The sequence below is a fragment of the Ixodes scapularis genome, unplaced genomic scaffold, assembly GCF_016920785.2.
Source record: "Ixodes scapularis isolate PalLabHiFi unplaced genomic scaffold, ASM1692078v2 PGA_scaffold30__3_contigs__length_599333, whole genome shotgun sequence".
Classification (NCBI taxonomy): Eukaryota; Metazoa; Arthropoda; class Arachnida; order Ixodida; family Ixodidae; genus Ixodes; species Ixodes scapularis.
The window spans coordinates 74,721-146,809 of NW_024609858.1; the positions used below are offsets into that span (position 1 = coordinate 74,721).

At 45.4% G+C, this 72,089-nt stretch overlaps 2 pseudogenes; one reads left to right on the top strand and one right to left on the bottom strand.

Moving 5' to 3' along the window:
- Positions 1–16,493: 16,493 nt before the first annotated feature.
- Positions 16,494–36,333, top strand: LOC120846574 (annotated as a pseudogene).
- Positions 36,334–56,902: 20,569 nt separating this feature from the next.
- On the bottom strand, positions 56,903–58,087 carry LOC115330454 (annotated as a pseudogene).
- Positions 58,088–72,089: the final 14,002 nt, after the last annotated feature.

Here is a 72,089-nt window from a genome sequence, read left to right on the forward strand (position 1 = left end):
GCCGCCCATCTTAAACATTGGTCATGTAACAATCAGTGAAATAAACTTTACATTTGTACAACCGAGATTACGTTACTACACTGGAGACTCGGACGAACGAGCAACGAGAAACTTCTCAACACAAGGCCATCATCGTGCCGCCGTTCCATCCCCGAACCATAGGGTATCTCCCAGCTCCGCTCATCTCCCTCAACTCCCGAACTCTCCTCCGGCCTCGCGTGAACGCGCGTGAACGAGCAAATAAATCCAGATAACGGAAAATATAGCACCTCTGAAATCCCCAGGCTCAAATTAAAACGGGCCTTAAAATTCGGCGCCTGCACGTGGCAATCTAAACATTCCGTCAAAGGTGTACCTCACAGGTCGGTTAAAACTTATAAAATTACAAAACGTAGCTCCTTCATTGTAAAACAATGGAATAGAAAAGAACTTACCAGGGTCAACGGCGGATGGCGACGCAAACAATGGAGTCGAGTATAATGAACCTTTCGTTTAAGAATAAATGCAGACAATAACCGCTAAAACCAAAAAAAAAAAAAAAAAACACGCGGTTGCTTTACGACAGCGGGAACGGCGCTCTTGCTGCCGACCGATTTCTTTCGCTTTCCGGCTGCACCTTCGGACGCTGCTCCCGACGTCATATATGAACACGTGCGTGAAACGCGCCCGGCCAGTCGTCTTGGTCGCCTGCGTCGCCGTCCACCGTTGACTCTATAGTCAGTTTTTTTCTTTTTTTGGCTCTATGTTTTCACAGAAAGCGAGCTAGGCTTCGTACTTTTGCACGATAAAATCGACCTGTGATACATCTGTGACAAAAATTTTTGAGTGCTCCGAGCAGGTGCCGATTTTTACGGCCCATTTCAGATCGGGCCTGGGCATTTCAGACACACCGTATTTTACGCAGGGCACTAGGCTTACGCGAGTCCCGCTACGAAAACAAGCTGCCGCACAGCGCCTCTGAATGCGCTTACTTGCGACAGTTATTTGTCGCAAACTACGTCAGTTGAGGAGACGTTCCTCTAAACATCACACGCGAAACCACTGAGGCTCACAAAAATAGACGAGCTTAACGAGCTATGGAGCGTATGAAGCTGCTCGCGACAAAAACTGGCAGCCATGTTTGTTATCGTTGGAAACTAAAGCTTGAAAGCCAAACTGGTGTTATTTGTGAAAACAACTAGTACTGACCCTCTATGTTGTTTGTTTCTAGAACATAAAATAATGTCGAATAAAAGAGAAGCGCGGCATAGAGATGGCAATTTAAAACAAACATTCCACATATCAACTACCTTTATAATCACTGAGGGCCGAGAAGCGGTGCTCAGCGACCTAGGCACCTTTCGAAACGCGAGGGGGCCTACAGCAAGGCTACCCTACCTATACTGCGTCTGGCAGCGTAAATATTGAAGTAACTGTTTTCTCTCGTAGATTTTATTTTGTAAAATAAGTGACTTATCTAGGCCCTTCAATATATATTTTATCATTTTTGTATCATTTTTGTCGGGAGCCATCGCCATCGAAAGGTTTAGTTGTATGCAATCGTCCATCCACCGTTAGCGGCGTCTATCTGCGGCACCAGAAAGATAAGTCATCATCGACCCCTCTTCGAATGACAATAATCACGATGTCTATGATGCTACACATACACATATCTTATAAAAAGTGCTCCGCGTAAAACGGCCGTAACGACCTTCATGGTGGGAGTGGATGGTAAGGCAACAACATGTTCCTTGAGATTAGCTTGAGCTGTGCAGGCAAAAAAGAAACTGCTTCTTTGTTACTGATGCCGCGTTCGGGTGTATCTCTTGCTCATCAGTGAAGCACCGATCGTTCACGAGTCCTAGCAAGAATTTGCACCACTCGCGTTTAAACGTTTCCCAGCGCTCAATCGAGGTAGATGACGAGCAATTTAGTCAGCCATAATGGTGGAGCCGCCGTGGCGTCGTCGGTAATTCAGGTAAAATGTGTTCTTGAAAAAACTGAGACCCCGCCTGAGTGGATTGGCGTGCTGGATATGCTAATGGGCATGAAAGAGTTTTACTGCAGCCAACTGCCCCAAGTTAGTGCCCTAGGTGCTTTAACCTCGTTTGTTGCGTTTGGTGTGTTTTGCGTCTTTTTGCACAATAAAAAATGAAAACATAAAAGGCCGCCGCAGCGTCGTGGAAGCGTGCTCATCTCGCACCCCGGAAATCCGTATTCGATTCCCACCCAGACCGAAATGTACAAGATTTTCTTTTCAAAGCCATTAATTTACCTTGTTTACAGGAACCTCCTCGAGAAATTTGACGTCAATCCGAGCATTTTGTATGTTGTTTTACTGTTTACGCCGTCGGCCCTTTTTTGGTACCATCGCTAAGGCACGCCGCCGACGACGCCGAAGTTTCGCGTAATGGGGTATTAATGCTTTCACATTCGAAAATATTTCCCACAGACCTTGTGTGGGGTGAGCACCGAGCTGGGCGACAAATAAGCTGTACAGTGAGCATCTATTGCTAGAGTAGATAATTGCGGATCTCGCTGATTCATCACAGTGTAGCTCGTGACGACGTCACGGCGTGGATCTATTGGCCACCACACGCGGCGGGAAGTCGCCAGATAGTCAGGTTTTGCGATTACACGGTGGAATCGGGGTATTCCGCAGGAAATTCACGCGTTTCTATTTATTCCTGATGAGATAAACGAAACCAAAAATTACAAGAGGGCGCTTAAGCTTCGCCTTTAATAGTGGCATGTGAGAGCTAACCGCATAAACTCTCCTTGGCTCCTCTGTCGTGCAAGCGTGTCTGCGTGCCCTACATCGATGAACTGCTAAACGGAAAGTCACCGGGACCTGATGGTCCGAGCGCTGGACTTTTCAAGAAATTAAAAAAAGACAGCCTGTGTATTGTTGGAGGTTTATCATCAGTGTTACAAAAGTGAGGTCTTTCCACCATCCTTTTTGTTTACACATACAGTGTTGATCCCGAAGAGTGAGGATCCGATGAAGCTCCGTAATCTGTCACATTATCGGCCATTTATTCTTGCTAACGTAGATTACAAGATTTTAATGAAAATCCTCGTTAAAAGAATGCAAAGTGTTATCACGGAAGTGGTGGGGGAGCATCAGACATGTGGTATTAAGGGGCGCACTATAATGTACAACATCCATGTAACTCGTAGTGTGCTGGAACTGTGCGACTTTCAGTGTCGTAAGGTTGCCATACTGCAAATAGATCTTGAAAAGGTCTTCGATCGCGTGTCACATGAAATTCTTTTCAGAATATTGGATTGTATAGGGGTGGTTAAAGTTATTTTCGATGGTATCAGAATGGTTTATAGAAACTGTTCGACTAGTCTTGTTATCAACAAAAAAGTGTCGTGGCGTATCTTGGTGTTATTATCTGTTCGGCAAGGTTGTCCGCTTTCTCAGTTGTTTTCTGCCATTCTTTTTGAGCCCTTCTGCCGAACTCTCATAAACTGCCAGGCTATTTGTGTGTTCTCTTTAAATGCGCGTGAAGTTAAAATTTCGGCGTATGCAGTTGATGTTCTTATTTTTTGCAACGATCGTGAGAGCGTCTCGGGGGCTGTCCAGCTCACAAAAACGTTCTGTGCACAAACGGCCAGCGCCGTCAATCGGACAAAGTCATTGGCAATCTGGCACGGCCATTGGGACGTGGTTCCGCGTGTGTTTGAGAGGGTTCAGTGGTCTACCTCGCCTGGAGTGTACTTGGGAGTGCCTTTTAACAATTATCGCGAAAACAATGAGCTTTGGAGAGCTGAAACGGAAAAGATCAGTGTCGAAGCATCAAATTGGGGGAGCCGTGATTTTTCTATTTTTTCACGAGCCACAGTATGTAATCTATTCTTTGTGACGAAGATTTGGTATCTGTTACAAGTGTTACACTGTTCTCGTGTTCACTTCCAGCGTATGCACCGAGTGTTTTCAACGTAAATATTACATTCAACTTGGGAACGAACTAGTCGTGATAACCTTTTTCGCCGTGTAAAAGCCGGTGGCCTTAGCCCGAGTCATTTGTTCGTACGGCAGCTGGTCTCACGATTCTTCTTTTTGCGAGATCAGACAGACCCTTTCCTGCGCAGCGTCATTCAAGTACGAATATTTAGCAAACTACCAGAGTTTATCGTTTCTACCTGTGATGACTCTGGAGGCAAAGTCAGGGGGTTTCTCAGTGAGGTGGTTCGTGCATTTAAGCTTCTTTGTGTTCGTTTTTCAAAGGAGTACTTCTGGTCAGTGACGCGGAAGCGGCTGTCACGGGATCTTGTGGACTGCTTATTTCCTGTCCCATTGTACCACTCAGCGTACTGTGATGGCACGGATCGCGATATGCTGTGTTGTGTGAAAAGAATGCAAGTACGCCGGTCGGTAAAGAATTTTTTTTTTTTAACTGCGTACCAATACCTTGCCTGTTAAAACATGGTTGGCCGGGAAAGGCATGTTTCTACCGTGCGGTGAGGATTGTTGTCTCTACAAGACACAGGAGACTGCGGAACACGTGTTCCTCTACTGTTGGGACCCCATCTTGTTTTGGCACGTGCTCCAACGCACGCTAAAGAAAGACTTCCCACTAACGGCTCGAGGAATCCGGTTCTTATCGGTAGAGAAGAATCCCTTCCCATACGACCTTGTGATGCTACTATGCCATATGGAAAAGCCGGATGGCAGTCCGTAATGCTGATCCGGGTGCCCACCCGGTACGCCTCTACTTCATCGAGTGTGTAAACTGGTTGATAATTGTCTACCAGAAAATATATCCGGGCTCAGAATGGCTGGAGATGTTCGAAAAACTGAAAGCGATTCGAGAATTTTAACATTTTACCCCACGAGTGGAAAGACCGGTGGGCGGCGTTTTTAGTGTTCAAATTTATTTACTGTCAAAGTCTGGCAATAAAGAAAAGAGAAAAAAGTGTGTGCGTGGCCTAGTCGGTACCATATCTGGCTCGCATACTGAAAGGTCGTGGGCTAGAAAACCGCTTAAAAGTCTTCGAATTTCTTCCTTACGGCAAATGAATTTCTTTATAACAAAAAAAAAAAGAACACTTTACGCATGCGGTGCCTTTTAGTTAGCATTACATGCGATGCTTAACACTTGCGTGATAAACGATGCGCGCTACAGATTCGCGTAACGCTAAAATTGTCACTGGTTCTTTAAAGAGCGTAATACACACTGCAGCACAAAGGACAAGTAAAAGACGTAGACCGGACAAGTGTGTATCTTATGTATAACCAACTCGTCCATCAGATTATTTTAGATTAAAGAGCGTGTTGGCTACTTTTTTTTTTACTACATTGTTGCGCAAGTATTTCAGACCGAAATACTGATAATCAAAGCGACCAATAATACGTCATAAGAATGAAATGTTTCTGAACGTTCCGAAGCCATCTTATAGAAAGCAAATATCAGAAACATTGGATGCGAAGACAACCAAACTAGTTATACTTCGTCTCAAAGACGCAGCCGACGCTACGAGCTAATGGCACGAATGAAACACTGTCAAAATCGCACATAACTGGGCCTTCCTTGAACATGATTGGTTTCGGGTGATATAGAACCCGTACAGAAAGATGACCAGCTCTATGACGGTGCGTGCTTGACGCTGTCTGATTTGTCCTGTGAGCTCGTAGCGTCGGGTTCGTCCGGACTTAAGGTCAAACGGAGTATAAGAACTATACGAGTCGTGAACGCGCCATGAGGAAAAGAGCACGAGCATTTTACCGGGACAGGCAAGCCGTATGGGAGATGTCATCACGATATGTATTGTCCTACCATAATAGTTTTTGTCGATGTCAAATCCATCTGCTTTTCTTTACTTGTTACAACTCTTTTAGAATTTCATGAAGAACACAATGCATAATAATAATGACGATATGATGGAGGGAAGATAGAATATTCATTTAAATTAGCCGGCGTGGATATTTTTTGGAAAATACGACCAGAGACTGCGTTGGGGCTTTTAATGTAAACTCAACTTCTGTCTAATGGGTTGAAGCAGTGATGCGGCGGTATGTGTTCAGAGGACACGCGGCGGTGCAAAAGTGGATTCATTGGTTTTGAGATTTTTATTTTATTTTTTGCATTGAGTTCAGTAACTCTTGTAGCTATTTATATGTCAAAAATAACCACACGTGGCTTATTCTTGTGCAGTGCTGATGGAATCCTGCTATGATTCTCAGTTGCCTATATAACGTCATCAAAGTATGGTTCCTGTAGTGCGTCGTTATGCCGTGTTGTGTGGGAGCTATGCGCATGCAAGAGAGGTGGCTGACCTTATACATACACGTGCATTTTTGTGTGAAAAGAAGCCAGTAAAGTTGTTGAACGCAAACAGTGGGCGACAGAAAAGAACACGCAACTTTTCTGCCGTGCAAAAAATAAGATATAAAGCGTAACCTCATGGGAATGGAGCCGCAGTCCGCAAGTTCATCATTCACTGTCAGGAAAGGTTGATGGTGCAACCTATAAAAATTAGGTTCATTTAGTCCTATTTATATTCACATCGATATTCGAAATCGCTGGTAGAAAACGTTGAGTAAGAACCAAAATAAAACGAAACAGATACTTGTGAAGAAGCTCCGGCGAAACAATCATACACATGTAGAGGCTACGACAAAACCTTTTGTAGCGCTCCACACGTGAAGTTTGCCTTGCTTCCGTCTGTGGTCAAGAGTTGAAATGAAAATAAAATCGATGTAATGAAAATTAAAAGGAATTGTGCTCCGCCACAGAGCAGAAAGTTACAGCTGCAGGAACCTTGCCTTTAGTCATAGCGAAAGTTGCGTCAAGAGATTTCACGCAGATAGAAAAAAGCTTATGGAAAATTAAGAAGAATAAAAATGTAAATGCACAAAAGAAGATCAAGAAGGCATGGGCCGTGCCTTCGCGATCAGAGACACGAACTAGACCCGAGAACGAGACAGGATGCTCGGAACTAAACGAGTCTACAGAATCGTACCCAAGAGTCGACGCAGCAACAATGGGACACAATGATAGGGAACTACGCAACCGCGAGCTGTTTTCGGTGTGACAAGTCACATGGTAGCAAAAATGCACGCCGATTTTTTTTTTTTTTTTGTTTGCCATTACGCGGCGGAGTTGCAGTATATTGGGAGCAAGCACACCGGCTTTTTTTTTACCTGTGGTAATAACCGTACATATCTAAAAAAATGATCGTGAAGTATCTAGCTCACGCAGCGCCTGATACCGATTGGAGACTTGCATGAGTTCCTGATAAAAAAAGCCCCATTACGTTTTCTGCTCTGTTTTTTTTTTTTTTTTTTTTTTTTGCGGAGTCGTCACTGACGTAATTGTTGCTACACCCCTGGCGCTTCTTGTTGTTGTGCCTGCTCGCTGCTGCACAAGAATGTATTCTAGCCACAATTGTTGCAATCATTGCATATGAGTTAGGCTTACGTGTTTTCGGGGTTTATTTCGCACTGAATTTGGGAGTGTTTTTCTGGGTATATTTTTTTCCCGCACATTCGGTGGCGTTGTGCCGATTTTTCGTGTCGGAGAAAACAATCGGTGTTTAGCGGGGTTTATGTTGAAGAAACCTAGAAAACGTGGGCATGTCCCAAATACTTTTAGAACTTCGCGGTACCGATAAAAGAAGGAAACGAGAAATAAAATGTGGTTTCCAAAAAAAGATGTAGTTTCACAATATGGTGCCTGGAACGCGTCTCCGACTAATGTGATCACGGCGTCCTAAAAAGGGGCCCCTGGATTTCCACTGGATGACGTCATACAAGCGTCATACTGTTGACAGTCGCGATCCTGGCGGCGTCACAGCCGCGGTTGTGGATGTGACAGACGCCTGTTCCGCTGAAGGCCTCTCTTCAGCTTTACAGTACACGGAAGCTTCGGCAGCCGGGAGTTGGGGCGCTTGGACGACAGCAGCGACCTTCCCGTTTGCTCGTTCTTTTTGCCGGAACTTCCAAGAGCGGCCGCGAGGATCTCGACATGCGAGAGCGTGACACTGACTTTTGTTACCACATTTATTGCCACCTCGAAACCACTTTTGATGCACGGCAGAATAGGACTCTGAAGCGCGAGACATATGCGCGTAAAAACTGTTCGATCCGACGTGCGAACTGTGGGGACGAACGTCGGAGACTACAGATTTGGTTGTACCAAAGCGTCAAACAAAGGGGCTCCCTCCGGTTGCGCCGAGCGACCAACTTGCCAGATATACGCAGCACGGCCGTCCGACTGTCCGAGGGCCGCAGCCAATAGGAACCGTGCGGATCTAATTCAAGCCCCGACCAGGGCGCCCCTAGCGGCAAACGGGTCCGTTGCATCGGGGAGCTTCTGCCAGTCGCTGCGTTGGTTGTGCGTTGTGTGGGTTAGTGCTGTAATTTCTGAGATGGCTATTCCGCTCCAAGAAAGCCGCAACAATTGCTGCGTGGTCGGCTGCAACAGTACGTCGAAGATCGCGCACGGCACAAGTACTACATCGTCCCTTCGAAGCCGTACGAGGCGGAGTACTGCGCGACCTGGGTGCGACTTGTGCGTCCATACACGTTCGTGGCGTTTTTTACCTTCCAGTTGGCGCATTGTTTAAGCTGCTGACGTATAATACAAGAAACTTTTTTTCTATTCTAGCGACGATGGAACAGCATCGACACCAACGGCAAACTCTGAAGTATGCAGCAAATACTTCACCGGAATCGAGAAGCGGAATGCGGCCGCCCACCTAAGCCTACCCTTGGATGTTTCCATCAGCCTACAGGAAGATAGTAGTGAGAATCGCGGAACGGAGCGAGTAAAATCGCCCAGTTATTGTCAAACTGATTCAGAAATAAACTTACATAATTACCACAGTTCACTAAACGCCAACTACTTTTTTTTTTTTTTTTTTTTTTTTTTGCGGGCGCGTTTAGTTTTGTTAGCGGAGTACGGCGCTCCGTGACATCCACTTGTCCGTCGAAACGGACCTCCTTCACGTCGTACACGCGGCCAGATTCACGAAGGAGTTTTCCCTTCGTCATGTCGGCACCACGGAAGAAGCTTTGTGGATTCGTAACCGCCTTAAACCCCGTCGTAATCACGAAGAGGACACTGTCCGCTGTGCTGCTCATCGCCATTGCTTTCCCCCGATGATTCTGCACCGGCTACCGAAGAAGCTTTCCGGATTCGTAATCACCCACTGTCCTCTGTGGCGTTCGTTGCTATTACTTCCCGATGATTCCGCGCCGACGGCACCGGCTACCGAAGGAACTTTCCGAATTCGCAACTGCCTTAAATTCCTTCGTAATCACGAAGGGGACACTGCCCGCCGTGCAGTTCATCGCCATTGCTCCCCGATGCTCCTGCGGCGACTACCGCTAGGTCGCGGCGAACAATAGGCGACCGCCGCGACACGGCCAACTTGCTCGCTTCCTATGGCCGCGCGAATGGCGCAAGCGTCATGTTGTCATGTAACGTTCGGGAGAGGAGGAAAAGGGACGCGGACGTAAGCAGTGCGTCACGACGCGAGTTGTCGTCGCGAAGGCAGTGGACGCCATTAAGTTTTCCGGCGCGCACAGAATGAGCTGCTGATTTGGCGCATTCGCAGGCTGGCGTTCTGGGACCGATCGAGACCGTCGAGACCCGAATACACCCCGTTGAACCTCACGATAGGCAGCTGCGGACACTACGAGTCACTTCCAAGCCGTGTAAGTGATACGTGACCTTCGTGAGAGACGCATATATGTCCGGGTTCGTAGCCTCGTGATTTGTAGGCAGTATTCGCTTCGCTGGGACAGCTCCTATGGTTCACTGCGGTTCTTCGTGATTAAGTAACTGCGAGCAAAAAGGTGACCTCACTTAGAATTGTCAGATATGTAAACTTTAATGGAATGGAATAAAACAAATATGTTATTTATTTCGAAGTCAGAAACACCAGGAATGGCGGGGGGCGGATTAATATTTTTGGTTTCTAGGCTAGGTGGCGCAACCTACCGCTGATTATGAATACAAGCATTTGCCTCTATCCATCCATCCGACAGAGGGTTACCCGGTACTCGGCGGAGCAGAATTGAATGACGCGTCGGAAGCGTGTGTCTCATATATCGTGTACGGCGAGTTGGAGCAGCCTTCTTTCCGACAGTTCGCACGTTGGATCGGAGACTTTTGACGCGCATGTATCTCGCGCTTAAAAAAAATGCTAAAAAGGTTCTTAAAAAGAAAAAAAAAAATTAGAGATGAATTTTAGAGTTTTGTTAATCCGTTAATCTGAATATCACTTTCGTTTTTTTCCGAAGACTTAAGTAAAAGCGAGAAAACACGAAATCTATCCGACCAGTGGTTACGTCATACACATATCTTTCGGCAGCCAAGCGCGTGTCGCCCGTGTGGGTGTCACGTACAACTGCAAGATTGCCAGGTATATTCCCTCGCACTGAAAGCAGCCGTGACGACTTCTGATTTTTTTTTTTTGAAGATAGCAAGAGTGCGTGTACAGTCACGATCAGAAAAATGGGAACACGGGAGCGCTGACCCAACTGCATTGCAGCGCTATCTAGCCGCGCTCGGGGGAACTGATAGGAGACTACGTGCATGCGTGCATGCCGGCGCCGATGGCCTCTCTGCTCCTCTCGATCTATTCCTTTTACCGGTGGTTCGAATCGTTCTTTACTGCTTCTGGGACGCACCGCTACGTCCCCGATGGCGCTGAGAGCAGACAGCGGGCAGGCTTCCCGCTCTCTTTAATGTATCTAATAGATCTTTAGTAATGCGCTTTATTATCTTATCTTGATAAAAATAAAATAAAAGCGCGGTTCGTTGCTTGCAACTTATGGTCTTTGTCAACGCTTCATGTCGTTTTCCGCAGCTGGCGTTGCTATCCACTCGAACACTTAAAATACCCTTTTTACGTAGCGATGCATCTCGGCATTAGCGTTTTCTGCGTCATTGAACCAGCACCGAACCGCTTCACATGAACCTGATCGTGCACCCGTTTCCTCAGTTGGCGCTCGCGGGGAGCGTGCTCGTAACGCTGTCGGACGCTATCAGCGCCATCACGCTTGCAGTGCTGTATCTGAGGAGCAGCGAAGGATTATCTGCACCGCCGGTAGTAGAAATAGGAAGAGCGGTGCAGAGGCACTGTCGGCGCTGGCATCAACGCATGCGCTTACCGCCGAATTCAGAAAACCCACTCAAACTACACTCAAACTGAAGGGCCCCTCCACTTCCTCGAGGAAGGCGCGAGGGCCGGCGCTGGCCAATCGCGAGGACGGATCCGCCGTCGCGATTGGCCAGCGCCGGCCCTCGCGCCTTCCTCGAGGAAGTGGAGGGGCCCTTCAGTTTGGGTGCAGTTTGAGTGAGGTTTCTGAATTCGGCGGTTAGTCTCCCATCAGGTTCCTTCGAGCGTGGCTAGATCGCGCTTCAATGCATTTGGGTCACGCTCCCGTGTTCCAACTACTTCTGATGGTGACTGTATTTAGCGATGATAGGCGCTGCAGATGCGCCAGAGAGGAGATTCCGAAAACTCCCTCTGTAACGTCACGCCCTGAAAAAAGAAAAAAGAAAAGAAAGCTTCAACGATATATACCTTCTCTGCAGCTTTTATGCACCGAATTAAAAACAAAGAATCTTCATATTCGTGACTCTGGAGTTCTAATAAAGACGATTTAAGTGTTTTAGAGCGCAGCTCTTAGGCGCCCGTTTCGGGCTTGAGCGGCGTCGCCGTCGCCATCGGCGAAACCACGCGGTGCATTGTGGAAAGCCTGACGTCACTGATGACGTCATCGGCATCGGCACTGATGACGTCATGAGTGACGTCACTGATGGCATCGTCAGCATCGGCATCGTCACTGATGACGTCCTCAGTGACGTCACTGATGACGTCATCGGCATCTGCATCGTCCCTGATGACGTCACCATTACTTATGACGTCATCAGTGACACCACTGATGACGTCATCGGCATACGCATCGTCATCGTCCCTGATGACCTCATAAGCGACGTCACTGATGACGTCATCAGCATCCGCATTGTCATCGTCACTGATGACGTCATCAGTGACGTCACCAATGCCGTCATCGTCACGTGACCTCACGAAGGTCACTTGACCTCCGTAACGTCACGTGACCCCGGTGACGTTACGTGACCCTCGTGAGACGACTGCGACGCCGCTCGGAGGGAGGAGTAGCAGACAGGATGAGTAGGTGAGGAGAAGAGAGGAAGGATATTACTTCCTCTCGATACCCTCCCCTCCTCCTCAAGAGCTGCGTTCTAATCCGGCGTTACAGGGAGTTGTAAACGGCTTTCTTTTTTCTCAAATACAGAACACGAGTCGGAAACGCGTTCGAGGCACCAGTTTCACGGACAGGTCTATGGGGGCTCTGTGCCTGGTCAACTGAAAACTATGCTGTAGATAGAGATTTTCTCTCCGTGACGCTTGAGCGTTTTATGAGAGAACGAGAGCTCCAATTCGGGGTTTTTCGCTTTCCCCGGTTTTGATGAAACTGTCGCTGGGACTAATTTTCGGGTTCATCGGTATTTGCTGAAAACGCGGAAACCTAGCATATAATGTGGCAGACCACGTGACAGTTCTTCTTAAAGGGACCTCCTTTTTTATTTCAAAGGTGGTGTTTAGCGCTGCGATTCAAGTAGATGCGCTAGCCTGAAAAAGAACGGAAAGGATTGTTCTTAAAGAGACACGAGAACCAGTGCAGCTGTGCTGGCGTTTTTCCTCCAACCATTCGAAACGACTGCAGGAAGGTGTGCGCCGGTTGGGTTTACTCGACAACACTACCTCAGTTTCACAGGCTAGACGACGAGCATCGTTCTCATATCTAGTCTTCTGTGGACCCGTCCACCTCATATTCTGTCTTCCAACATTTTGGTCATATTTTGTCTGTCAGGGTTTTACTTTTCGGTTAAAATAACAATTTTTTCTCTCTCAACTAATCAAATATTTATATAATTCTGCGACAAATGCAGGTGTTTTATATTGACGCACGGTCTTGTACGTTGCTATATGTATACGTTGTACGTTGTTATATGTATACGTTGTACGTTGTTATATGAACCCTAACTTTAGCCCAAGTTGCAGGTGGCTACACCTGAACATAATCACACAACACAAAATTTAGCACTCTTAAAGGGGTGCTGCAATTTTATTTAAGCGTCTACCTTTTTTTGCGGTATCCCCGTTTCGTGCGATTCGGCCAACCCAGCGGGCACGGAGAGAGTAACTAAGTTTCAGTGCTTTGTATTTTAACCGGACGAGGCGGAAACCTCCTCCTCCAACGGGGGCGCCCCGTGGTGTCGAACGCGCGCGGCAAGTGACGAAATCGTTACGTTGTTGGTCCTGGTCAGCCGATGAGAGAAAGCTGCTCCATTCCCTGGCAGCTCTCTTCCCTCGGCCTCACCTCATTTCCTCATCTTCCCCTCCCTCCCCACGCTCCTTATGGTGAATTCCGCTTCACAGATCTCAAGCGCTACAAAAGCGCTCCATTTGGAGAGCGCATATTCCGCTCGCAGATCTGGCTCGACTTGGTGATCTTCCGCTCGTAGATCTCTGGCAGCTTCCGCTCCGTGAAGCGCCTCCAACTCCGCCGAACGTGATCCGCGGGATTTCAGAGATCTACACGGAAGTTGACAGAGCGCGCTACGTCATTTGCTCTCCCTGGGTGGTGGCGAATGCGCGACGAGGTCGGTGGGCCGACCGGCGACCGGCCCCGCCGTGGACGGAGTGGAGTCGGTCGAGCTGGATCTGCTCGAGTGCGTCGGTTGTTTAAGCAGGATTGTGACGGCTCGAACACTTCTACCTCGCGTAGAAAAGGGATGGAAAGCCGGGACAGGAGCGGTGACAAATCGTAAGCGCTGACATCCGTGATCGTGAGAGGAAGAACGAGAAAAAGAACGACAGAAAATCGGAAGGAAGGATAACGCATGGTTAGGCCTGAAGAAAGGTAAAAAACACAGGCGAGCTGGTGAATGGTATCCATAATAAACCTGAGACGAAGGAAAAATAAAAAAAAAACGGACAGTACAACGAAGTCTCTAACACAGCTTGAAAATTTATTTAACAACCATCGTCTTATATACACGTCACCGACCTCCAAAACAGTTCAAAAGACCTCTTCGCCCACTTTACACAGTACCCTCACCCTCAACATAAACCGAACAACGCACACAAAGCAAACACGCCCAAAACACAAAGGGACGCTAACTCGAAAAGGGAAAGCAGGAACTTCCGCACTTGACAAGGTCAGACCGAACCAAACATCACTTATAAACTCTTTTGTTCCCCTATCAAAAAACAACCAAAGTTGCCCGAAAAAAAAAAAAAAAAAGAGGAAGAGAACCCGAACTACGAAACAAGTGACCCAGCACTTAAAAAAAAAAAAAAAAAAAAAAAGTTATAAACCTAGAAACTTTTTTGTTCCCTTATCAAGAGCTAATGAAGGTTGACTAATACAGTTTCCGAAGCTTAAAATACGTAAAGTTTTCTTTAACACTCTCGTATGGCTATTTTTTTTCTCTATGTACGACTTCTGCATTCTCCCACTCTGGTACACAGTTGTTACACTCGCCTACATGTTTAGCAATTTCAGAGTTCGGTGCATTATTTTGAACTGCCCTTTTGTGCTGTTCATTTTGCCGCCACTGATTGTTTACTCTTTTACACTGCATGCGGCCGGCGTTTCTCGTGCAATAAAGCAAGACCAGCTTAGGCAACGATCGTGCCAGTGATGAATTTAATAAACACAGAGGTAACCTCTGTGTTTATTAAATTCGTACCAGAAATCTGAACTCCACCGATAGCAATCGCTGTGTGTGCCCCGCCACTTCGAGGCGGCCGAAAGGTTTGTGGCGGCGCCGAATGCGGGCGTCTTCCTCGTTATTTGTGACATGGGCCCCGTGGTACGTATAATTTCGCCCGGCATGTGTCGCGTGTTATTTCTGCAGCTAAGAAGTGACAGTTGTCACTGGTCGTTGGAAAGATCAGTCGGCTGTGGCGTTGGTGGGCTTGTCAAGTTCGAGCAGCGGCCATTTTGAACTACCGAGGGGAAGGGGGGGGGGGGGGGGGGGGGGAGAGAGGGGTCGCTCGAAAATGGCGAGTCCATCTTCCGCTCGTCGATTCAGAACAGGTCTCACGGTGCCGAATTTCGCCTCCCCTCTCGAATTTTGGAAAGTGCTCTTGATCTACGATTGGAATTCCCCATTAGTCACCACGGTCCGCGGGCGCGGGGAAAGTGGGGACAGAGGACCACGGACGTCATGAAGGAGGTTATTTTTTTTGTTTGTTTTTTGTAATTTTAATAGGCCTATAGCTTTTAAAATAAAGCGAATTTCGAGAAGAAAAAGTTCACTAGGTGACTACGTTCAGTGCGCTCAGGTTTGGTGAAAAAAAAAATCAGCACAAAGTTGTTGCAGGGCCCCTTAAGGGCGCACAAACGCGGTTTCAAAGAATTACACCCATAACTCCCTTTCAGTACCATTATATTGACATAATAACCCCTCTCACTCGTAAAATAAGGTGATGTTGCATAGAACACATAAGACTTTTTTCGGCGACTGGCAACACATCTAATTGAAATGAACCAGCTAAGGCGAACATTTAAAAGTAGCTTTAGTTAATTATATTTTCTTATTAAACCACTATATATAAATCAAAACTCGTCACCTGAAATCTAGCGTGGCCATCTTAACGTTATTCCAAAACGGTGTTTTCTTTATTTCATGGAGCCTTCTGAAAATGAATGCCAGTCTTTGGTAAAGCCGCCTGTATTCTGTTATTTTTTTATTTTATTTGCATGGCATTCAATTTCACTGTGCTGAAAAGACCGAGGCATGAAATTAAAGTGTTTGCCCACCATTTTAGTCACTCATTTCACCTCTGTCCGGACATGGCTGGTGATGAAATTGATTGCTCTAGCAAAACCACATTTTGGAATTGCATAGCTTGAGAACCAACACGAACATGCTCCCTACCTTTGAATCGAATTGATCTAAAATCAGTTTTATTCCAGATTGAGTACTCAAGAGAACGGAGTGTTTAACATACTAGATTTGATTGCACGTATGGAAGAACAACGCATAAATATTCATAAATACACTGCAATAAAATATTCTGATCATATTTTCGTTTAATTAAAAGGAAAATGGAAAAAAAAACTCACTTGAACCTTATCAGAAGTTGCACTAGTCGCAACATTTTGATGAAATGTATTGGATCGTATTGAATGTTTCGAAATGAGAAATCAGTAGTAGACAATGCTCACTTATCGTCCGACATCATTTCGAGACTTCCATAGAAACACTAATCAAAATATTACAGTCATGTTTTCCCCGGTGAATAAATTATTTTGCGCGAAATTATTGATAACGGAATGGGGATTTATTAATTTACGTGTTTGTTATATCGGCTTGATTATCACCACACCTACCTCTAGGCATTCATTGTAAGCACATAGCCACGCGTAGATGGACCACGTGACCGTTTTTTTTATTAGTTACTGGAATTCCCTTTTTATACAAGAAGGGTGATCGTTTTCCACCGCATTTCAGATCAATGCTCTAGGCTGAAAGAACTGGGAGGAATTGTAAAAAAGTCATGACAAGCATTAGAGCAGCGCTGCTCTCATATATTCTCCTGGTCTTGGAAACGACTGTGGATGAGGGTGCATCGGCGGCGTCGGCTGAAATATCCCAACGTAAGTTTCACTCTAGATTACGGGTATTTTTTTATTGATTTGTGAGGACCGATTAATTTGAAACAATATTTGAAACATCTTATTGAGCTTACTTTTAAATTTTTTTCTGTTCTGCTGTGAAAACAATCGCCGCTCCTATCACTTGACTTAACCGTTCCCACTAGCCTGCCACAACTGCTGGAATTTCATTTAAGGGCACTGTCACTCCTCCTATACATCCGAATATTTAAATACACACTTGTTATTTACGGGGAATTCCATTTTAATGCGAACATATTATTAAAAACCAAATGTGTAAAAGATACACTAATGCAGTTTGTTAAGGTAAGTTACACGGTAAGGGGGACATTTCTCGGCGACTTATCTTGCCGACAAGTCGGATAATTAAGAAACGTTCTGAATTAACCATTTATTAGTGGAAATAAACATGTAGTTTCAATTGGAAACTTGCTGAAGATTATCAAAAACCAGTAACTCAGTCAATTTTAGAACGACTTGAAGCACGTCGAAAGGCGAGGGAGCAACAGAATAACCACTTCTGTAGCAGGCGCAAAGCTAAAGGTGGTAAACGCGGTTAATCAATTCGCGTTTCCCCACCGCTAGCTTTGCGCCTACTGCACGAGTGGCAAATGTGCTGTCCCCCGCATTTTCATGTGCCTCAAATCGTTCTAAAATTTTGTGATTGAGTTGTTTTCGATTATGCTCATCAAGTTTCTAATTGAAACGATAGGAACAGAATGTAAGGGAGCAAGTGGGCTGGTGCCTACTAACATTTTAAAGCAACCCGAAACTGAAGGATACGAAAGCTGAAACGAAGAGAAGAGAGGGACTACGTCTCAAGCACAGCCGGTGTTTGAGGCGTTTTTTGTTCTTTTCTCTTGGCGTCAACTTTCGAATTTCTCAGTATCTGGTCGCTTCAAAATGAAACCATATGTTTATTTACTTTTAAAAAAAGCTAACTGAGAAATTTAAGTTAATTATTCGACTTATCACGAAGATTAGCTGCCTGTATAATGCTCCCCTGGCAGTATAACTCGCATGCCCAAGCCGAATTATTCTATCTTTTACGGATGTCTTTTGTTATTTTTTAAATAAATCTATTTGAATTAAACCGAACGCTGCATATCCTGATTTTACTCTGCGTTAAGAATGACAAAATGTCAACGCAAGTGCAGTGGTCCAGACTAATTATTGAAACTTCGCTTTTGCTTGTAAAATGAAATGCAGTCGATGCATTTTGACATCTTTTGTGTAAATCTCCAAAATTTTCGCACAAACACGTGGCAATATTCTTAAGTATTCATATCAAGTTTTTAAATATAATATTGATTTATATTTCGCAAGGTGTAAATAACAGAATGGTGCTTGTATTTACTCCAGAAAGCGTCTTACAAATGTATATTTTTTTAAACATGCAAGTTCAAAACTTTTTCAATTGATGTTGACAAACTGTTTTTACCTTTAGTGCAATCATAATGATCGTACTGAGTGCGGCGCATGTATTTTGTACCTCAAATGTTCATGATAAAGTTAATATCGTGGTTTTTTTTTACCTGATTGAGTGTACGTGGATTGTATGAAATTGTTTTTAATAGTATTTTTTGCAATTGGGACCTGGTGCATCTTTTTGCAAAGTCAACTGTTAAAAAAATTACAATCAAACACAAATCCGAAGAGCTTCTAACAAAACATATATTATCAAGCAACAAATCCTCGAAGGCGTTTAAATGAATCTGTCATAACAAGCTAATTTGCATTAAACGCACGACAACGGAGTGATTCACAGGTATTCGAAAAAGAGTTCTAGCAAAACATTCATCTGTAGAGAAATCCCAGTGAGACATAATTATATACGGCATGTCAAACAAGAGCTTTTAAGGAACTTTTAAGGCACGTCGTTTGTGGACCGCTTTTGCAGTACGAGCTGCGAGGAGGTGTCGAAAACGTTGATCGTCTGTAAACGTCTCTGCCTTTCCGCCCGCTTTCTTTCTCACCAGCCAAATACGCGGCGCATGGGCACTTACTACCAATTCCCGCAGGAGACGACCGCCATATAATTGCAAACGCTCCCCATGGTTTGAGAATGACCCTCTCTACAATCTCGGCTCTCTACTCCTCGATGCGGCGTACGCCAACTGTCGGCAGCACTTCTCACTACCTGTGCATCGTCTGCGAAGTAACGGCGTAAATTGCCCAGAACCGGCTTCTGTTTTTTGTTGTTTTTTTCTTTTCGTTTGAACGAGGCAAGCTAATTGCTTGATGTTTCCACTGTAAACTTCTATTTCCTGCTTGCACCGCTGCAGTAAATTGCAGCGCAATGCGTTAAGAAACCGAATTTCACGGGTTGTCTGAAGTGCCTTAAAAAGCATTAGTTCACATGCTGCAGTTGCTCAAGTGACGTGTGCAACGGCAATACCCAATTTCGTAGCGTGAGCTACACTGGCCGAGGTTGAGCAGTTTCGCGTGGCTCCCAAAGAGCCGCGCTGCGCATGCGCGAGGAGCAGTGACGTCACACGGCGCACAGCTGGCACGCAAAAGCCGCCGCCGCGGGCGCCTCGCCGGTCTGCGCATTCCAGAGTGACGTCATAGCAGCGGCAGACACACTGGCGCCGCCGCGTGCCCAGCTGTGCGCCTCCGTTCCGCAGTAGCCAGGTCTGACGCTGCAGCGGAGCCGCTTCATAGCGCCTCTCATTTTGTGCGCATAAGCTCACGATACGTGTATCCTGGCGTAGCCGGGCTAAAGCACCGCAATTTTTTTTTTGCCTTGAAGGTGGGATGAGATTAAGCGAAAATAATAAAGGTGTATTAAAAGTTATCTACAACCTACTCATCACAGCCGTACGAAACGCATAATTACGGCTATTTCGTAGAAACGTGCGCAAGATGATTGCCAAAAAAGTGCACGCCACATTATTAATTTGAATGATACGTAATTCGCCTACCTCTCATCATCATTCAGATTTCATTGCTGTGAATTATTGTAGAAGCTAATCACACACCTGAAGTTTGTTTTTATATCTGCCTTTACAAAAATCGCAATTTTGCAACAGGGTATAATATATGCTTCAAATGTTAAGGAGAATCTAACATTCCAGTGATGTCATGCACTTACAATGTTCAAGACATGAATCACACTAAAGCGATTAAATCAAACATCTTCAAAACCAATGAGAATGCGGCATTCGCCGATCAGGACGCCAAAGGAAGAATCAGGAAAGACGAGGCGTGAGCGTTACCGACCACACCCTGCATTTTTCAAACCGATTCTGACTGTAGATGTGCGCGCGTCTACACGAAAAAAATTTTCACAGAAGCCTATAACGTTTCTTAGAATTCTAAATGTTGGTGTAACGCAACGAGAAACAATTTTTTGTTCCCGGAAATGTCGCTCTGCACTCCAATACGCACACGCTGTAAATATCGGATTGAAAGGTTTGTGGGCGCACAGTTGAAATGATAATTTGAACATTTTATGTTTTTATGTTAGCTAACATTCATGGTACACACATTCTCTTCAAAATGTATTGGTAAACAGTGTTAATAAACATTTTATATGAACATACCTTTCTCTCTCATGGTTGTATTAAAATATAAAATATTTTCCGAAAGCACCTTACACCAGAGGTATGGGAATAGTGAAAGTTCCAGTCGAACTGAATACTGCCGATTGACCAAAAAGTAAAATGCTTTGTCAAATACGAATAACAAATTGTTGGCAATATTTTCCGGCGTAAGGTCGAGAAGATACGCTTCTCCGTTCATCTAAAGGGTTCGTGTACGCTCTTACTCCGAACGTAAACGATAAGGAGGCCAGAATTACCTTGCCTAGTCAGTTTCGCCCTAGCGCCTTTCGAACTTCAAAGGTCTAACCTTGTGCAATACTTACAATCTCCTGCGACTACTCAATAATAGTCCGTGAAATGGGGTCGCACTTAACATTACCAGTGAGCAGAGATGGGCGAAACACTTGTAAATATGTATCAAAATAAATATAGAATATACTCCGACAAAAATGTTTAATTATAAATCTATTTCTACTTTATACTAAAGTATTTTACTGGAAGATACAAACGAATACAGCAAAGCATAAAACAACAAGGCCGGCGACGGAAACAGAAGTTTTGTTCCTGTCCCCGTCCGCGACATTTTGTTTTCTTTTCATGTATTCGTATTCGTTTACCAACACGCTTATTTTCAATTATTCAAGATACAAATGCAACGAGTATTTTAGAGCGCAGCTCTTAGGGGCCCGTTCCCGGCTTGAGCGGCGTCGCCGTCGCCGTCGCCGTCGGCGTAACCAAGGTCATCCCAAGGTCACGTGACCCCCAAGGTCACGTGACCCCCAAGGTCACGTGACCCCTCCCAAGGTCATCTCAAGGTCGCGTGACCCCACGTGACTCCCAAGGTCACGTGACCCCTCGAGGTCACGTGACCCCTCCCAAGGTCATCTCAAGGTCACGTGACCCCAAGGTGACCCCCACGTGACCCCTCTGAGGTCACGTGACCCCCCGAGGTCACGTGACCCCCCTCCCCGAAGTCACGTGACACCCCCCCCCCCCCGAGGTCACGTGACCGCCCCCCCGGAGCATATTAAAGAATGAGGGGAGGAGGAGGGGTCTACCCTCCCCTCAGTACCCTTCACTCCTCCTCCTCAAGAGCTGCGCTCCAATTCGGCGTTACAGGGATTTGTAAACGGCTTTCACTTTTTTTCATCTTCAAATACTTTTACAAATGCAGTGTTTTTCCCATAGTTCAAGAACATGCTTAGATTTAACCCCAGAGAAAACTAGCTTGCTCGCGTACAGAGTGGTGTCTATGCCAAAAATCAAGCGGCTAAAAAACGTTGCTGTTCTCAAAATAAAATTTGCTTTCCATAAGAAGGCGGGTACGACATGAGGCAACAATATGATGAGTAGGAGTATAACCTAGAAGGCTCAGTTGAAGCAATAAAGTTTTTTTTTCTTCAAAGAACATGTCGTTAATGGGACGTCTAAAACGAAATTAGCCAACCAAAATGTTTGTAATTGTACCCACCCCGTTAAGTCCTTGCTCTACTATTCTAGTTTTCTTCCATGTTTATGGAACGCAGTTTAAGCATATAAGAATTTAAGTGTGCGTATCAGTTTAGGCATGTCTATGAATTTAAGCAGGTGCATAACTTTTATTATGTGTATTTTTGCAATTGCGTGTATTATTGAGTGGTGCTTAACCGAAAAAGCCTTTGAGCTGTTGGAAAGCATGAGATAAAATAAACATTGAATAAACATTGAGTGAGCATAACGCAGAAAGCTTCATACTCTTTTTATATGACTTCCACCTCCAAGAGTTCATAATAATCAGTTTGATTTATAAAAAGAAAAGTTTCCAAAATTGTATTTGGTTGGTTGGTTGTTTAGGTTTTTGTGGCGCAAAAGCAACTAAGGCTATAGAGCGCCAAGAACTAGTCTATTTATTACTAAGGGTTAGAGATAAGAAAGAGGCTTTAGTAGCCGGTGATTGAATAAAACATGTGTATGAAATACAAAACGTCAAACGATGGCCATGAGATACTGCTTAAAACACTTATAGTCGGTGTAGAATGCCGATGGAGTCTAAAAATTTAAAAACACTTTTATATGCCACAAGGGGCTCATCAATTAAAATCAGTGCTGGGTGAAGTGGCACATGTTCTTTATAAAGTGGAAAAAAATGAATAAGACGCTTTCTGTCATACACAGGACACTCAATGAGAATATGTAAAATACTTAGGACTTTGTCACAATCTTCGCACAAGGGGGCTTCATCCCCGCGCAGGAGGTAGCCATGGGTCAGGTGCGTGTGACCAATTCGCAGTTGGCAAAGGACAACCTCGAAGAAACGTTCTCTGTGTCGTGCGCTCTTCCATTCACCTAGTAGGGGTTTTACACCATGCAGCTTGTTATATATTGCTGCATTCCATTCATCTTGCCAGCATTGTCTCATGGATTTCTTCACTGATGAGCGGTAGTCTGTATGAGGGATCTTTGAGAAATCAATTGATCTTTGGATGCAGGTGTGCGCCAAACGGTCAGCTTCTTCGTTTCCTCGGATGCCAATGTGGCTGGGAACCCAACAAAAAACTATCCTCAAATGATATATTAATGGAACAATTATTTTGTTCTGAAGTGATATAATAAGAGGGTTTTTTGTGACTTTTAAAAAGGTGAGTGATCATAACGCACTGAGAGAGTCGCAGTAAACTACTGCGAAGGCAACCTATTTTCAATAATATGTTCTGCTGCAAGAAGGAGAGCATACAGTTCGGCAGTCAGTATTGTTGCCGAGTTATTAATCCTTCTAACCTTTTCAAGAGAGGGTCCCAGTAGTGAACAGCCGACATACAAGTCTGTCTTTGTGCCATCAGTGTAGAAGCTGTTGAAACGATAGTATTTATTTGCAGTTCAGAAAATTCTTGTTTGAGCACCTCACATGGTGTTTCCCTTTTATTAAATTTTGTCAGTAAGAGGTCACAGTCAATGAGGACATATTCCCAGGGGGCAATCTTGTTGAGATACTGGGCTACGCTGAGGTTCGTATCAAGGCTTATTGACTCTGCTATTTTCTTATTTCTTATTGAAAGTGGGGGAATGGTGTTCGGCTTGTTCTCAAACGCCTTTCCAAAGCGAGGCCTTTCAATAGCCTCCCTAGATGGATGATCTGGAACCGAACAGATCTTCAAAGAGTACATCAGGCTCAGAGTTGCCCTTCTTTTTTCCAGGGAAAATTCATTTGCTTCAGCATAGAGACTATGAACAGGAGACGTACGGAAGGCTCCCGAGGCAAGCCGTATGCCTGCGAAGTGAACAGGATCTAACATTTTCAGGGCAGACACCCTTGCCGATTCATAAACAATGCATCCATAGTCAAGGCGAGACCGAACAAGTGAGCGGTAGATGCGCAACAGGCACAAGCGGTCAGATCCCCATGGCTTATGAGACAGAACCTTCAGGACGTTTAATGCCTTTTGGCTACTCTCCTTCAATTTTTTTTATATGACAGATGAAGGTCAATTTTTGGTCAAGCATAAGGCCTAAAAACTTATGAGTCGTTTTGTTCTGGACTGGTTGGCTATAAATGGTCAACGATGGTTCCGGTATGACTCCCTGCTTCCGTGAAAAAGTAACACAAGCTGTCTTTTCAGTAGAAAATTTGAATCCATTTCTGTCATCCCAATTAACCATGTTATTAATTGCCATCTGTACCCAACGTTCGAAAATAGAGAAATTACAAGACGACACAAAAATCTGAATGTCATCTACATACAAGGAATACTGAACCAATTTCGGAATAACACTGGCGAGAGAATTAATTTTGACTATAAAAAGTGAAAGCCGCTTACAACTCCCTGTAACGCCGAATTAGAGCGCAGTCCTTGAGGAGGAGGAGGGAAGGGCGCTGGGGGGGGGGGGGTTAGACTAACCGGGGGGGTTACGTGACCTTGGGGGGTCACGTGACCCCCAATGCCGATGATGTCATCAGTGACGATGACGATGCGGGTACCGATGACGTCATTAGTGACGTTACTCATGACTTCACCAGTGATGATGACGATGTCGATGCGAATGTCGGTGACGTCATCAGTGACGTCGCTGACGACGTCATCAGTGATGATGACGATGGCGATGCGGATGCCGGTGACGACATCAGTGACGTCACTGATGACGTCATCAGTGATGATGACGATGACGATGCGGATGTCGGTAACGTCACCGGCATCCACATCGTCATCGTCATCATCACTGATGACGTCACCGGCATCCACATCGTCATCGTCATCATCACTGATGACGTCACCGGCATCCACATCGTCATCGTCATCATCACTGATGACGTCACCGGCATCCGCATCGCCATCGACATCATCACTGATGACGTCATCACTGATGACGTCACCGGCATCGTCATCGTCATCATCACTGATGACGTCACCGGCATCCACATCGTCATCGTCACTGATGACGTCATCATTACTGATGACGTCACCGGCATCCACATCATCATCGTCATCATCACTGATGACGTCACCGGCATCCACATCGTCATCGTCATCATCACTAATGACGTCACCGGCATCCGCATCGTCATCGTCATCATCACTGATGATGACGTTATCAGTGATGATGACGATGACGATGTGGATGCCAGTGACGTCATCAGTGTCGATGACGTCATCGGGGGGTCACGCGACATCAGCGGGGGTCACGTGACCTCGGGGGGTCACGTGACCTCAGGGGAGTCACGTGCTCGGGGGGTCACGTGACCTCGGGGGGGGGGGTCACGTGCCCCCCCACGAAGTCACGTGACCCCGGTGGGGGTTCGCGCGGTGCATTATGGGACATTTCCCATAATGCACCGCGCGGTTACGCCGACGCCGACGCCGACGGCGACGGCGACACCAATGGCGACGGCGACGCCGACGGCGACGCCGACGCCGCTCAAGCCGGAAACGGGCCCCTAAGAGCTGCGCTCTAAAAGTGTAACACTAAGCACACCACCCTGAGGGACACCATTCTCTTGCAGGAATTCTCTAGAGAGCGTAGTTCCTAGTTTAACTTGAAAGTTACGGTGTTTTAAATAGTCTTTAATAGCAGCGATCATTTGACCACGAATGCCAAAGGCATATAAATCAATGAGAATTCCATGACGCCAGGCAGTGTCATAAGCCTTCTCCAAGTCAAAGAAAACAGACATACAGAACTGTCTATTTACAAAGGCTTTACGGACGGTGGTTTCAAGTCGTACGAGATGATCTGTTGTTGACCCGGAAGATCGAAAGCCACATTGAAACCGATCAAGCAGGCCGTGTTTTTCTAATATATACATTAACCTCTTATTGACCATCCTCTCAAAAGTTTTTCCAAGACAGCTAGTCAAGGCAATGGGCCTGTAACTAGATACTTTAGAAGGATCTTTGCCAGGCTTTAAGATAGGAATAATATGAGCATTCTTCCATGCAAGGGGCAGCAAACCCTCTTGCCATACACGGTTAAAAAGAAATAGAACAATCTCCAGGGTAGAGGCGTGGAGGTGCATAAGCATGTGGTAGTTAGTGCCATCTGGTCCCACTGCTGAAGGCTTAGAATTAAGGAGAACCATTTGAAGTTCAAGTAGTTTGAAAGCAGTGTTATATGGCTCCCTTTCACCTCCCGTTGTTTTGATGGCCTTCTTTTCAGCCTGCACCTTATACTGCAGGAGAGTAGCTGAATAGTGTTCCGAACTCGATACAAATTCAAAATACTCACCCAAGATGTCTGCCTGCTCATTTAGGCTTTCTGGGCATAGCCCATTTTTTGTTAACAGAGGAACCGAGAATGCTCGATATATGCCATTTACTTTATGAATTCTATCCCACAGTTCTTTTGTCGTTATGCTGCTATGTATTGAAGAGGCATATGCTTGAAAACTGGTGCGTTTGGATTGCCTTCGTACATGTCTAGCCCGGGCTTTCGTTTTTTTTGAACTCTATAAGGTTAAACTGCGTGGGGTGGCGGCGAAACCTACCCCATGCCTGGTTTTGCTTCTTCCATGTTTCACTACATTCGTTGTTCCACCAAGGTTTCGGTCGTTTTGGAAGACGAGACGATGTCATTGGTATAGAGACAATTGCTGCAGCAAGGATGTGCTCGCTCAGAAGTTCATTCATATCATCTATTGTGACTTCATCGAGTGATGCACAAGCAAGCAATGTGGACTGCTCAAACTGAGCCCAATCGGCCTCATTGAATTTCCATCGTGGGGCACGTTGGGAAAGTGTTACTGGTGGAAGGGTACGCTCTAACATCACAGGATAGTAATCACTGCCATATGGGTTGGCAGTGATCACTGCCATATGTAAATAGTGGAAGAATGGCAGCATGTGCAATTGAGAGGTCTATAGATGTAAATGTATGCGTGGCGGAACTATAATGAGTGGCCTCTTTACTGTTCATGAGGCAGAGGCCCGCAGAAAAAAGAAAACGCTCAATTATTGCTACCCGAGTGTCACGTCGGGTACTTCCCCAAAGGGTGTTGTGGGCATTCAGGTTACCCAGTAGGAGAAAAGGCTGAGGAAGCTGTATCACGAGTGCCTCAAGCTCCTCATACCTGAGAGAGTATGTGGGTGGTATATATAGCGAGCAAACTGTGATCAACCGGTCACCTAAAATTCGGGCAGCCACCGCTTCCAGCTGAGTGTCAAGTGGAACTTCCACGCATGCCAGTGACCTAGGGATGATGACTGCAACGCCTGCAGAAGCGTGAGATGTGCAAGGTCTGTCCTTTCTAAACACGTGAAAAGGCTTCAGAAAATTATAAGGAGTCTGTTTCAGGTGCGTTTCCTGAAGGCAGAAGGCTATGGGATGATGTTCTTCAAGCAGAGAGTAGACATCATCATAATTACATAATAGTCCTCTACAGTTCCACTGAAGAATACTCCTGGTTGTGGTCGATATGTAAATGAGAGATGTAGAGGCTTGATTAAAAAGTTGAGACTAGGCCTTTTTGTTGCACTAGTGTCATGCTCTGCCTTAAGGAGGAGGGACTACTGGTCTTTTTTCTTTGTGTTTTTGCTTAGGGGTCTGCCATTCCATTTCTTCTTCGTCCGATGAAGGACCAGAAGGGTTAGCAGGATTGACTGCTTCTTGTGAAGCCTGCTCTATAGGGGCAGTTTTGCCACTATTTGCGTGGTCAGAAGCCCGCGGTACGAACCTTTTTCCACGACCAGACCCAGCCGAAGGCGTTTCGACGTGCTGGGTCGAGCGTCACCCACAGCTGTGTTTCCCAGGTTTTTCGAGGTGGAAGCAGCATGTGAGCCATGCTGCTCCTTAGGCTGGTGGGCTGCATCCAGGGAGTTGGAGCGATGGCCTCGCTCCTCATCCCGTGGAGAAGACCCACTAGAACGGGCAGGCCGTTCAGCCGGCAGCTTCGCCTGGGGGCCAAAGGAAGCATTGTACTCCCAGTGTTAGCTGGGGCACACAGCTTCCCCACGGTTAGTTTAGGGGCCCGAGGAGGGCCTAACAAGTCTTCCAGTGAAAACTGGGTGGCGCTAGATTCTGTGTGCGGTGCAGGGCCCCTGCGCACCACGTCAGAGTATGAGCCCTTCGAGATGAAGGACAACCTTTGTTTCGCCTCAGGGTAGGATATATTCGCTTTGGCTCTTAACGTCAAAATCTCTTTCTAGTTCTGCCACAAGGGGCAGGGGCGAGAGTATGCTGGATGGGGACCTTTGCAGTTTGCACAGCAAACCTTATTTTCACAAATGTCGGCAACATGATCATGGCTCCCATTCTTAGCGCACGTCTCCTTTCCCCGACAGCTGCGCGACCCATGACCAAAGCGCTGGCATCGGAAGCACCGCTGTGGGTTAGGGACATAGGGTCGCACGCGGCCGTTCAAGTAGCCAGCTTTGACAAGCACTGGAAGCGTGTGACGCTCAAATGTCAAAATCAAGTGTTTGGTCTTAACTTCAGTGCCCTCACGTTTGAAAGTGATGCGTTGGACTGAAACCACTTTAGATGCTCGAAGGCCTTCCAAAATTTCATCCTCACTGGTCGAAAGAAGGTCATCTTCCGAGATGACCCCACGAACCGTGTTCAGCATTCTGTGCTTACTCACTGTGACCGGCAGATCACCAAGGGATGTCATTTTTAATAGCGTCGAGCTCTGAGACTTCCTTACCACCTCAACGAGTAGGTCTCCGGAATAGAGTTTCTTTGCTTTGTATTCTGCACCAATGTTATTGTCTAGGATCTTTGCAACTACAAAAGGCGACAGTTTGGCAAGAGGTGGGTCTTGGTTTTAAGAGCGAATGACCAAGAATCTCGGGAATGTTTCATCTTCAGGATCTTTGGCAATGACAGAGAGTTCAGGACGCTGCCTCTTAGAGGCGCGTCCAGAACCGGGGGTTTTGGTTTGAGAGCGATCCATAAAAGGCGAGAGAAAATTCGGAATCCGCGGTGCACCACCCACCACCGAGCCCAACAAGGGGTTAGGTAACGCACCATAACAAAAATGGCTTTGCTGGAAACGTTACTCTAACGGTGCTGCCGAGAAACTATACCCAACTGTGGGTCAAGACAGAGGTCCATTGCCACCCAAGGTTAGCCCTTGCCGCCAAAGAGGAGTGAAAAAGGAGTAAGAGAATTGAGAGCGAATTAGAAGAAACAGGAAAGGGTAAAAGTGAAAGATCGGAGGGGATAGTAGAAGAAAAGTCGACTAGACTGAATCATCCTGGCCGGGCCTTACCAGGACTCCCGTCTATGAGAAGCGGGGGCCGAAGTGGTGCATTGCCTCACCCGGGGGGCCCCGGAGGGTCCAAACCTACCCCGGTCTTGGCTCAACCACCAGGATGCCCTTTTCCCCAGACACGGGAAAGCCACGCACAGCCAGACGTGAGCGGGCGAACCCGCATGGCTCGGGGTCCGTGGAGACGCCACTCCAAACACCTGCTTTCACAGGTGCCCCCTGCGGGGTTGTATTTGGGCAGTATTAAAGTACAAGTAGTTAATATACTCAATTGTCAATATTTATATACAAGTGACAAATACATTAGTCAAAATATATTTAAATACAAAATACAAGACATTCAACATATTTTAAATGTATATAAAAATACTGTCTATCTCCCTGCTGCAAGCAAAGCTCCCCCCCCCCCCCCCCCCAGTAAAACAAAAAAAAAACTGTTTCAAGCTTCTCTTATTTCTACTCCGTAATTTCCAGAAAATGGTTAAAAATATCAGACACCCATACACCGTAATAATCATAAAAAGTATCTAAAAGGCTTCTTAAATCTTATTAACCAACAGGCTGTTTACGAGCACGTCCGTGTTATCCCTAACAAGGTGGATACACTGCGTGCGCAAAGAAACCATATTCTGTTGAGAATTTGCGCATGCGCCCTGCCGACAGGAGGTGTGCCGCATTGATGTGACGGCAGAGCCGCATGGTGCATGGTGTATACTGGCACCGTACACATGTGTGCAGTCATGGCGGGAGGAGTGTATACGTTTTGTGCTGCTCAGATATCATGTTTCCTAATAGTTCTCTCTTTTTTGCCACCAGGTTTACGCACACAGCGGAGACACTCACCCCCTGGCATCGTACAGGCACGTGATTATAGCAACCTAGAGTTCATTAAGTACAATACCGTGAACTGGAACTCGGGAATATGCGCAGAAATTGAGCTAGTGAGTCGAGAGGGGTGGCGTGCAACACCGTCCAAGAATGTGAGTTACCTTAATATAGATGGTGGGGTTTCATTATTGTTTTATCATCATACTGAAGGACCCGAGTGTAATTCTGCAGAAGCTTGTGCCGCAATCGTTCGCTATTGGCAGCAATACCACAAGGACACTAAAGGTGAGTTCAGTGGTGAACATTGTAATTGTGAATTACTCGCAAGATAAGCCCGGCTTTAGAGCCCCCGTTTTTTGTTTTTTTTTAAGTTTTACGATATCCCAATAAAAAACTGCAATGAGTGAAAAGCAGGGTCATTTACTTCGGTTAGAAAATCATACATCTTACGGGCGTAACATAAAGAGGATTTAGAGTAAACACTGCTCATCTTCACGCTTTTTTTTTTTTTTACTTACTTGACTATTTCTGACTAATTTAATATTTTTTTCTGAGCAATGATTATGTTAGATTTGAAGTGATCTGGGCATGTAAAAAGTAAATGAAAAGCTAGCTCTAATCTGAGGATCAAAATCGGGTGTTTGTATTCAATAAAAGTACACACAGCTGACAGACAGACACGTGACGTTGTGTGTCACGCAGGATGGGATGACATTGCCTACAACTTTATGATTGGGGGCGACGGACGTGTGTACGAAGGCCGTGGCTTTGGTGGCATCGGAGCTCACACACTGAGCTACAACGACAAGTCTTTGTCCTTCGGCTTCGTCGGAAACTTCACATTCCACGTTCCCACCAGTAAAATGCTGGGCGCCGCCGAACTTCTTATTGCTTGTGGTATTGAATCGGTATGTATTCATGGTAGAGAGCACAACGAAGACCTTAAGTCCAGCATTGGTCTAAGAATCTATTATAGCTACGTCTTTAGCGCGGGGTTTTATGAACTAAGGTGCTTAAATTTGTCGTCTTTGTGAACAAAGCTTAACATGAGTATCTGAAAAGTTTCGTCGCACGTCTAGAAGTAATTTAGTAATTACCGATGGGAACTTCATATTAGCGAGACTATACGAAGCACAGCGGTAACTGCGCACCGGAACAGCTGCCCAATCGGCGATGTTTGAGTAATCGTTTCAAATAACCTGAAATATTCAAACCTATATAAAACACTTGAATACCTATTGAGTAAAATGGAGCTTTCCCTTAACGATGACCGTTCGGCCTTTGGCAGTAACTCTCACGTTAGTATTTCCTCTTTTGCAAGTCTTCTCTAGAGCTTTAACTTTGACGTCGTTCGAAGGTTAAAAAGCGCAAAAGGACAACCGACAGAAAGGAAGACACAGACACAGCGCAACCTACAACTGAACTTTATTTTTGTTGCCACTCAATAAATATAGCGACGCCAACAGAGACAACTTAAGATATATATATATATATACAGGGTGTTTCAGAAAACGCAGGCCAAATCACTCCTGCAAAAACTACTCATCGCAACGAAAAAAGGCTTGTGGCATTGTGGTCCTGGGCCAGGGGCCCATTTAAAAAAATTAGTAAAGTCCGGGATAATTAACTTGTTAATTATTTTTGCCTATTTAACTTTTTTATCATTGTTTTTAAGGGCATGGTTTCAATTAGAAAATTGCTCAGCATCATCGAAAACCACTAAATCAACACATTTCAGAACGATAGAAAGCACGCGAAGTATTTTACGGCTTTCTGAAAAACCGCACAAATTCGACGGCTGTTTAAGTTTCGGTTTGTTATCGGAGCGCATCTCCGCCCCGACGGCACCGCGCCCCGTGGAGAGATAGTGCAACCAATCTCTGCTGCGCTGTCATCGCGCGAAGCAGCAGAGTCTGGTTGCACTCAGAGGGTGTACTCAGAGACTGCAGCTCAGTCTACTAATTTCTTGGGCCTACGTATTTCTCATGTGATTTTCTTTTTCTTTAGTATAGCACAGTGAGCAAAGAGTGATATGCAGCCAAAATCTTGGCAGTGCACACCAAGATGCCCTAATACGACGCTATCCGCGTTGTATCCGTGCTCTCTCAAGCATTCGTTCAGGCAGCGCAATTTTCCCTTTGAACAATATGTATTTCTTTATCTCTCTTAACGTGTTCTTCTTTTTGGCGCCGGTAGATATATTGAGTGACAACGAAAATAAAGATGAGTTGTAAGTAGTGCTGTGTCTGTGTCTTCTTTTTTGTCTTCGTGGTCCTGTTGTGTTTTTTAACCATTATGAATCAGCAACTCGTCTAGCTCTTCACCCTCATCGTTTAAATAATTCGTTTTCTAACACAAATTTGATATACAGAACAAATACCAGTATATTGCTAATAGGTGTACAGACATCCTTTCGATATGCAGTGGGATATAAATTTAAGTATATTTAATAACATTTAGGTTGCTTGTTCATGGATCGATATCAGCTTTATTACGTTTCGTAACGTAAATCGTAAATTTGATTCCGGGTACTTCGATGCATATAATCAGCCGACGCTTACGGTTGACATAGAGACAATGATGCGAATAAATGTTGGAAAGGCGGGAGATGAATACCAGTACCAAGATTAAGATAAAAATTGAAGTATTGAGGATCAAGGAAATATGTGCATTAAATGAATGTTAACTGTATAAAGTCGTCGACCCTTCGGGTACTTCCTTTTCACATATTTATGAATACACTCTAAAAAAAAAAGGATATATATGTTGTCTCAACCTACGATGGATTAAAGGCCAAAGCCACGGACCGCCAGGTCCAATCACGTTACACGCTAAACTATGACATGCCAGGGTGTCAAGCAAATTATTGTTTTAAAATTCCCTGACTTTCCAAGGTATTCCTTTACAATTTCAGGTGAAATTCAATGACCGCTGTAGGGGCGGTTTATTATATAAGAGCATTACAACCAAAGGCCTTGAGCATTGAGCACTGTGAGAATCATTTTGCACGTGCTTAATTCAACTTGCACATTCCGGGGAGGTTTCGGGTTCGTCTTGTCCGGATTAAAGGAGCACTTTCTTGCCGCCGACATCGTCAGTGAAGAGGTCACTTCCGGAAGCACGATGTAAACATAAGGGTCAACCACACACGTCCGAATGGCAACACAGCCGCCAGATGCACACTTTCGGATACTTTCGGCTTAAGGCTTGGATTGGATTGGGGTCTGCGGCTTTCCCATTTTGTTACTAAATCTAGGGATATCGCGCACTTTTGTCGAACTAGATTTTTAGGTTGAACTTTCGGGGTTCGACTGGTTCGAAATGGTTCCACGAAGCTTCTAACCTTTAACGAAATACGACAGGTTCGACTTTGTGATCAGTGTGGCCGGACATTCATACATCATACAAGCATGCCTAGATTTGGAGAATTTTTTTTTATGCAAAGGGTTATTTTAATTTTACGAACAGTTGCAATTAAAATGAACTTATTCTAATCACCGAAGAAGTTAATGACTTCCTTCTTTTTTACTGTATAAACTGAAATAACCAATCACTGCTGCCCTTGATTCATTCCTTAGCCATCACCATCCAATCCGAAGCCAACTGGCCAGCCTGTCACGCATGTGCATAGCAGTCGAACCTGAGTTGAACCATTGTCGAACTTTTTACAAGAAGTTCGAAAAAGTCGAACCTTGTCGAACTCAAACCTCGACCGGTTCGCGACACACCTAACTAAATCTAGTAGTTCTAACTGGATCTATCCTGGTGTCGCGCCCTCAATCTAATCCAATCCACTCCAATTCAATCCAATTCAATCCAATCCAATGCTTGGACTGGACTTGTCGGTTGTTCTCTTTGCATCGGGCAGCACACTCTACATCGCGTGAGCAGAGCACTCGCCCCGTTCTAAGCAGAAATTATTGCCTACTTTTCTGCCTCCAAGTCCTCAAGTCTTTGCTCGGGGCACTCGATGGCGTTTCCGGCTCATTTTCCCTGGCTGGCCTCGCTTTTTAACAATATCCCTGACAATTCCCTGATTTGTCCTGGTAAATAAAATTTCCCTGACAATTCCCGGTTTTCCCGGTTTTCCCTGTCGCTTAACCCTGTCGCGATGCTTAACATTGATTAGGGGTGGACGAGTAATTTTCCGAATCGAAACGCGCTGTATCATTTCTATAGCTTTGACACTGAAAAGAGTCTGCATGTCATACCTTTCTTTGAAATGTAAAATTGATGAGTCACTCAGTGCAATTCAATTCGAACCGCTGTCCACCCATACCTATTATTGATTCTAGACGGAGGCACCGACACGTTCATCGCAGCGAAATACCACGCAATTTCTAAGTGGCTTGTGATTGGATCTGGTGGCCTGTAGCTTTTACCTTTAGTCCATCCTAGCTAGGGGACGAAGTAAAGCCATTACACCCCTTGTAACATATACAACACCCCAAAACTTCAGTTCGACGTAGAGCGCACTGATGTCCAACTGACTGCCCCAACTTTTGCGAGAGGGTTGATGACGGTGCGATATAACATATCAAACAGCCAAAGTACGCATCAAAGACTACAGAAAAAAACAGAGCTTTTGCAGGATAGGGTAAAGAAAACTCCAAAAACTACTTTGTAGTCAGTCACACTTACGTTAGCTATTTTAATAAGTTGTAACCCTCGGCTATCAAGCCGCTCGTGAAATTCGGTAGCGTCGGTTCAACGGCAGTGCGCTGTAAGTCTAACTGAAGTTTTGGGTTGTCGTATATGTGACAAGGGGAGTAAGAATATACTTTTTTTTTAGTGTGTATGTATAGACAGCGTTAACGTTGTGCACGCTAATGCAAAACAACGCGTCGCGATTCAGGTAGCTTAATATTATCCATTTCAACTTCCAGGGGAAAATCCGAGCTGACTACACCCGCCATGGTCAGAGAGATGCAAACTATAGGGATTGCCCAGGGGACGCCTTCTATGCCCTAATAAAAGCGAAACCCCATTTCGGCGGCAGATTGAGTCCATATATATATACTCCTCGTCAGCGCTGATTTAATCGAAATAAACACGGTTTAACCAACGAAAGTATGGTATGAAATGGATATAAATCTTCCCTGTGCTTGAAAATTGGACTGCTTAATGTGGTATCGGGTTACATATATGTGTGACGTATAACAGCTTATTCGAATAAGGAGGCGGGCAAAAGTAGTGGTAGTTTGTGATGACAATTATGGTCTTCGAGTATATAAACGTTTAATAAAAAATAACAAGACGGGAGAACCGATTTGGGAAACCCGTTATCCCTTCCCACGATAACATTATATCCAGACGTCATCATTTTATGAATCAAACTTGAGTATATTTAATGTCGTCAAGACACACGTCTCCGTTATTTCTATGTATTGATTGAAGTACTATAGCTATGAGAACAAAAAGCAAAGACTACTTGTGCCAAGGAGGCAACATATCGCTATGAATCATATTATTTTTGTTTTTTAGCTTTAGTGTTTAGAAAGAACGCGTAGGCTGTCATTTGCGCATGCATCCCACGAGTTCTGTCACACTTTAACATTATTGTTTTCAAATAGTATTGAAAATTATGCATTGCTTGCTGACAAGGTTGTTGAATATATGAAATGCATCACCATACAAATAAAGGCATTCAAAAATGGGTTGTGAACCCGGTATTGATGATCATTCAATTTGGAGGTATTATCATTACATTGGAGTTTAATTTGTTAAGGTGAGCGTGTTGTGATTATACACACTTAAAACAGAAGGGATAAAAAAAAACGAATAGCTTTCACAGAGAACCACACTGTGTTGTCTAGCAACGACAAATGATTATTTCGGGGCACGAAAAATACACGCCTTGACTATAACGAAGAGGCCTGAAGGAGAGGAGGTTACAATCGATATTGCCGATAAGGATTAAGTCACCGTACCGTTACCGACCAAGATTATATTTTTTCTTTTTATATTTCTGGCTTGATAAATTCAATTTCACACTTTGTCGGGGCTGACATAGCAGATATGAGATGTTCATTTACGGTTTTTCAATGAAGAGTGTTTCAAATCGCTGATGATGCGTTCCCAGGACCTTGCTGCTGCCAAAGTTCAGTGTGCACCCAAAACACTTCTTCGTCCTAGCAGCAAAGGGATGTGTGGGATGATCGGCTTTTCATTTTGTATCATTTTGATGCTTTAGTAGACAGTCGTTTTCGCACCGGCCAGTTTTCCCAGTGTATTAAAGGGCACCGAATAAACCTCCTCGATCGCATACTCTCTGAAGTTGGTGTGGTGTTTTTCTCTCGCACTATCGTTTTGGTCAAAGGGTGCTGGCAAAAATAACTGACTTTTTTTTTTTTTTTTCAGGGACACCTATTCTCCATCTCCCTCCCTTCCCAACTCTTTCGTATCCGAAATTCGCAAGAGCTTATAACTTTCATCCTGCCGTATCATGTTTCCGCACTAGAAATAGACTTCTCTTCATCAAACATAGAAGACATGTATTATAACCTGGACATCCCGTCCATCTAAACTGTGTGGAAGATGCAATTACTGAGCATGGTCTATACAATTTCAAAAATTCCTCCAGAGTACCACTTGCAGGATTCATCGAACTTCTTCAACTATAACTCACATCTACGATGACTGAGCATGAAAAAAAGATCTGGCTCTAGAAATCCGGTGTTTGCATAAGGTCGTGCCTTGCGCCAACATTAAGTGAAATCAATTTATCCTATGTAGACCAGACCGTCGGGGCAAACCTAAAGAGCACAGCTTCACAGTGTAAAGCCTTCTGCTACGTAGACGACTATATCTTCGTCCAACCCGAAACTATGATAGTGGAGGCTATTCTCCTTCCTTTCCATCAAGCAGGAGGTAATCTGAGGTGCAAGAGCGAGGACCCATCTTCGGAAGGCCCGCAATTTTTGTACCTGCGACTGACCAAGATGACGTTAGATGTTTGCTGGACTTTCCGACAGCACTCGAAAAAGCTGGTTCTTCTGTTTAAAAGTGTTCACTTCAAATCGATTTAACTGGGTGTGATCATGGCCCTACTCATCTCGGCACAAACTAAAACATATCCGCATCCGGCAACCAAAAGCATCAACACCCAAACTCTACGACCTCTGAGGTCACGATATCCAGTGGAACAGATTGGCTTCTCTTTTGACATACTCATTACACCAAGAATTATCAAGAACCCTCCCCCCCCCCCCCCCTTGCACGACGAAGGATCACCAACTACCCATACTTTCACAACGCATCTCACCGCTTCCGATCAATCGCTAACCATTTTAACGCGAATGTCGTCTTCTCTTGCAAATTCAAACTGGCGAGCCTGTGCAGTACGATTAACTGGAAAGAGACTAAGCCGCCCTGCAGAAAAAAAAAAAGAAAGAAACACCAGATCCCCTTTAGAGTGTGCGCGACCGAGATGCCCATGAATACACAGCGCAAACTGGCCGATGCTTAAAAGACCATCTTCGATATGGTATCGACATGAGGCAACATCAAAAGCCGATCATCCTATATATCCAATCGCTCCTCATGCGAAGAAGTGTTTTGGGTGCTCAAAGAACTTCGGCAGCGCCAAGGACCTGAGAACGCATCATCAGCGATTCCGACGTGATATCTTCGAAAACACATTTAAGACATCCCAATGTTCAGGAACGATTGTATGGCAATGACCTATAAAAACATATTTATTCAAAAATACAACAATCTTGCTTATGATTCCTTTGAACCCTTTTAATCCTCCAAACTAAAAACGTCACACTTAGTTTAACATCTCGCACGCTGTGTCGTTTTCTGACGCGAACACTAAATTTTAGGTATACAGTGCATTGAACGAAGCCCACTAAATGAACGATGGTACCGCTACGCACACAAAAACTTGTGAGCCCGTGACCATAGGTATCTTAAAAAATAATAAAAAGCTAAATACCCGTCACACGACGGGTTTTAAATTCCCCCGTTGTGAGGACCCTGTGTGACTTGTGGTGGCTTACATTCGCGAGAATCGCATTCTCAACAATTAAAAATTTTATAACTCTCAGTCAAAATACAAGGAGCGGCTTTTATCTCCGAAGTCATAGGGCATGTTTGTAATGCAGTATTTAAATGGACCATAAACGATTTTGAAATGAAATCATAATAGGCGGGGATTTTAATCTGCCAGATATTAATTGGGCCTGCCTAACGCACGGAAGTACTGATGCTGAAACCTGAGCTGAACTAACAGATATTGCTTTTTCTTTTAATTTATATCAGGTAGTTGACAGTGGACACGAGAGTAGTGGGAGAATGCAGGTCAATCCTAGAAATGATCTTTTTGTCTGCTGGTGCTAGTGCTGACGGCTATGAATGTGAAGTTGTTGAAGGGCTGTCTGATCATATGGCAGTCTTACTTACTTTGTTTAATAACATTGCGCCCCCCGGCGGTGAAAAAGACTAAAGTATTGAACTTCAATAATGCCGACGATAACGCTATCACAGACGAACTGGCTTTTGAGTACGATGAGTTTGTATCCTTATCAGCAACCCCTGACTGTGTGGATCAGTTATGGAATCGTTTCGTTGCTATTGTTACTTGATGCGTTTCAAAATATGTTCCTTACCGAAATAAAAAAAGACAGGCAAACATAATCCATGGATCACGAGAAGCGTGATACATATAAAAAGGAAAGCGAACAGACTGCACAAATATTGGAAGCAATCCGGCCTTATATCCGCCAGAGAAAGCTATCTTTCTTGTAGCAAGAAACTTAAAGCGGCAGTACGCGAATCAAAACTGTGGTATTATAATGTCTGTCTTTCGTCATTCATAAAAACAGCACCACAAAAATTTTCGCGGCATATAAGTACTTCCAAAGACAAGAAATGTTCATCCCTCGTTGTTGACGGTTGTGTAATTGATGACGAATTTAAAATCGCTACCATCTTTAGTGACCAATTTTATTCCGTGTTTACAAGAGGTAACAACATTGTTCCTAACTGCGACGTCCAATTTCAGCTACCCGGTCTTCAGAACATTACTATCAGTCAGGCAGGTATCTTGTCATTATTACTAAACTATGATGTAAAGAAGAGCAGCCGCCTGGATGACATCCCCGATGTGTTTCTTAAACGCTATACGGAATGGGTTTCAAAACATTTGTTTGTCATTTTTAAAACGTAATTGGCCACTTCGAGATTACCTGCAGATTGGAAGCTATCAATCGTTAAACCCATATATATAAATCGGGTGACCCTCGGATAGCAGCTAACTATCGTCCCATTTCTTTGACGTGTCTCAGTTGTAAATTACTGGAACATATTATTGCTGAACATATAGTTGCCTACGTCACGGAGCATAATCTTCTATCGAATGTACAGCATGGTTTTAGAGCCGGATACTCGACAATATCTCAGTTAGTAGGAACAGTGCATAGTTTTTCTTCAGTTATTAATCGCCGAGGCCAGGTTGATGTAATCTACCTTGACTTTTCAAAGGCCTTTGACAAGGTCTCCCATCTAAAGATTTCAATAAAATTACGTGCGATGTTAAAAAAACAATCAAATCGTAAACTGGATTCAGGATTTCCTGTCAGAGAGGGGAGAGTATGTGATGTTTAACTAGAGTGCATCTTCCATAGCAAATGTAGAATCCGGGGTACCACAGGGGTCAATTTTGTGGCCTCTGGTTTTCTTGACATTTATCAATGATATACCTACTAATATCAGAGTAAACATAGGATTGTATGCTGATGACTGCATCTTATATCATGAAATCAAAAGTCCCGATGATCACCTCATCCTAAATAATAGCCTTCAGGAAATATCAAAATGGTGCAAAGAATGGCAAATGGTACTTAACAAAGAGAAAACTGTATTTATGTCTATCACCCATAAAAAGCACTCCTCTCTTTTCACATACTACATAAATAACCAAGTAATGATGCAGGTTAATGAATATACTTATTTGGGACTACATATAACACAATTTAAAATGGGATAAACATATCAGCGCGGTTATAGATAGAGCATCTAGAAAACTATGGGTTATGAGACGCAAATTACGGCAGGCAGCTGCGGATACGAAACTATTGGCGTACAAAACTTTTGTTCTTCCTATCTTGGAATACGCGAGTGTACTATGGGACCCTTACACACAAAAAAAGACATTAATAGGCTGGAAATGGTACAAAAATAAGCGGTTCGATTCATCTACGGGGTATTAACAGGCATGCTTCAGTTAGTGAGTTAATTACTAAAGCACAATTATCAACCGTTAGCATGAAAAATACTATTAACATATTGATACTGCTCTTCCAGATATTTCATGGCATTATCAACATCAATCGGGACAAATATATATAATTTCTGCACGCTCCAATACACGTAGCCAACATCCGTATTATATCATTGAGACGTTGCCGCGAAATAATGTTTCCCAATACTCATTTTTTCCTCGCACTTTCAAAGATTGGAATAACTTACCCGCTGATATAACGAGCTCTAGTTCCCTAATTTAATTTCTTGATTCTGTACGAAAACATTTCAATGTTGAGTGAAGATTTTGTTTCTATTTGTATTTACTTGCATGTTTTTCCTTTCGTGACATAATAGCGTCATTTGGTTCTTGTGTTTGTTTGTTTGTTTGTTTGATGGCTATTTTGTAACCTCATGAATGTAACCATTCCTACAATGGTCCTAAACAAGGACCAGTAGTATAAATAAATAAATAATAAAAATAAATAAAAAAATTTCATCCACCGCACGTCATAAAAGGTATGCAAATTAGAACCAAAACACAAAAAATACAAAGCCAAAAAATGTTTTCGCTATAGAACTTTTAAAAGAATAGCGTACTCTTTTACACCTTCTTTCTTTTGAAAGCTCTCTGCCTTTTCACTGGGATGCATCCGCGGTGCCACGGCACGTCAGCCAAATCCACGTCGCTTACTGGATAAGAGCCTACCTCACCCTCATCGGGATTATAAACAATAAATAGCCAGCGAATGTTTCTTAAAAGTTTTGCTAAAGAATATTCTGATCCACATTTTGTTGAATAATTAGCGATGTGACGGAAATTGCCGAATTTTATTTATGCGTCATCTATCGTGTGGCAAACAAAGCTAGAGAAATAGTGTGCCTCCGCCGGTCGGCGGTTCCTGTTCTGCTAAAAAACAAACAAAAAAACATGGCGTCGGAGGTGATCGTCGACGTGGTAGGCATGGTGGAAGCTCATCGTTTCGCGTACAGAGCTATCCTTGACTGAAACCCAGCACGTCCTATAAAGGAAGATCCTTCTACTCGTGAGGCGATATTGTGGCGGCACCCTAAAGACTGCAAAAACGCTCGTGCCGTCGTCTTTGTTTACTTCGACTACAGTGGTGCTTTCTCAGCATGTGTCTCCTCGAACATCGCCCGGATTTCTTATTTTGCGCATTCCATGCGTGTGCTCAAGTTCGAAATATTGTCACGAATGACAATTGATGAGGCGACGGTAACTGAAAGAACTCATCGTTTAATGGTTAAACTTGTGCCAAAAAACATTTCTGGAACATTCGCCCTAGGACGTTCGGGGCGTAGAACATTCATAACTCGGTGAAACAAGAAAGTTCTCGAACTTGCGAAAAGGACAAGTAGAAATAATAAATAAAAGACACTTCGTTCCCAGGAATCGAACCCTGGCTCTTCGCGTGGGAGGCAAGCACAATAACCGTTAGGCCACAGCCGCGCTGCCTACTTGGCAGCCGCGCGCGCGGCAATATTACTGGTGCGCACTTATCTAAAGTCGTGTATGAAGGACTCGAATTTTGGCGCATTTTCATCATCCGTGAAAAGTAATTAGAGTTAGCATTCCTGAACTCTCGCAACATCTATGTTATCACGAAATTAATTTCTACGTTGCTATATCGTTGCTAAGATTATATCGTCTTTTGCAATCGTCGAAAAGGCGTGTGGCGGGATTTGTACTATCAGTAAAGTCGTGACCGTTCAAGACGGCGTAATGCATTTTTTTTTCTTTTTTCATCTACCTGCTTTGCGAGCTTATCCTAACAAAATAAAAGTTAATAAAGCTTGAGCCCCCAAAAAAACTGCATTTTCTGCTACGCCAGTGAGTGACAGCGCGTTCCCTTCTTTTTAGAGATAACGCGGAAACGGCTGAAGGCGGAGAAGCGGCTGTCGTGCTGACGACCTGCTGCGCTTCGTACCGGCGTATGGGACTAGTCCCATGCTGTCGCTGTAGCGCAACTTATCTAATTGAACTTCAATTAGCTGTGATGTGTCCATGGCTATCAAGGTGATGAGAGGCGCCCATTCAGAAAATATGTCGGTGGCATCGGCATCATCAGCGCAGTAAAACTCTGTGGTAAACCCACCGGCAAACCGCCAGCTTGTCGCTAACACTCCCATCCTCCTACTGCCGAGAGAACTTCCGGTTCCGGTAACAGAGCACATCACGACCGCCAAAATTACGCCGCGGCTTGTTTTGCGGTGAGTTGGAGAGGAAGAAAAGCTCAATATTTCAATAATTTTTCGTGTAGAAGTTAATAAACAGAAACGAAAACGGGTGTCTGTTTAGCGTTCAGTGAACATTGAAGGTTTAATGTAAAAGTTATTTGGTAAAAGTTAGAGGGTCGTTTAATAGTCCCTTTAAAGTGCAATCGTTAAAATTTGTTTTATAACATTAAAAAGACGTTTAGGTGAGTTAATAACATATTGTTTATTACTTTTCAATTTGAACTTAACAGTAAAATTAACGTCACGCGAACTTACCTCACGTGGTATCACGTGCCACACGTCTTGGCACCGTGACGTCACATCAGGTGACCACATCGCGTGGCGGAACGTTACGAATTTTATGCCATTTGGAAGCATTATATGCTATAAAAATGTGTGTTTACATTCCAAGCCTTGTTTTTCCGCATTGATATTTTAATTTATTTTTTGTTGGAGATAAGTGGATGATCAATTTACCGTGTTGTTAACAGTGACAACCTTGAGAAGCACAGTCCGTTCTCATGTTGTATCTTCGGTAGAACGGTCCTTCAAATGCTTTCCCAATCAACGTTGCCAGCGAGCGAACACACACAAAAAATACGTTCTATGTTCCCTGTTTTTCTAGTCCATTGGGGAAGCGATCCAACTGTCACCCTCTTGAGGCGAATTTGAGAACTAGGCTCGTGGGGTCAACAACAACACGAAATATTTGCTTGTGATTCTTACGCAGGGCGCAGCTGACGTAGCCGAAAGTTGAGTTTGCGTTCATGCCAAACATGTGCCCTGCGCTCAATCGAGTCAATTAAATAGAGTCCAGTTCACAGGCCTTTTGGATATACACCGAGCTCTGAGGAAAACAAACTGAACAAAACGCCACCTAGAAATCAATTTCATGGTCAATACTTCATTTTCAAAAGTAGAAAATATTAAACATCCGTACATCACATGCACCATACTACTCTGGAACAACGGCTATTTCTATGATATGTACCGCGATGACGAGATGAGTGCAAATTTTGTGTTGTTTAATTATTAAATTCGCCAAGAGTTGTCTCCTTTTATCAACAGGTGTACGTCTGCAGAAGACTTCTCTACCACCAGGCCTCAGATAAGACTCATAATCCTGGAAAAACCAAGTCGGATTACTTGGGATTCGGGAACTGAAAATTCGGGATGTGCAAAAATATAAAGTTCACGAGTCCAGACGTTTGAGGCGACAGATCGCCCAAGGCTGTGTATTATTTAAATATATAGGATAGCGTTCCTTATGCGTTCCATCCTTACACTGAAGACTAGTGCTTTTCTAAAAAAAATTGTTCCCCAATCATTTTGGAATGGCAGATAGTGCGCCTGGAAAATTAAGGTGAGTGCGGTGAGAAACACCGTAAGCTCGCACCTTTCGATTTTGTTTATAGACTTTCAAAGAAAACAGAATTTAGCAGTGAGTTTTTATATCCTATAATACACATTACGTATCACTATTAGTGCGATAATCAAGACATTTCTTTTGATTAAGGTATTCAAAATTTATGACACAAAAGAGTCAGCAGTGTTGTTCTAAAACCTCTCCTATTTTAGCGTTTCACTAATTACTTGATTACTGTTGCATAATTAAACACTTACTTGTCAGTTCATTTATCAATAGATTGGGGTAGTTTCATTTCATATTCCCAGATCAAGAACGCATTGCCAGCTACCCTAAAAACATTTTTGAAATGTGTCCAATGACCATATCGAAACATAAAATACTAGATAAGGACCTGTATGATGCGATGCACTAAACTAAGCAGAAGAAACAAGCCCTTGCAAGTAATAAGATCAAAACAATAATGCGCTTCGATGACGTGAATCTTTTGTGGTATTCGCAGAAATCAAGCAGAAAACGTTTAAAAAACCTTGTAGGTTGTTTAATACTCAAGATAAAAAAGAATTTGGCAATTTTTGTTCTTTAAAGGGATACTGAACCGAAATTTGAATTTCGCGAAATAAGGCTCTAGAAGCGTTGAACTGGACACTACGAACTCCAAAACATTGCTCGTACATCGATATCTCAAACGGATGGCCGCACTTTTCGAAAAGAAGGGCGCGATCAAGCGAGGCCTCTGACATCACTGTCCTCCGGGAGAATTTGAGAATGAGGGGAGCGGCCTCGCTTCTCTCCTCCTCGCTTCGGTTCACCAGCTCGACACGGGACGTAGTGAGGAGGAGAGGGAATAAGAATCGTGACGTGCCTTGCCTTGACGGCCTCGTCGGCCGGGTTTAGTCGGGCGCTTCTTTTCTAAAAATATGGCGATCCGTTAGAGATATCGCTGTATGAGTGATGTTTTTGGGTTTTGCATCGTCCCGCCTATCTGTTCAGCCTTGTTTTGTGAGTTCGAAATTTCGGTTCAGTATCCCTTTAAAGAGTTGTTTTTTTTTTTTGTTTTTTTTTTGTTTTTTTAGCTGTATTGACGAAAAATCTACCAAGATCCGAAACGTTTCCTTCCTGACTCTGCCATCATCACAAAAGATCCAAACAGTCTAGGGTCAATAGTGTTTTGGTAAGAACCCATATGTATACACATAATAAAATTTAAGGAAGTTGATATGTCCCTCTTGTTCCCCTTCTCCAGGGATTATTTTCATCATTATTGTCCAGCTCGCTTGCCCCTTTGCATTTAATTGCATTATAATTGATATGGTTACTGCACAAATAACATATTAATATATCTATTGTCCATGGAGTAGTTGCATTGTTTAGGAGTTTTTCCTTTGTTTTCTTGCGAGAAGAAAGGAGATAATCAGGTGAACCGTATCTGTACATAAGGGTTTAATTTTAATTCCAACAAATTTATCTCAATCGAAGATGGAGGTCGCGGACACTTTTTCTAATACTCGCTCTAAGGTAATTGAGCTTTAGCTACTTATAAAGTTGTGTCTACTCCTTTTAAAACAGATATTAGTTTTAATGTAGCTTTAATAAATCTTCAACTTAGAAACTCTAACCAAGCTTTATTAAAAAGCAAAAATCCCGACGTTTCGGAACCAACTCGGTCCCTTGATCACGGGTGACTGTTTTTGTCCCGCGGAACGGCCTGCCCACGAACCCGAACACCCCCGGGTGTTTTCTGGATTATCCCTCTTAACCCCGAAACGTAGCTGCTGGGAAGGGTCCCCGTCGACCGGTTTATGTTGCCACGTGTGCATTGAATGTGCCACGACTCCAACAGGAGGCGCCTCCGCCAGTTTTTCTCCGTTCCGAGGATGGAGCTGTTGTCAAGGTCGATGGAGTGGTTCGTCTTCTCGACGTGTTCGGCCAGCGCGCTTCCCTCCACATTTTTCTTCGCGATGTCGTAGCGGTGGCGCCGCAGGCGCTCTGGATAGTTTTTCGTTTCCCCAACGTACGACGCGGGGCAGTCACCGCAGGGAATTTTATAAACCAGTCCCTGTGCCCTCTCCCTCGGGGGGCGATCCTTTGGCAGGGGGAGAAGGCCGCCGATGGTCGAGACTGGCTTGTGTGATACCGCTATGCCGTACTGTCGCAGTACTCGGGCGAGAACCTCGCTTGTGCCCTTGATGTAGGGTACACACACGCGGGTGGAGGGAGGGGGGGGCGTCTTGGGTTGAAGGGGTGCGTCGAATTTTTTTGATCGTGCTTTTTACAAATCCAGCTGGGTAGCCATTCTTCCGCAGGTCTTGTTTGATCGTTTCGATCTCTTTTCGAAGGGTCTCCTCTGATGTGCAGACCGTGATCGCCCGTCTGACGAGTGCCGAAGCCACGGAAGACTTATGTGTCCTAGGGTGGCTTGAGGAAAAGTCCAGGTATCGGCCTGTGTGTGTCGGCTTCCTATACACACGGAAGTCCAGGTGGCCGGACTTTCTCACTGCACAGACGTCTAGGAAAGGGAGACAGCCATCTGATTCGTGCTCAATCGTGAATTGAATCGCTGGCTCGATGGAGTTGAGATGTGTGTGGAGACGGTCGATCTCACTGGTCTTTACAACACAAAAGCAGTCATCAACGTACCGCAGGAAACACACGGGTGCTGGGGAGAAAGTGTCCAGGGCTTTTCTCTCGATCGCCTCCATTACGAGGTTTGCCACAGTCACGGAGACCGCAGCACCCATAGCCGTACCACTGGTTTGTCTGTAGAAGCGGCCAGCAAAAGAAAAATAAGTGCTGGACAGGCAGAATTCCAGTAGACGGCAAATCTCGTCCACCTCAAGGCACGTTCTTTCGGAGAGTTTCGTGTCAGACGAGAGGGCCTCCCGCGTCACAGACACTGCGAGAGGCACAGGCACACTTGTGAAAAGCGACACGACGTCGAAGGAGACAAGGCTCTCGTCGTCCCGCAGTTTGAGGCCCGATGTGAGCTCGATGAAGTGTCCAGAATTTTGGACGTACGTGTCGGTCTTCCCGGTTAAAGGCGACAGCAGTCGGTGGAGATGGTTGGACACGTGGCAACATAAACCGGACACGTGGCAACATGCACACGTGGCAACATAAACCGGTCGACGGGGACCCTTCCCAGCAGCTACGTTTCGGGGTTAAGAGGGATAATCCAGAAAACACCCGGGGGTGTTCGGGTTCGTGGGCAGGCCGTTCCGCGGGACAAAAACAGTCACCCGTGATCAAGGGACCGAGTTGGTTCCGAAACGTCGGGATTTTTGCTTTTTAATAAAGCTTGGTTAGAGTTTCTAAGTTGAAGATTTATTAATCATTCCTAACCAGACGGATGTCCGTCGAAAATGTTTACATTTAAATGTAGCTTTTATAGTTTTGTGCTCACGGGCAGGAACATCTACATAGAAAAAGCATTTTGAGTGGACTTCCATGTGCGCTAATCTTTTATAACAAGCATGGTGCAATAACATAGTACGTTTGTGAACAAAGGGTTAGGGCGCAAACGAGCTGGTGGTGGTTAAATATTTGGCTAAAAACCGCTACACTGGGACGAGAAGGGACTTTTTGCTGTGTTTGCGACTTTTTGTTTGTCCGTCTCTTCTCGTCCCAGTCTCGGGGTTTTAAATCAAATGTTTAACGTTATGTTTCCCTTAAAGTTTAATGTGCCATTATTTAAGCACACGTCATGTACAAACTTTTAATTTAATCAAGAAAAATGAACATCACAAAGCCTTCTTTTCAGAAGCCTTTTAAATGTTAGTTAAAATTTACAAATATATAACTAAGACAATGTATTCCAAATAGATATCGACACTTTTCGTATCCTAAAGATAATAAATAAAAAGTACTCTGGATTGTCTTCACAAAAAAAAAAAAACTGTGACGACAACGAAAATTGGCAAACCAAAAACAAATACATATAAAAATTCTATAAATGGATATTTTACAAATATCCCCTGAAATTACAGGAAATATGTCCAGAACATGGCTGCAGGCGATCAGAAAACATTCACAGTCAATAATCCCGTTTCACACTGTATGGTGTAACTTTTAGTTTTGGACCCACCTGCAGCATGGGCCGTCAGACATCGGCTACATTAGATGTTCCTCCAACATCGAAATTTCGGTCGATTACCGTGGTCAGGCTGAGCAGGCCGCGGTAAACGCACCTCCGCTGACGTTCTTCGCTTGTTTTTGCGGCGCCTTTCTTTAAACTCGCGCTTGCTTCGGTAGGTCCAAACGGGAAAATCGCGCTTTTTAGTGTTGTCTATTGCAAATCGAATCTGAGATACGTAGAAAGTGCTGTTGTCCCGAGGGATAGCCTCATGAAGATTGCGGATATTGCGTAAACTTACAACTTTTCAAACAACGCGAGTCAGTAAGACTCCACTTTAACTCAGAATATTATTTGGATTTTTACTCATAAAAGTAGAATATCCGAGGATAATAAAGGAAGCAAAAACGATGGGCCTAGAACAACAAGTCATTATCTTATGGTTTCCTCTGACTATAGTCACTTTAAGTTCACAATAAAAACATGCTGCAGGCCGCCCAGAATCTCATTACATGTGACATTCAATTGGTCCGCATGATGCTGACTCTCTGAAAACAGTCAAACGTCACGTGGCGCAAAACTTTACCGCCTGGGGTATGTTTTAGTTTAGGCTTACACAAATCGAGCTCAACAGGTGCTTCTGTAGCGTTTTTTGTTTTTTTTTTATCTAGTCAAAATCATTTTTATGTGAGTTCTCTAGTCGCAATTCTTATCGCAGGCACACGAAACAATTGTTTTAGGCATCAGGATAGTAATAAGACGTAGGGATAGGTTCCCCACTTGGTGATGTTTGAATTGGTCTCTGATATAGCAGATAGTAGAGAAATATTGCTATAATAGAAATACATATTATAAATTTGAGTCCACCACAGCGATGTTGGCTGGAATATCCGTTTTTTTTAAAATTAAAAACCTATCTACCAAACAAATAAGAACATTTCAATGGGTGTGTATCTCTTTTCTCCTTACACCGAATTAAGTGTTTTGGTGTAAGGTCATATATAGTTTCAAATATAAAGTTGCTTGTTCAGGGTATACATGACTCTTTTCACTATACAGGATATTAGTTCCCCGGCGCTTTTATGCAAACGCTCAAGTGACTTTAACACTTAAAGTGGCCCTGCAATCATATTTAAGCGTCTACCTGTTTTGCGGTTTCCACATCTCTTGGGGTTCGGGCAAGCCATCGGGCACGGGGAGAGTAACTAAATATCAGTGCGGCATATTTTAACCGGGTGACGCGGAAACCTCCTGCACCTACGGGGACGACCCGGGGTCACGAAAATGCGCGATGTGTGAAGCCTTTGGTGCTCGCCTTACTACTTGTCAGAGCCGCTATAAGCTCCTTTTTAGTCGAAATACAAAATATAAGTGGCGCGAACCGTTTCAATTATTCGTGAAAGTAGTTTTTGTTCTCCATTCTAAATCAGAAAAGAAACAAATGCTGTTCATAAAATACGGAAACTAGAAAGGACCCGTTGACATACCCGCCACCAAGCGGTGGAAAAGGCGGCGCATACTAAAAAAGGGGTAGTGGGATCAGACACCGACAAGCGGCGAGCGTAGAAAGGTCCCGGATGTATACGGCGGCACTGCGGTCGTATACGGGGTCGAGGATCCGACCGGTTACGAGCGTTCCGAAGGCCTTCGCGAGCAGGTTTGGCGTGCGGTTTAGCTGTTAAAGAAATATGGCAGCGCGAAGTGGCTCCCGTTCTCAACTGATTTTTAGCCCTTGTTTGCTGTTGTCTGTGGCCAACGAAGTGTCATGCCGAATTAGTGTTTAATCGCGCAGCAAATGCAATGCAAGCCGCCCTGGCCGCCCGCTTTATACAGCCTATCCAGCACATGCTTCATGACGTGTTCACACTGGAAACAAATTCGCAAACGCGAAGCGGATCCGCGCGTTCTCAACCGCAAAGCGGCTAGGATCGAGCGGTTGAATGGAGCGCGTTTTCGATAACCGCTTTGGGACCGATTTATAACAACCGCTTTCACGAACCGCAAGGCGGCAACCAATCACAACGCGACGCTGATGTGACGTCAGTGACTTTCGAAACGAGATGGCACCTGCCACTGGTGAGGCGTCCAAGGTGCTGTAGTCCTAGCGTCACAGCAGACAAATCAATAGAGAAACGGGATGTTCACGTCCGTCACTTCAATCTGCCGCTAAAAGAATTGATTCGTAATCTTAACGGGCTTCACACCGGTGATTTGGTTCGGGTAAGAGTTTCTTTATTATACCGAGTGCCACAGCACGAAGCTCGCTGTCTTCTTAGTCTCTGCCCGTAGAACTCCCCCTGATCGACCGAAATGTCAGCTTTTGTACCCACAAAGATAGTCGCGTGAACTATTGAAATCTGTCGACACCGCGCATGACCACCACGAAGGCCGATAGAGACGTCGTGAGCCAGATCGCGTAACCAACGCACTACCGCGGAGCGGGCAGGGTACCTGCGCTAGCTCGACCTGCAACGTTTACTACTAACAAAAGAAACAAAGGGAACATGCTCAAGGAATAATATGTACGTACCAGACGATGCAGAGGTAATCCATACGGCGTTTATTTCAGCCTAATACTAAACAAACAGTAGGCTCGATCGACATGCAGGTGACGACAGGAGAGTCTGCCACCAACGCAGCCACGACCGGCTAGCACCGAACAAATTCCCCCGCACCACGGTCCACCCCACCGCTCACAACTTCGAAAATGATAAAAGCGAGCAACAACGAGGGGGGAAAACTGGCCCCCTAACCCGAAAACAAGGTCAGCCTATATGCGCGGGAAGGGTCCACTTCGAAGAAAAAGGTCGGGGACATCCTCTTGTGGGTCAGCAAAACGCGCCTAGCTGGGCCCTGCTTGTGGGCGAAGTCGAGGAAATTGCAGGAAAGTTTGGCGGGTTCATGAGTCTTTTTTTCGTTGGCTGAACTCGTGATGCGTGCGAACATCCCGAAGAAACATCTTCAGAGTGCGAAAAAAGAAATATTTTCGCTTTGGATTCGGGATTGAAGTGGATTTTAGATGGTAAAACAGGGTTGCGAAATGCAAGTCTGAAAAGATCGCGCGTGATCGCCGAGAAACCGCCAAACGCCTCCTCGCCAACCGCCTCTCGGGGTTGCTCGCGCACCGCATCCGCAATCGCTTCGCGAAAGGTTGCGGTTCGCGTGCGACCCCGTTCAGACACACCGAGGGCGGTTGGCGGTTTCTCGGTGATCATGCGTGATCTTTTGAGACTTGCGTTTGGCAACCCTGTTTTACAATCCAAGATCCACTTTAATTCAAGATCCATAGCGAAACTTTTGCTATTTTGGCATTCGGCATATTTTTCTCCGGGATGTTCGCACGCATCACCAGTTCAGGCAGGAAAAATTGAAGCAAGGACCCGCCAAACTCGCCTGTGATTCCCTCGTCTTCGCCCACAAGCAAAGCCCGGCTAGGCACACCTTGCTGACTCAGAACAGGATGCCCCGGCCTTTTCTTCGCAGTGGACCCTACCCGCATGAGTAGCTGACCTTGTTTTCGGGATAGACCCCTTTCGGAGTAGAGCGCCACCTGTTGCACGCGACTGCAACTAGGTCCGCCGCCATCACGCAGGGGTCCCGCCAGAACCGCCTACAACGGTGCTGCTTACACTTTGAGTCCAAGTCTGCGCGGGCCGCATCAGTATGCCATCGTATTGCTGCGTACTTTTGTGTACGCAGGATGGATACGTTGACGGAGACGGAAAAAAGGTACGTGTCAGAAAAGTTCTAAAGTGTTCAAAAAGAAAACCCGAGTCCTCGTGTTGTTTACAAAACTTTCGCGGGTTAGACAAGAAAACGCTCTTATCATCCGCAAGCCGAAGCATCGCCAACGATTATATGTTGTAGTAGTGTCGCCGTGTGTCGCGCCCCGTCTTTAACTAGAGAGGTATGGCCGCGGTTCAGTGCGCGGCTCGCATGCGCGAGCGGCTCCCTCCTTCAGTGCTTCTTCACTGCAACCGAGGCCATTTTAGGTACTTGTTTGGCATGTAGATGCATGATTACTTCTTCCGCAAGTTCGTTTCCTTTACTCACGCCGGTAAAGAGTTTTCCAGAAAACAGACGTCGGGTGGAGGGGGTGTACGGACTAAATGCAGTGTACACCGAATCTGAAGATCACTCGAACCCGCCTTGCGATCGGGGCAACTTTTGGAGTGGTGGCCTGAACAAAGTGCCAAGGCCATACCGCTAGACGTTTAGGGACGTTACGCTACTAATCAGTTTGGAATTTTTTTTAAATGCAGCCAAAGAGTTTGTGTTTAGAGCATGTTCAACAGTTGTTTTTCTGTTCAACGGTTGTTATTCCTGAACACATTGTATGTTGTTCTTGGGTCTTCTTCTTGCTTCGGTAGCAGTAACCCTTGATGAAGAAACTTTTTTGCAATTTCGCATTTTGAGTGGGTTCAAACAAACGTGGTACGTTTACAAACGCCGTGAAGTAAACCCAATACATCAGTGTTTCTGGAAAGTCTAATCTGTAGCTTTGTGAGGAATGCCACAAACCACTTAACTTCTTAGTCTTCAAAAGGTTACCGAGGAAGGAATTTAAAATGCTGCCTGCCACCCACCCCTACAACCTTTTCTGTTGTTCTGTAAGATTTGCGATTGCGATTTCTTGAACACTCAAGGTTGTGACTCGTGAGGCACCTTTTGCAGTTACTGGTACGCGGTCGTAAGTTTTTCGGAGGGGTACGAAAAACAAAACGTGCGAGTTCTCGGCTGTCACCGAACGACAAGCTCACGACGGAAGCAGGGTACCGGGTCGCTCGGAGTGGCCACGCTAAAAGTGCGATCACTATGATTAACTGTATTAAAATCATGGAATGTTACTGAAAAAAATCACTACAGAACAAAAAGAACCTAACTGTTCCGTGAGTAGTTAGCCCTTATCGATGCGGGGACCACGTATGCTTCGACAAAGAAGTTGTAGCTCCTTTCCATGCACCGGTCTGTGCCTGACCGGCTCCTGTAAAACTGCTCCACCTCTCTGTACCCTATATGTGGCAGTATCGATAGATCATTACACCAACAGGTGATCGGGAAAACACCCGCACGAGCCTTAGCTCAAAACTTTACGGCGGCTACGCTGCACGCCGACCGGTCGAACGAGTCGAACCCTGCGTAATGGCGGCGATCACCCAATGTTGCTAGATGTTTTACTATTCCGGCTAAAGTTTTTTCAGTGTTGCCAAAATTCCGAAAAGGATCTATAGAAAGCCAGTTTTCCCCCCTCTTTGTTGTTCGCTCTTATCACTTTCGAAGTTGTGAGCGGTGGGGTGGACCGTGGTGCGGGGGAATCAAAAAGTCAAATTTGGGGGTTTTACGTGCCACACCTACGACGGGCATCTGGCATCGGGCATCTGGCACGCCCCAGCGGAGGACTGAGGATTAATTTGGACCACCTGCGGATCTTTTGACGTGCAACCGAAAGCTCGGTTGCTCGGCGCCTTCTCTGCAATAAGCCTCCGTCATATTGCGGGCACCTCGGCCGAGATTCGAACCCACAACCTGGGTATCCGTAGGCCGGCGCTCTCGCCTCGGAGGCACCGAGGCTTTTTTTTTTTTTTTTCTTTATTGCCACATATTTACACACATTTACAAACGTGACAGGTAAAAGAATAACGCCGGCCAGTCCCCGGCAGGCGTACGTGATTTAAAATTCTTTCATAACAACCAGCCTTTCCAGAACAGGCAGCCATTCAGGCTGTTCACTGAGCATTCCAAACAACTCTTTTAAATGAATGACACTTTCTATAAAATAGTCCCTGGCTTGACGAGGTTTCACTTCAGCATTTCTTACATCCATTCTACTCCGCCATAGACTGTGGGGGCCCAAGAGCATCAACATGTCGTAAGGCAGTCCCCCCACATTGTCTATTGGAGGGAAGCGAATCCCGTACGCAGTTAATGGCAGGCTCTTTTTTAAAGTACGTTGTAGAATGTCCCATAAAAAAATAGCATCCCAACAGTCTAAGAAGATATGTTCGACAGTTTCTGGTTGTCTGCACAATAGGCAGTCAACAGACCAGGGAACGAAAATGCCTTTCTCCTGAAGCCAGGGCTTTACTGGAAGCGTTCCGCTGTGTAGTTGGAAAAAAAAGGTTTTTACGGATGGCCGTACCGGCATTCTTTTAAGTCTTTTAAGGACATCCTTACCTGGACCCTCACTATATAAGGAACGGTACAATGGCGTCGGCAACACCGTATCAACCAAATCTTTATGCAGACGCTTCCCCGCGACAACGCTTAAATATTCCATAGAAAAATGCACTTTTAAAAAATCAAATGCCTTAGCCACTTCATACAAAAACCCGCGTACTCTCCCACACTGCATGTTTCTAGTGGTAATGATAAATTCGGGTAAGGCATCACTCAGTCTGACTTGCAACACAGTCCGTAGGAAAACATTCTTCTGATCTCTAAGAAAAATAAATCGAGTAACAACCTGCCGAAGAAACTGATGAACCAGACCCAAACCACCACTTTGCACCGAACGAAATAAATTTGTGCGACTGGTGCGCTCCCATCCCGAACCCCACACAAAAACGGCAAAAACCCTATGCAACTTCTGAACATTCACTCGCGACATCCACAGCACTTGAAGTAGGTACCAAATTTTTGCCACCAAGAACAAGTTACTAATTGTTGAACGTGCAAACATTGAAAATTCTCGGCCTCCCCAGTTTGTAGTTTTAGCTCGCAATTGCTCTACCTCCCCCCTCCAATACTCGGTAGTGTCTCGGTATTGTTCAAGGGGCACGCCTAGATACTTGGGCGGCGAAACATTAAACTGGATGTTTTGATAAAAGTTTGGGTGGCTTCCCAGTTGCCGTGCCACAAGCCTACACATTTGCTCCAATTTATGGCACTTCCCGCTAACTTGCAAAACGAAGATGCATCACGGACAACCTCGCTAACACTTTCAGCGTCGTCGCAAAAAACAGCGATATCGTCTGCGTACGAGAGAATCTTGACCTCACTTGCGGCCAGCCTAAAACCACGTATTCTTTGATTATAAATAAGCTTTAAACAAAAGGGCTCGAGATAAATTGCAAATAACAAAGGGGATAATGGGCACCCTTGCCTGACCGAGGATTTGACTTCAAAACTTTCACTCACTTAACTTATTGATGATAAGGCTCGTGCAACACTTTGCGTACGACATTTTTACCCCTTCTAAAATGACTGCACCAACATTCACGTGTTCCAAGAGAGAAAAGGATGTCATGAGCTACCCGATCAAATGCCTTTTCCAAATCGAGCTGTAGCATAGCCACATGACTTCCGAAAGCATCGCAGCACTCTAAAATACTTCTGGCGACGTGAATGTTGGTGAAGATCATGCGCCCTTTGATGCCGCATGTCTGATGAGGCCCAACAATAGTTGTTATGACACTTTGCAATCGTTTTGCCAAAACTTTCATAAAAATCTTGTAATCGACATTGGCCAAACTTATTGGGCGGTAAGACTTTACCGACAAAAGTTGTGCGGGATCGTCACTTTTAGGGATCAAAACGGTATGGGTTCTCCGAAAAGATAGCGGGGTCTCTTTTACCTCGTACGCGGCCAATATCACTCGGTGCAGAGCTTCCACCATACCGTCTTTAAGGGCCTTATAAAAAGCTGCTCCCAACCCGTCGGGTCCAGGAGACTTTCCTGAACTTAGGTCATCAATAGCTCTTTTAATTTCCTGCAGACTAATCGGTACTTCAAGGCTTGCCTTAACCTCGTCATCTAATTTAGGCATTAGTGTTAAAAACTCTGCTTTAAAACCCTCCTCTACGCTTATCTTGCGTCCTAAAAGACCACGGTAATATTCAGTGAAGGCGCGTTTAATTATTTTTTCCTCTCGAGTAACTTCCTTGCCGTACTGGATGGCACTTATTTCATTTCGTGCGGCGTATCTTTTTTCATCGCTCAGAGAACGCTTAGTCGGTGTTTCTCCCGCCCACAGTTTGTTAGCCCGCGCCCTTATCACCGCTCCACGGTAGTTATCTATGTCGATAAGTTCAAGTTGGCTCTTTACTTCGCGAATTTCTTTGGTATACTTTCCAGGCTCAGCGCTCTCTATAGCCAACAAAAAATGAAGCTGACATTGTAATTCTTTTTCTTTTTGCCTTTCACGACTTTTCAAAATGCACGATCTTTCAATCGCACTGCTTTTAACTTCTTCCTTAAAACGGTCCCACCGTGAACCAATACTTCCGGATCCAGCCTCAATCAGCCTACCTATTCTTTCTTTAACCCCGTTCACGAATTCCTCATCCTGTAGAAGCTTGTCGTTAAATTTCCAAGTATCCCAGTTAAAGCGCGTTTTATTTTGTTTTCTTCCCAGCGTAAAAAATACCAAGCTGTGGTCGCTAAAAGATACATGCTGAACTTCAAAATTCTGACACAGTGGGACAAGCTCCCCTGAAACATAAACCCTATCCAACCTCGCGTGACTTCCTCGTTGGAAATGCGTAAACTGGGGCGCATTAGCGGTAGGCAGAAACCACCCTACATCCTCTAAATTACATTCTTGTACTAAATTATTCAAAAACAACGCACTTTGGTCACGCACCGGCAACTGGCTAACCCTGTCCTCTGCAGCGCACACACAATTGAAATCACCCAACAAAATCACTAATTTCATTGAATTTAAATAGGACGCAACGCGCTCAAAGAACATCCGACGTTCGTTTTCCTTGTTTGGCGCGTAGACACAGATTACCCTCCATTCCCTTCCCGAAAAAGAAAAATCACACACAATCAACCGGCCGGTAGTGCACACCACTACTGATTCTACTACAATTCCTAAGGAATTTCTCAAAAATAATACGCAGCCTCCGGATCTACCCGCAGAGCGGCATACGCATACGTGGTAACGGGCTCTGAAGGGCTGCACCATTCGGCGAGTTTGCTCTTCGCTTTCAATTTTTGTCTCTTGCACAGCCACTACGTCGAGGTCGTTCTCCAGAAAAAGGCGGCTAACCTGATACTGCCTGCGTCTGGCCGCCAGGCCCCGAACGTTCAGCGTAGCTACGCGTAGGGCTGTGTCAAGATTTACGCCCCTCTCAGCGCGAGAGCAAGGGGGCCACACGGTGCTCACCACGGATCGTCGAGAGACGCCACACGACCCACTGTCTCGAAACAACGGCCGGACGGATTGACTGGCCGAGGTGTCCATATCGCCAGAGGTTGACGCCATCTCGGCGGAGTCAGGTCGTGGTCCCTCTAAAACCCGCATGCCCTACAGAGCGCGGGCCTTCCCTACTGCGATGACGGCGTCGCCGGCGACCTCCGGTCTGGCGGAATGTTGGGCTTGGGTCTTACGCCACCCCTGCGCGACAGAGTCGTCTTTGGGGGCGGCTAGTCTGGAGGGACAGCTCCTGAGTCCTGGCCGTCGTCGTCGCTCGGTTGTCGGACTCGCTTGGGCACTAGAGGGGTGGTGCCTGCTATTTCCGCGGCCTTGGTGGTCGCCCCTCCAGCAGTCAGCGTCTCAAAAGACACTGCCTCGTCGACGTTCTTAGAGTCCGGCTCGTCACGAGTTGGCGGCTCCTCAGGCAACGTGGCCTTGACACCTTCGCCGTGACCGCCGTCGCAGGCCTCCAATGGCTTGGGGATTGTTGCCCGAGTTGGCGGCTGGTTTTCTTCCCCGCTTGCGGCTTCCTCGGCGTCGACCACGTCCATGAGGTGCTCCGAGGTATCGTCGCCCCCCACGGGCCCTGCGACACTGGCATACGTCCGGACACACTGACTCTCTCCATGGCCGAACCGCTTGCAGAGCGTGCAGCGTGGCACTCTGCACTCTCTTCGGATGTGGCCTTTGCCCTTACACCGGAGGCACAGCGGCGCCCTGCCGGGAACCACCGCTAGCACCAATTCGCCGGCGATGCGCAGCTGGTGAGGGAGGTCCTCCACTGTGACGCCGGGTCCGAGCTTAATGGAGACCGAACGCGTCGTCGAGCCCATGTCGGTGCAGCCCGGGACGCGCCACTTATCCCTGGTGACCCCTGTGACCTTCCCGTAGGGCGCCAAGGCCGCACGCACCTCGTCGTCTTGGACGTGATGCAGCAGCCAGTGGAGCTTGAGCCGGGTCTCCTGGTTGCTGGGGTCTACCACAACGCAACGGCCGTCCTTGACTTTGAAGCCCTCAGCTGCCTGCAACTTCCTCTTCCCCTCGGCGCTCTTGAAGGTCACGGCCCAGACGTGGTTATACTGGTATGCCCCTAAGGCGGGCACCTCGGGAAGAAGTGCCGCGAGGGACAGGGCATCACGGAAGTGCTCCAGACGGTAGGGCCGGGCGCGCACGTCGGCGTGTAAAAAAAGCGTATTTTGGACAGACGGGCCAGTAGGCAGCGTAGGCAAGATAACTTCGTACTCCTGCGATGCTGCGTCAGCAATCCTGTTCCCGCGGCCCTGCTGGGCCGCTGATACCGCTCCACCGGAGCTCATGATAGTACGTCCGTACGCTTCGGCGGCCGGAAGTAGAATCCCCGGAGCCACCGAGGCGGCTAGAGTGCGGGGGAATGTGTTCAGTGCTAGTCGGTCGTGGCTCCGTTGGTGGCGGACTCTCCTCTCGTCACTCGCTCGTCGATCGAGTCTACTGTTTGTTTCACATTAAGCTCAAATAAACTCCGTATGGATTACCTCTGCATTGTCAGGTACGTACACTTTATTCCTTGAGTAAGTTTCCTTTATTTATTTTATTAGTAGTCAACGTTACAGGTCGAGCTAGCGCAGGTACCCTGCCCCCTCCGCGGTAGTGCGTTGGCTACACAATCAAGCTCACGACGCCTCTATCGGCCTTCGTGTGGTCATGCACGGTGTCGAAAGCTTTCAATAGTTCACGCGACTATCTTAGTGGGTAGAAAAGCTGAGATTTTGGTCGATCAGGGGCGGGTTCCGACGTTCTACAGGCAGAGATTAACAAGGCAGCGAGCTCGGGCTGTGGCACCCGGAATAATCAACAAACGCTTACCCGAACCAAATCACCGGTGCGAAGCCCGTTAAAATTACGAGTCAATTAATTTCGCGGCGGATTCAAGCGACGGACGTGAACATCAAGTTTCTCCGTTGATTTGTCGAAAGCTAGGACTACAGCGCCTTGGACGCCTCACCAGCAACAGGTGACATCTTGTTTCGAAAGTCACTGACGTCACGTCAGCGTCGCGTTGTGATCGGTTGCCGCTTTCCGGTTTGTGAAAGCGGTTGGGAGAAATCGGTTCCGGAGCGGTGGGCAAAAACGCGCTCCAACCGCTCGATCATAGCCGCTTTGCGGTTGAGAACGCCCGGATTTGCTTCGCGAACGCGGATCCGCTTCCAGTGTGAACGCGCCATTAGTGGCGCCCTCTGGAGCCGTCGACACTTAGTGCGGCAGCCGTCAGCACTCGCTGAGCTCACTACCCCTCCTCTAGTTCACGGTCACTCAAGCGACCAAGGACGTAATGAAGGAGGTTATTTTTGCTTGTTTTTGTAATTTTAATTTGCCTATAACTTTAGGAATAAACCGAAATTCGAGATAAAAAAATCATTAAGTTACTACGTTCAGTGCGCCCAGGTTAGGTGCGAATTAAAAACCAGTAAAAAAGTCCTTGCAGGGCTCCTTTAAAGGAAAGCTGAAGACCTTTTAGAAAAAAAAATGAGTTAGTGGTTGATTTTGACGTCTTTGAGCGTGCTGAGTCCAAATATAACATCCGTCCGACCCAAAATAATCACTAAACGCGAAAAAGACGGAGAAAAGCAGAAGCGATAGCCGCAGCAGCATGCCATTGTCTATAGTCACGTGTGACGTGCCACTACGTTATAAAAGGTCCATCTCGATTCTCGCTCGCTCCGTCGCTTGCGAAAGTAGTCGGGCGCCGAGGTTCCTGCTCTTGTAAATCGGGTTCGGGTTCTGATTTTTCGATATCTTTCGGTGGATCTGAAACGGGAACGTGTCCTCAGGACCCTCGACGTGACAAATTACGCGTTCCAGCCGTTGGCAAAAAGGAGAAATGACCCTCCATGGTAATACGGGCAGACACGAGGAACCACGTGCGCCGACGCGACATGGCCAGCTTCAAACGTTCTGGAACATAATGACTGCTTCTTATTGTAACGTAAAACGTTGACAATAGGAAGTTTTCGTATATCGTTTTAGCAGTCCCGCAACGGTCTATGCATCCCGCTATGATACCCGGGGAGTCTACAGTCAAGGCCATCGGCGCGCATGCGCAGTAGTTGCTTCTTCGTTGCGGAGGGATTAACGGAGGGGGAAACGCGGTCTACGAGAACTCTCTATTTAGGGAGTTTTCGTAGATCGTTTTTGCCGTCCCGTAAGGCCCTCCGCAATCCGCTACGTTAAAGGGTTACTCCGCCGATTTTTGAGCTACCTCAACTAACTATATTTTCTGACTCCCAGGCCTTTACCCTTTCTGGAATGCTATTTAATATCGTGAAATTCTTAATAGTTATTGCGAAATCGGCAAATGAAAATGATGCAAAAAAAGACATTCAAATATACCCGCCCTTTTCAGGGCCGTGACGTCAGTGGAAGTTCAGCTTGCCAGTCGGACGAGCAGTCTAAAAAATAGAATATGCCAATTATCTGTTCCGTGCTGGAGCGCGGGGACTGGAGCGAGCTTCCAAGGCATTCATTTGACACCATGAAACTGCTTCAAATCAGTCGGGAACAAATTCTACAGTCCAAAGAATGAACCCCTGCACTTCCAATGACGTCACTTTTTCATTGTTGCCAGTAGAGACTTTCAGTTTGAAAAACACGGTGAGGACCAAAATTGTAAATTCAATAAATTCGTGAAAAAAAATTATTTTGACCTAATATTTGGGATACTATTTTGGCGCTGTTGTTTGGCGAGTTTAGCAAAATTTCAAGCAAATCGGGAACCATGAAGAAATCGGCGGAGTACCCCTTTAAGGCCCGTTCACACTGGACAATTTCTTGCGTTTTCTTACGTTACGTTACGTTACGAATTCCTTACGACGACTTACGAGCGCCCGTTACTATGGCAACCAGCGACGCAGCGCCCGTCGTAACATAACAGAAGGAGCTGGGCTCCGCTCAACTTTTCTTGAGACCGCTTACGTTTGTTCAACCAATCGGGACTGGAGGAAGCGAAGCTGAGCGCGGGACCAGTTGCTTTTCGAAATGGCAGCGCAAGGTGGTCTCCCGTCGATTCACCAAGCCCTCATTGCCAAGGTAGAAAAGTACCCACGGCTTTGGGACGCCCGAAGGCCGGAGTACCGGCTGCCAAGTATGAAAGAAAACTCTTGGAAAGCCATCGGGGTCTCTCTGAGTAAGTTTCGTCGCATTCGTCTGTTCCAAAAATACGAAAGAGTTAGACGAAGAGGACGGACAGGACAAACATTGCACATGCGTGAAGGCGCGTACGGGAAGCTAAATTTGTCTCGAAGGTGTATTGGGTGTATTCTGCGCTGCGGTTCAAGAGCGGGAACGAACTATATCGCCCGATTTTCATACTATGCACGGCCCAAGTGTTAACAAAAATCCCAGTCCGACTAGCGTGCGCTCGCAACTACGGACAGCCAGAAAATACTGGCGCCAGAAGTTGCAACAATTTATGGACATACTGGAAGACTCTCAGATGGTAAAAAATAATGATAATAATAAAAAAAAAGAAACAGACAAAGACAACAAAATTTTAGAAGCAGCGGAATTCCTCACCAGCTCGCCTGCACTTTATCACTACAAAGAAACATGAAAGTTCTACGTGTTATCGCACATCCCATCGTGCAGTGCAAGCGTAGCAAGCTGTCACCCTCACGCTTAAAAATATGTTTGGTTTTGGGGTGAAACGTGGCAGAAAGCTTTATTTGAGATTAGTTAGTAAAAAAAATCAAAATATTTCTTTTTCAAGTTGTACTAACAAGTTTTTAAGCATTGGTATGCAACTGGAGCAGCTGTTACTAAAGGTTGTGTCATACCAACTGAAATGGTTGCGCCACATCAACTGAAATTTCGCATGTTGAATGGAAATCTTCATTGTGGGGGATGCTGAAAATTTGCACCAATGTATGACTACAGTTTGGCATTCTATTACAGAAATGGATCCTGCCGAGTGCCTTCACATGTGGCAAAAGATAAGAGAAAGGTACGGACGGGAGTCAAGAACCACCTGTGGCAGCAGTGGTGCTGGGTGAGATGAGGTGCAGAGGCCCAGCTGGGACCTCTACCCGTACCTTCAATTTTTAGCTGGCCAGATACGTCGCAGAGGGTACTGTTTGATCTCTACAAGGTTTTATTGACAACTATAAATATGATTTATTTGTGTTCATTCAATATGCTGTTTTCCACTAGAACCAAGGCCCGCAAGATGGTTGGCAGCACTGGCCCTGCCAGAGGGGTATTGGAGACACCAAGGGGTATGCGAAATAGTTGGCAACATTGACTTTTAACGAAGTGTGTTACTCTCAATTTAGAAATCAAAGAACATTTAGGCATTGGTGTGTGAGTGGTTTCATGAATTTTGTGTTCATTCATGTTCAACATTTACATTGTGTTTCAACATGCAGATCTCCTCATGGGGCTCTACACGCCATGGGGGGGAAGTGCCACCGAAGACATGGCAGAGGAAAGCTGTGAAGCCAATTTGGACGACGTAAGTGCATTGTCTTGAAGCAACCTGTTTTAAGTGCAGTGCAGCAATGTGCCCATTTTCTTTGTAGAACTCCCTCGATCGTAGCCTGCAGCCAACGGGCACCTGCAGGTGTTGCTGACGCTGGAGGGGGAGGGCCAGCTGCCCAGCCCATCTCAGCTGGACCCGACTCCTCCGGTGTCACCACCTCAGGTGGCTCCAGTGGCAGCACCGAAGCAGGCTACGGTTTTGCCCGCAGTGCCTCCACACCCGCCCTCAAGGAAGCCAGGCCGCAAGATTACCGCCTCGGAGCGTCGTGCCAGGGAGAATGCAGCGCTGGGCAAGGTTCTTAGTGAATCTACGAGGCAAATGGCCAACACATGCGAAAGGCCACACATTGATGCCTTAACCCCAGAAATGGCACTGGGGTTTCACTTTGCCAACGAGCAGGCGGCCTTTCCGCCACATTTGAGGTGCCTTTGCAAGGAGAAAGTACTGAAGGTGTTCCACGAATTTGAAAAAAAGAAATCTAGTAGAAAAAGGCCTTATGTCTTTAGATTAGAGTAGGAAATGATATTTTTGACAAGGTTTGCCTATACAGTCCTGGCTCATTAATATGGACACCTCCATTCCCTGAAAAAATCATCCGTAATAATAAATCACAGTCTATACCCGTTTTCACCTCAAGAACCGTAGTAAAAAAAGTTTGCCTCCTCGCGGAGCATTACTACTTTTTCCTTTTATGAGGAGAATTAATATATATGTAGGTGCATTTTAGATTAGATATATGTAACCTTATCAAGATGTATACGTTTCAAGCGCCAAAAGCATCGCTTCTTCCTCCGACAACCAAATCTTGTAAGAACTACTACGCCCGGCGTATGAACAATGCGCAAAACGTCCTTTTTTCTTGAGGTGAAAACGAGTATAGAACTCATGCAATTATTAGATAACAAGCGTAGACAAAATCGTTCAGCCTTTTTACTCTCGTGAAAAAAAAAAAAAAAAGACCAGCGGAGCTGTACTCGATACACTGTGTGATTCTTTGTCGTCGTCCGTTTTTCGCGCTGTTTCCTATGACGAATTCCTACCAACGCGCCCAACTATCCATTCTTCTATTATAGCTGGAAAGGTTGCCGCCATCTACGATCGACGGCGGAAATCATACTGGTTGTGTGCTTGCCGCCATTGGTTATAGATGGCGGTAGCTGTCCAGGCAGGTTTGTGTCGACATACCGGACACGATCCTGGGGAACCTAGCCCTTAACAGCTCCGCTGTAAAAAAGGCATGGTATATTTAACCACAAATTTATGGGATGTAAGTTTTCACTGTTAGTTTTCAGTCCACTTTTCTGTCGAGAAAGCGTGCACAGTCAATCTTGCAAAAGTAAAGCCAAGCTTTTTTTTTTTTTTTATGAGGGGGTGGGCTCTACTTTTTAACATATTGCACATGTCCTGAAGTCTTCTCAATTTTGAATTTGCATATTTCTTTTTTTGAGCTGAGCTAACAGCTTTGTTTGCTTACATTTCACACTTGCCCTGGCCTCTGACCATTTTGCTTCTCACCAGATATTGTTTTTCTCACTTCCTAACTGACCACAAAACCGTGCAACCTTGCTTTTTATGCACTAAGAGTGCATCTGACAAATGAATGGGATTTATCACATGCCGTCCTTGACCTAAAACAACAATCGGGGGGGGGGGGGGGGGGGGGGGGGGGAAGGGCCCATTAAGGCTGAAAACCTTACCATCTTTAGGTAGGCAGGTCTTATCTCAAGACAGGCCACAAACATTTGTGTGAAGACTGTGACCTCTAGGGTTCACATTCTTGTGTTTGTTGACTTATTTTTAGAAAACTTGCATTCATATTAAAGAGAGAAGAATGCATGTATATTCCCAATTCATTCCCAAAAAAAGTGGTCCATAGCTCGGACTGTGGATTTCTATATTAACGGGGCACAATTATATAGCAACAAATCCCTCTGCAAAATTTGTTTCAAAATTGCAGAGCATTTATAGTAACAGGGTCCATACTAATGAGATGAGACTGTATATACTTGTTTGCCAAACTAACCTCAACCTTCTCAAGTTGCCACTTTATTTTCGGGAGGGCCATTTGAGTGGAGAAGAATAATACAGTCAAACCTGTTTATATTGAACTCGCAAAAAACTGTTTACCAGTTTGATATACCAGGTAATTCAATAGAGAAGTTCTAATAAATTTGATTACAAACAGGAACACCACATTTATGAAAGTAGTTTACTCTCAAAGGAGCCTCTGTAAGTCATGAGGGGCGCGCCACGCGGCTATTCAGTGGCCGCTTCTTCGTTTTTCAAGGTCTCACCGGCTCATCCTCTCCTCGCTCCCTCCGCAGAATAGATTTTGTTCGTTTCTACCAAATAATCAACGCAACCGCATAAAAAAAAAAAAAAACTAGCGCCATTTTGCGCTGGCTTTTTTTTTTTTTTTTTTCAAGCGGCCAAAACGCAAACTGGCGCGTTTGGGGGAAAGCCAGTTTGCAGAGAAAAACAGCGCTCGTGGCAGTTCAGTTTATCGGGAGACTCTGCAATTTTTTTTTCAATGTAACCACATTTTTCGCTGTGCATTTCCATCGCAGCCACTAGTCTGTTCAGAAATGGCATGATGCAAGGGATAGTTCGAATTAACCGGGTTCGACATAATCGTGTTTGACTGTAGTATTCGAGATTGTCTTGTGCACAAAATGCATGTCCTCTCCTGTGATTGAGTTTTGTGTACTAACTTTGCTGCCCTTTAAATATCAAAGTCATATATGAGGCTACATGCCAAACTAAACAAGTGCATCTGGCACGGTCGATCGCAAGACTGAGGATTAATTTCAGCGACCTGGGAATTTCTTGCCACACAGCCGAAATACCAGTAACACGGCTACGGTTCCCATTGTATGCCTGTTTGTAGCCGGTCGTCTGTTTGAATAAAAAAGCATACATCTCAGAAAGGAAAAAAAAATAGCGGGTAAGCTTTCATGTATATACTCCCCAAGAATAAATAAGCAGATATTGCCTCTGCAGATAAAAGAAACCTAAATTGTACCTTGAATTTAGAACCATATTTAGATTGAAAACACCAAACCTTGCCCGATGATTTCATGCCAGGTAAGAGGCCTCTTGCAATATTTTTTACCCTTTTAGTTCCCACTCTTGTTGCTTAATGGCTTCCTACTTTGCTGGGTGCATTGAAACTTTATATTGTGTTTTGTTTATATTGAGACCTGCCAACCAAGTGCAATATGTTTATTTTGTTCCTATTTACTTTAAGTGTGATAATCTATTGTCATTGACTGGTCAAGAACAAAGTACGAGTGGGAGAGGAGGAACCAGACGGGAGGTTGGAGCTGAGGTTTTTCCTCTCCAACCCAAGCTTTCGCCCCACCCCCTCCTCTCCCACTCGGTTTTTACCCTCTTACTGACTACAAACTACATGTAGTTCTTTCCTTGCTTCCCAATACAAAGCACTGACAGCTAGTACTTACCAAATAAAGAAACTATTTTGGGATAGTTCTGTGTCATTTAATTAACACATTTCTCTGCATAATTTGTCATACACAAACTGAAAAAAAATAGAATGATCCCATTGAAAACTAGGTCGCATGCCACCAAAGTAATGATGAATAATATAGACTATCCGAGATGCTATAATGTACTATAGGGACCAGTATGCTGGCTGCTATAGTACATCAGTGCCATGCCAGCACTCACTAAACTAAAAAAATAAATAATAGCAATGCCTACAGGCATACTCCTGGTATATTTTGTTCTTTCGTTCTACGACCATGCATTGCTTGATGCTTGCACCAAAGCATTTGTTTTTATGTCCCATAATGTCGCCATGTGCCTTCAGTTTTCATAAATATGCCCCAGTGTGATCACACATTATACTTTTCCTGCATTACAATTGTCGCCTGTGTTCCGTATAGGTTTGGTCAGCACTTTGACTGAAATCTCGGCTACTTGGTGCTTGCTTCATCAATTTTTGGGCACCTCTGGCAGCAGAAAGCAATACTGCCTTGAACTCAAGGCTGTGAAATCATTAATGAGGTCAAACACATTAATGGTAATGCTCGATACAGAATGCAGAGAAACTGACAACACTTGCAACTATTCAAACAAAATGCTACACAGCAAATAAAATGGGATCACCGAAAAAAGAAAAACACATTTCTGGTAAGGCATGGGGAAATAACAGCTTCAGTCAACCAACCCGAGCATCGAACTGAGACCTGTACCAAGCTCCTGTTGGTGTGTATTCCTACTTGAGACAACCAGACTGGGTGGAGCGCTTTCTGCTCACTCAAGGCCACACGAAAAATTCCTCATTACTTTGGATTTTTTGAAGTAACATAATGCCAATACGCTTGAAAACACACAAAGCATTTTTGTCACCTCGGACATGTAACACGTAATTCAGAGGCAAATTAAAGCGAAAATTTCATAGTAAGATATCTAAAAGCACGCTTAAAAACAATCCTCCGGAGAAAGCAATAACCCGAAAGAATATTTAAAGCACCCGGTCAAAGGCGACTAACAAATTCCGTCTGGTTTTCTTCGCGAGTTCCCCAAGACAACCAAATATAACTTACTGTTTCAGGGACTTCCAACGCTGTTATTTCACTGACCTTTCATGTGTATACGAGGTAAGTAAGATAGACAGAAAACGAGTAGTCTAACCATGATACTGCGCGTCATTAAAACTAATATAGAATATCTATTTCTGTGTGGATCGCATTTCCATGACCGGATAACGACTAAACAGTCGCGCTTCTCCTGCGTCCATTTTCCTGCTCAACGCAAAATTGCTGGCACTCATCTTTCCTCCATAAAACACATCCAGTGCGCCAAGGTTGAAAGTGCATTATAACTTTATTAAAATATTTCTAAATATTTTACATATAAGTGATGGCGTATTAAGCACTAAACGATAGTGAATACACTGCATTTGCTCGGCACGAACAGCTACAGATAGTCGAGCAAGAAACTTCATTCATTTTATGGCGGCCATGTCACGTCGTCCCAAGATGGGACGTGATGGGACGTCATCGCAAGATGGGATATGGCAGCGGGTGAAAAGTTCCCCAGGACCAAAGGTACAACTAGAGCGACTGTACAGTGTGATGAATAATTGGTGACGATGCCAGCAGGGCAATTTCCCGGAAATAACCTTTGCATATCCAGTAAGTGGCCTTAGGGACAACTGGGTGCTTGGACAGCTGGACAGCAGAAGTACCGAGCGTATGTCTGCCTCACCTTCTTGGCATCGTCATTGTACATGTTTGAGCTTGTGCAGCCCACGTCTACAAGGGCACCGCCATCGTTCACCTCGGCTCTCCACTGGCCAAGCACCACACCCCCAAGCCCACCTTCTTGGTCGGCATAGCCAGCAGGGCAGTAGCGGCGTTCCCCTTGCTCACTCTCGTCACACGTCCTCAGGTAGTTGTGCAAGCTGACGTATGCCCAGACAATCGCCTCCAGATTCTCCTCTGAGGCCTGGATCGGCTGCCTGAAGATGCGCCATCTTGCAACCAAGGTGCCAAAGGTGTTCTCTATAACCCTCCGTGCTCGTGAGAGCCTATAGTTGAACACCTTTGGCACCACCGTGAGGTCTTTCCTTAGATAAGGGCGCATGAGGTTTGGGAGCAGGGGGAACGCCTCATCAGCCACAAACACGTAGGGCAGCTTACTGCGTGTTCCAGGGAGGTGTGCAGGGGGGGGGGGGGGGGGGGGAAGGCCAAGGCCTCCAGTCATTAAGGACTGCCTCACTTCGGAGCCCCGAAAAATATCCCCGTCGCTGAAACGACCTGGCTGGCCCACATCCACAAGTGTAAAGTTGTATGTAGCATCACAACATGCAAGGAGGACGATGCTGTGGAATCCCTTGTAGTTGTATATGTCGGAGCCTGCGCCAGGGAGGGCTTGGATAGTCACGTGTTTCCCATCCACAGCTCCGACACAGTTGGGGAAATTCCACAGCCTTGCGAAGTTGCCTGCCATCCGCTCCCACTGGGCCATGTTGGGAGGCTAGAACAATAATGTACTTATGAGTTGTGGTCAGTTCGACCGCCACATGAAAACCACACTCAAGGCACTGGACCGGACACCAAGAAAACAAGAACGCTGTTTCAATAGAGAATTCAAGGCTAGGTGTTTGTGGTTACAGTACACAATACAGTTAGAAAAGCAATTCACGGAACTCGCAACATCCGAAATGGCAGAGCAACCCTTGCTGTGTTTTGTCCAAATATTGCGATTCTGCTTATATTGTCACGTCCGCACTTGCTTACACACCAAGTCTCCTCCGCGACTATGTTGACAAGAGGCTTATTTTGCCATGTGGATTGCAAAGGTCGATCTAACGCAAAAGTTAACCTACCCTAGCCTGGGACGACGCCGTGTCAGAGCTAAAAGCAGCCACCGAAATGCTGCGGAAAAGTAGGTGCTGATGAAATGTTTCGAGATTTGTGAAGCATAATCTCATATTTTCGAGCTGATTAAGCAGTAGACCTACAATTGTGTGCAGATTGTGACAGCTTCAACAAGACTACCCCACCAAAGCACGTGTTTTTTTGGAACAGCAGCTATCACAGTCAACATCAGCAGCTCAGGAAACAGCAGGCACGGAAATATGAAGCAAAATCTGGCATGCAAAGCAGTCGCGGCCCAGCATAAACTGATATTTTCGAGCTGATAAAGCAGTAGACATACAATTGTGTGTAGATTGTGGCAGCTACGACAAGACTACTCCACCAAAGCACGTGTTTTTTTGGAACAGCAGCTCTTACAGTCAACATCAGCAGCTCAGGAAACAGCAGGCACAGAAATATGAAGCAAAATCTGGCATGCAAAGCAGTCGCGGCCCAGCATAAACTAATATTTTCGAGCTGATTAAGCAGTAGACATACAATAGTGTGCAGATTGTGACAGCTACGACAAGACCTCCCCACCAAAGCACGTGTTTTTCTAATACAGCAGCTATCACGGTCAACATCAGCAGGTCAGGAAACAGCAGACGCAGAAATATAAAGTAAAATCTGGCATGCAAAGCAGTCACAGCCCAGCTTAAACTCGTATTTTCGAGCTGATTAAACGGTAGACATACAATTGTGTGCAGATTGTGGCAGCTACGATAAGACTACCCCACCAAAGCATGTGTTTCTTTGGAACAACCACTATTGGAGTCAACATCAGCAGCTCAGGAAACAGCAGACGCAGAAATATGAAGCAAAATCTGGCATGCAAAGCAGTCGCGGCCCCGCATAAACACATATTTTCGAGCTGATTAAGCAGTAGACATACAATTGTGTGCTGATTGTGGCAGCTACGACAAGACTACCCCACCAAAGCACGTGTTTTTTTAGTACAGCGGCTATCACGGTCAACATCAGCAGCTCAGGAAACAGCAGACGCAGAAATATAAAGTAAAATCTGGCATGCAAAGCAGTCACGGCCCAGCATAAACTGATACTTTCGAGCTGATTAAACGGTAGACATAAAATTGTCTGCAGATTGTGGCAGCTACGACAAGACTACCCCACAAAGCACGTGTTTTTTTAGAACAGCAGCTATCACGGTCAACATCAGCAGCTCAGGAAACAGCAGACGCAGAAATATAAAGTAAAATCTGGCATGCAAAGCAGTCACGGCCCAGCATGAACTCATTTTCGAGCTGATTAGTCTTTCCTTAGATAAGGGCGCATGAGGTTTGGGAGCAGGGGGAACGCCTCATCAGCCACAAACACGTAGGGCAGCTTACTGCGTGTTCCAGGGAGGTGTGCAGGGGGGGGGGGGGGGGGGGAAGGCCAAGGCCTCCAGTCATTAAGGACTGCCTCACTTCGGAGCCCCGAAAAATATCCCCGTCGCTGAAACGACCTGGCTGGCCCACATCCACAAGTGTAAAGTTGTATGTAGCATCACAACATGCAAGGAGGACGATGCTGTGGAATCCCTTGTAGTTGTATATGTCGGAGCCTGCGCCAGGGAGGGCTTGGATAGTCACGTGTTTCCCATCCACAGCTCCGACACAGTTGGGGAAATTCCACAGCCTTGCGAAGTTGCCTGCCATCCGCTCCCACTGGGCCATGTTGGGAGGCTAGAACAATAATGTACTTATGAGTTGTGGTCAGTTCGACCGCCACATGAAAACCACACTCAAGGCACTGGACCGGACACCAAGAAAACAAGAACGCTGTTTCAATAGAGAATTCAAGGCTAGGTGTTTGTGGTTACAGTACACAATACAGTTAGAAAAGCAATTCACGGAACTCGCAACATCCGAAATGGCAGAGCAACCCTTGCTGTGTTTTGTCCAAATATTGCGATTCTGCTTATATTGTCACGTCCGCACTTGCTTACACACCAAGTCTCCTCCGCGACTATGTTGACAAGAGGCTTATTTTGCCATGTGGATTGCAAAGGTCGATCTAACGCAAAAGTTAACCTACCCTAGCCTGGGACGACGCCGTGTCAGAGCTAAAAGCAGCCACCGAAATGCTGCGGAAAAGTAGGTGCTGATGAAATGTTTCGAGATTTGTGAAGCATAATCTCATATTTTCGAGCTGATTAAGCAGTAGACCTACAATTGTGTGCAGATTGTGACAGCTTCAACAAGACTACCCCACCAAAGCACGTGTTTTTTTGGAACAGCAGCTATCACAGTCAACATCAGCAGCTCAGGAAACAGCAGGCACGGAAATATGAAGCAAAATCTGGCATGCAAAGCAGTCGCGGCCCAGCATAAACTGATATTTTCGAGCTGATAAAGCAGTAGACATACAATTGTGTGTAGATTGTGGCAGCTACGACAAGACTACTCCACCAAAGCACGTGTTTTTTTGGAACAGCAGCTCTTACAGTCAACATCAGCAGCTCAGGAAACAGCAGGCACAGAAATATGAAGCAAAATCTGGCATGCAAAGCAGTCGCGGCCCAGCATAAACTAATATTTTCGAGCTGATTAAGCAGTAGACATACAATAGTGTGCAGATTGTGACAGCTACGACAAGACCTCCCCACCAAAGCACGTGTTTTTCTAATACAGCAGCTATCACGGTCAACATCAGCAGGTCAGGAAACAGCAGACGCAGAAATATAAAGTAAAATCTGGCATGCAAAGCAGTCACAGCCCAGCTTAAACTCGTATTTTCGAGCTGATTAAACGGTAGACATACAATTGTGTGCAGATTGTGGCAGCTACGATAAGACTACCCCACCAAAGCATGTGTTTCTTTGGAACAACCACTATTGGAGTCAACATCAGCAGCTCAGGAAACAGCAGACGCAGAAATATGAAGCAAAATCTGGCATGCAAAGCAGTCGCGGCCCCGCATAAACACATATTTTCGAGCTGATTAAGCAGTAGACATACAATTGTGTGCTGATTGTGGCAGCTACGACAAGACTACCCCACCAAAGCACGTGTTTTTTTAGTACAGCGGCTATCACGGTCAACATCAGCAGCTCAGGAAACAGCAGACGCAGAAATATAAAGTAAAATCTGGCATGCAAAGCAGTCACGGCCCAGCATAAACTGATACTTTCGAGCTGATTAAACGGTAGACATAAAATTGTCTGCAGATTGTGGCAGCTACGACAAGACTACCCCACAAAGCACGTGTTTTTTTAGAACAGCAGCTATCACGGTCAACATCAGCAGCTCAGGAAACAGCAGACGCAGAAATATAAAGTAAAATCTGGCATGCAAAGCAGTCACGGCCCAGCATGAACTCATTTTCGAGCTGATTAAACGGTAGACATACAATTGTGTGCAGATTGTTGCAGCTACGACAGGACTACCCCACCAAAGCACGTGTTTTTTTAGTACAGCAGCT